This window comes from Amphiura filiformis, chromosome 7 (genome assembly GCF_039555335.1).
Source record: "Amphiura filiformis chromosome 7, Afil_fr2py, whole genome shotgun sequence".
Lineage (NCBI taxonomy): Eukaryota > Metazoa > Echinodermata > Ophiuroidea > Amphilepidida > Amphiuridae > Amphiura > Amphiura filiformis.
This window is the reverse complement of record NC_092634.1, coordinates 6,550,633-6,622,721: the sequence shown is the minus strand read 5'-3', so window position 1 is coordinate 6,622,721 and position 72,089 is coordinate 6,550,633. Positions and strand designations below refer to the sequence as shown.

Here is a 72,089-nt window from a genome sequence, read left to right as displayed (position 1 = left end):
GAGCCGTAAATGTCCTCAATTGTATTCTGAGTTACAGTGTAAAATGGGCATGAAGGTCATATTCATAGGTATTTCAATTTGGTGCTACGTGTATCTCATTAAATGAGGTACACGTAGCACCCAATTGAGGTACCTATGAATACGACCTTCATGCCCATTTTACACTGTAACTCAGAATAAACTGAGGACATTTACGGCTCATTCGTGCTGTACGGTCACATATACATATTTTGATGCAAACAATTTAATTTTGCTCGTCGTATATGTAAGCCCTTTATCTACTACGTAGGGGTCAGTGTGTGGTACTTTACGGACGCCAGAATTTTATTTAAATGAGGATGACTCTGTCGTGAGGATGCATACCCTCTATAGGGTGAGACAAATAAACATGGTACTTACCGTGTTCACCAGAGCAAATCATAAAGGTCATATTTGCTAAGAATACGCGGTAGATTACGGCCCACATTATAGTGATCGATTTCATTGTGCTATAAATCAAAAGTATAACATCACCAATGTCATTCATCAGGGAAAATAATAGTATCCTAGAATAAAAGTTGGAAATAAAGAAACTAGTTCAATCACACTTAGATACTGTTGTTTACGATTTTTTTTAATGATTGAAATTCCACAACATGTGAAATAACATTGTGCCCCATGAGTAGTAAGAAGGCCTGTATAGACCACTGTGTTAAACCTATGGGAAGGCCTGTATAGACCACTTTTGTGGTCTATAAATTTGTAAGGTTTCAGACCAGTAATGCTTTTCAATGGGGAGTCTAGATTTTGTGGTCTATAAATCAAAATGGTTCAGAGCAGGGTGTTTGGGCATTTAATGGGTGGAATAAATTGTGTGAGTTTAGGCTTGATTATGTTTGAGCAGAGATTAAGAGCACAAATTGCCTTTGTCTCAGCTGTAAGTCTATGTGTGGGAAGGTGTATTTATGGATAAATGTTGTTTCACACTTGGAGATGGCTGTTTTAGATTATGAGCCCAATTGCCTTTGTCTCAGTTGTAGGCTTATTTGTATGGAAGGTTCATGTATGGATAAATGCTGTTTTCACACTTGATGGTGCTTGATTTAAGTTCTAAGGTAGAGATTAAGAGTAGTACAGATTGCCTTTGTCCTAGTTGTAGGTTCGTGTGCTAATGTATAAATAAATGATATTAAAGTTTTGGGAAGTTCATTGATAAAGTGAATTGCCTTTGTCTTAGTTGTAGGCTTGTATACTAATTGTGGGGGTAAATGAGCTTCTTTAAAGTTTTAGGAAATAAATTGCCTTTGTTGCAGTTGTATAGGTTAGTATGTGTGAATTTAATGATGCGTGCTTAAATGGATTTGTTTTAACACATTTAAGGGTAAGCTTATAACTGACTTTTAAAGTAACCAACCAGCATGATTAGAACAGTTAGTTAATGTCAAATTATACAATTGGAATAAATTATAAATTTTATTTAACTTTAAGTTGCTTTCATTTTATTTTAGACGTTATAAGTGAATCATTCTATTTCTTTTAATTCCTGTTTTAAAATGTATGCATGGCCATCTAGATTTCCCAGATATCGTGTTCGGGCAAGTCTAAACACGTCTGTGGGGAAAACCCAAAGTGACGTAATGATGTAAACATATCTAGCGGGGAAAACCCAATCTTTCATCATACATACATACAAGTGTTACAGTAATGATGCAATACAAGGAAATAATAACGTCAGATTCTAATTCATTCAACCTCCCTTTTACGCTTTACTAACCAATGATTGGCAGGATTGTCAGACACAAACTTGTTTTTTTATTTCTTGACTTTTACAGGGTTTTTTTTAATTATTTATTTCTTGACTTTTATTATGATTATAGAGATAGGGTGGGGGTCAGGCAAGATTACAAGATATAGGCCTACCATTATCATGCATTCACATTTGTGGACAACTTTAATGTTTTCATGCTTGCTTCTCAAAAGTTCCTTTGAAATAATATATAAAATGCATAACTAACAAGAGAACAAAATAAATATATAAATGGCTTGCAAAGTAATAGATAAATTTAACTGCAATACTACCAAGAAAACTGCTACATTTTATATACAGGTGCTATATTAACAAATTGTCACTACCAAGTACCATACAATAAGAACTAGATAAGCCTACTGTAATATTGCCCAAAAAAACTGGTAAAAAATTGAGAGGGTTTGATTGCAAAGATCATTAACTATACTTACTTGCAAGAAATCTGTCATTCACAAATAAGATAGACTCCTGAAGTTGAGTTATGAAAACTATTACCCTCTTTGCTACAATTTTTGAAGATCTGGACCTCTTATACATGTAGGGCTGGACTTAACACACTACACACAATGACCTGTACTTGTGCTGCCATGCATGCAATATTCTTTTCTACATGTAATCCCGCTGGCATTGCATTTTGACCCTCATATAAATCAACCTAAGTAGCCCCTGGGCTTTTTACTGGTCAGTGGTATTCAACATACAATCTCTGACAATTTTAGAAAAAAATTGTTTGAACACTAAAGGCCTAGGGGACGCACCATTAGATATTATGGGGGGGGCAGGCTAGGGAGTTAGGATCATAGGCAGATTTTTTTTTTTTGCCGCCTTTGGCGAAGTTGTCTTTTTTTCAATTTTAATGTACACCTTTATACAGAGCTGGGTAGGGAACTTTTTTTTACTCATCAGTGAGGCAATTTTTTTTTCTTTACTCATCAGTGAGGCAATGTTTTTTTACTCATCAGTGAGGCAAAAAACTCCCTAGGCCCCCCGATAATATCTAATGGTGCGTCTCTAATATGACAGGAATTCATAACAATTATTAACTTTTTAGCGAATTTGCTGAGAGACAAGTTTGGAACGTTCACAAACAGAAAATTATAATTTTACTGAGCTATAGCCTACAGCGCGATGAAAGTACACACTGCATGGTTCAATAATTATAAGTAATGGTGTTGTGTTTTGAAAATAATTTCAGATGCCAAAACAAAAGCAAAAAACCTGGCAAAGTCGCATAATATTCACACAGCCTGCAATTTCATAAAATTTTATTTTTAACAAAATCATTATTAACCCTTTATATACCAACAGCGAGGTATTTAATTAAATGTGTACTACAGCATGATACTGTAAAAATGAGTAGGAAAACTTGAGTCTCACTATCTACTGGTCTCCCATTAATAATACTAGAATGTCAAAAATTATATTGTGTGTGTTTACTATGAATATAATTTGGTCATATTTGATGAATTAATAACAAGTTTAGTTGGAGACGTTTGGATATGAAAGCAAGTGATATTTAATATGACATCATTTTCGCTATTAATTTCGTGTAATGGTGATGCAGAAGCATTGTGGTATACAAGCATCAGTATACAGAATACACATAATTATTTATTTACAATTTAACTACATTTAAAATAATATTGAAGGTAATAATATATAGCCATAATATAGGAGTAATGTAATATAATAGTTTTAAAGGGGTATTTTGTGATCCACAGCCTCATCCCCCACTTTTTTCAAAAAAAGTTGAGATTTTTATACCACTGGAATCCTCTGGCTACATAATGTTTATGTACCAAAAATTTCTTGCAGATTATTTCGTTTAGCAAAAATATCGTCAAATTTGAATTTCGTTCTGGTGCACCAGAACGAAATTACACACAGTAACCTATGGAGCAGTGTAATACACATAATCATGCATAACTCGCAAACGCAAAATCGGAATCAACTGAAATTTTGGGAATAAGCTTTTTCGTGAATATCTACTGAAAAATGTCATAAAAAGAGGATGCTAGGATCACGAAATCCTCCTTTAAAGGAGCATTTCATGATCCACAGACTCAGATCATCCCCCCACGTTACTCCAACAGAGCTGAGGTTTTTATACCATCAGAATTTGTACTTTCTTAGCGTGGGGCACTGTAATACCTCTTTATGCAATTATCATTAAGGTGGTGTTAAAGGCAAGGTTTAGGGAAATCATTAATTCCAACATTTTTGCAAATAACTCCAAAACATTTCATATGATACAATCTCAAGTGAGTTTGTACTTATGTAGGGATATGTTGGCCATGTTATGAAGGTAATAAAACCGTTGTCATGGTAACCAAGCAGTCGCTATTGGCTTCTGACCAATCACATTGAAAGTTGTTTTTTTCCTGTTTTTTCGCAAATCACTTCATTGAAAAAATTTTTTGAATTATTATCTTCTTCTGTGCCAAAACGATCCATAGATCTTTAATTTGCATTTAAAACCAACTTAACTTGCAAATTCAATGTTTGAAATTTTGGAAATAATCTTTTTAAAAAAATTTATAATCATGTAATGCCCCTTTAATGCAGTTAAACTGCCATCAAAGTCAGTGTAGATATTATTCCTTAAATTTTAAATATCCATTCAATTTTTTAGCCAAATAGAATAATCATTTAAAAACTCAAATAAAATCCAAGGTAAGATTTTACTCTTCCTTTTTATACAGTCAATACTGGTTGTATATTGATGACGTCACATATTTACATTCAGGACACCCTCTGTTGTTTCACACAAGGATAAATAAAACAGCAATGTATAATATGGCACACCACATAGACTATGCCATAGACAGCAAGGCTAACTTACTATAGATGAGTTGGTGGATGATGTCATATGTTTATTTTCAGGACACCCTCTGTTGTTTCACATAAGGCTAAAGAATACAGTAGTGTATAATATGGCAGACCACATAGACTATGCCATAGACAGCAAGGTAACTTACTATAGATGAGTTGATGGATGACGTCACATGTTTACATTCAGGACACTCTGTTGTTTCACCCAAGGCTAAAGAATACAGCAGTGTATAATATGGCAGACCACATAGACTATGCCATAGACAGCAAGGTAACTTACTATAGATGAGTTGATGGATGATGTCACATGTTTACATTCAGTACAACCTCTGTTGTTTCACACAAGGCTAAATAGAATACAGCAGTGTATAATATGGCACACCACATAGACTATGCCATAGACAGCAAGGCTAACTTACTATAGATGAGTTGATGGATGATGTCACACAATTACATTCAGCATGTTCAGTACAACCTCTGTTGTTTCACACAAGGCTAAAGAATACAGCAGTGTATAATATGGCACACCACATAGACTATGCCATAGACAGCAAGGCTAACTTACTATAGATGAGTTGATGGATGACGTCACACGATTACATTCAGTACAACCTCTGTTGTTTCACACAAGGCTAAAGAATACAGCAGTTTATAATATGGCAGACCACATAGACTATGCCATAGACAGCAAGGCTAACTTACTATAGATGAGTTGATGGATGACGTCACACGATTACATTCAGTACAACCTCTGTTGTTTCACACAAGGCTAAAGGCTATCTGCTTCTGGATATCGTTTGAAGTCAAATGATATACCATTTTGAAGCTTGTGAGTTATATTTTCTAAACATGGAATAAAATAAAATTGACCGGGGGAGGAATTTACGGCTCATTCGTCGTGTACGGTCACATATAATATGATTATGTTACTTTATTTTGTTATACGTTTCATCCAATAAGTTAAATCTTCACTTTTCAAAGTTGTACTTCATTTTGTCAATAGCCATTGTAACCAAATCAGCAGGAAGCTGTGGGAAGTATTTCCCATAGAGACCTATAAGTTCTTCCTTTGATGTGATTTTAGTCTTCTCAATTTTCCCTTCATCATTTTCATGAAATAGGCTTGTGCCACGGATAGCTAACAACTTCTGCCTAGGATAGGCCAGTGCACGCATCGACTGAAGAAACGTCATTCCAGGCATGGGAGGGTTCTGGGTCACATAGTGCTTGATCATATGATCTCTGAATTACTCAATTTCCCTTGGCTCCAATGTGAAGGTCATATACTTCTTCCATCCGTCAATTATGATGTCATTCTCACCAAGGGATATAGTTGAATATGACCTATTGACCTTCTGCCACCAACTGATCAATTCTCCTTCTTTGATAAACTTATAAACCTGGAAACCACATTGATACACTGGTGATTCTTTGTTGAAATCCAGTGGGATGGCTTGGAAGAAAGGATCTCCTGCGCCTACATCAACATAGTAATTATCCCCAGTTTGAACCAAGTTTTTGACCAGAACAGACACATGGTCTTGTACACCATTTAGTCCTATTTCACATGCATTGAGACAGACATCAAAACCTAGTGTTTCCAGAAGATGCTTCATGAAGATGTTGTGATCATAACAAAGGCCTCCTTGTGTGCTGAGAATTTGGGCCTTGATGTCATCCATTGTAGATATACGTTGATCTTGGTCTCTCCTGGATATTACAATTATCGATTGATATGGAATTTTCTGCTGGTAGATGTTGATGATTTCATTCAGAAGGGCAGCTTTATCATTGATCAGTTTTTCTTGGACAGAAGTTATCTTCAAAATGTCCTTGAGGAAGTAAAGAGCTTCTGTCTGTGATAGCATTGTCATGTAGAATTCATCAATCTGTCGGAAGGACAAGTTTTCACAACAGTTCAGTTTGAAGTTGGTAGTCATGATATTATGGATCAATTTATATCCATTTTATTGACTTGTCGTTATTTTTACTTGACTACAGCTCGATGAAAATAACACCTGGCTCACTAATGACAAATTAACAGTATTATTTTTAGTATGTTAAAAACCAAAATAAAAACTCAATGCAAGCATATTATAAGGCAGGGTCACGTGACACAAAAGTTCGGACGCTCTGAGAGGCTGTATATCAATCTTCTGTCACAGTTCCATAACAGGGATTAAAGAGTGAAGTGAAAGCAGCAGGCGGAGTTGGGTGTATGAGGCTATTATTGTCAAAGTGTCCAATATTCCAATATAGTTTGTTTATTTCTTTATCATGTAGGCCTACTTGTACACGAAATTAGGGTCAGGGTTAGGATTAGGGTTATGAGTAGCATTAGGGTTAGGGTTTGGGTTCGGGGAAATCATTTACATGAAGTATCAGCTTAGAATTTGTTTTCGTTTTTTTTTTTTTTTTTTTTTTTTAAGTTATTAAGCATATATAAAGATCTTATAAAACGATTTTGAAGAAAATTTATTTTCGAGTCCCAATTTTTTTCTTGAGAAAAAGGCAGTTTTGTGATTTTTCTTCCATAGATGACAATGTTAAAACTATTTTTGCTGTTATCCGTTTGTCAAAATGGAAACTCGGATGGCTTTCAAAATACAGTACCACGTGCCCACGGATATGATGATTGATATAAAAAGTTTGAAATTTACCATCAAAATCCGTAATAGTTTTCATTTTATACCAAGAGAGATTTTCCAATTCAGAACAAAATATTTGAGCCTCATTTTACGAAAAATGTCATTTTTAAGTTGTTGAAATTCAAAACGGAAACAAATTTCGTTCCTTCAGGTTGCAAGAGATACGATGTGCATAGAAATGATCAAAGAGTGTGCTTTTATAGCACTTTGGAGAAAATCATTTTTTCAAATTAATGCAGATATCCCGTTTTGGCGTTTGTGTAGGCCTATACATTTTCAAACATTGAATATGGATAAACTAATGATTGATTATCAATAATCGATAATTGATTATCGATAATCGATAATCAATAATCAATTATCGATTATCAATTCCCCTCACCCACCCCCCCAGGAGATCATCCTTAGCAATTCTTAGTTTTGTCGGTTGCGGAGGCCTATACATTTTTCAACAATGAATATGGATAAATTAATGATTGATTATCGATAAATGATAATTGGTTATCGATAATCGATAACCAATAATCAATTATCGATTATCAATTCCCCACCCCCCCCCCCCCCATGCAGAAGGAGATCATCCTTAGCGATTCCTAGTTTTGTCGGTTGCGGAGGCCTATACATTTTTCAACAATGAATATGGATAAACTAATGATTGATTATGAATAATTAATCATCGATAATCGATAATCGATAGTCAATAATCAATTATCGACTATCGATTCCGCCTCACCCACCCGCCCCCCACTACCCAGAAGCAAATCATCCTTAGCGATTCCTTGATCATCATTTGCGTGTTTGGGTTTAACTGAACGTTTATAACTGATTGATCATTGATTATCGGTTATCGACTATCTGTAATTATATATTATCCCCCTCCGCACCAACTCTAGCACTACTTTACAATGGCATCTACCAGCGTGGTGGGAAACGCTTCGGATTATGAAGTTTGGGGGGGCAGACCGTGGGCTATTCCAGAAATTAACGGCACCTACCCTAAAGAAGACATGGGATTCCCAATAAGTTTGCGTTTTCCCATGTCTTCTTTAGGGGTAAAAAGCCGTCCTCCCCAATTGCGAGCATCAACATGCGAGGGGGTATACACCCCCCAAACCCACACACACGCATTTGAACATGAGAGTCCGTGATCATTATTTTTAGAATCCAATTAAATATTCATAGCTGATTGATCATTGATTATCGGTTATCGACTATCGATTTTTGCTGTTATCCGTTTGTCAAAATGGAAACTCGGATGGCTTTCAAAATACAGTACCACGTGCCCACGGATATGATGATTGATATAAAAAAGTTTGAAATTTACCATCAAAATCCGTAATAGTTTTCATTTTATACCAAGAGAGATTTTCCAATTCAGAACAAAATATTTGAGCCTCATTTTACGAAAAATGTCATTTTTAAGTTGTTGAAATTCAAAACGGAAACAAATTTCGTTCCTTCAGGTTGCAAGAGATACGATGTGCATAGAAATGATCAAAGAGTGTGCTTTTATAGCACTTTGGAGAAAATCATTTTTCATGACTATGAAAAAGTCATGAAAGAGTCATGAAAAAGTCATGAAAAAGTCATGAAAAAGTCCCATGCCCAGAAGGAGATCATCCTTAGCGATTCCTAGTTTTGTCGGTTGCGGAGGCCTATACATTTTTCAACAATGAATATGGATAAACTAATGATTGATTATGAATAATTAATCATCGATAATCGATAATCGATAGTCAATAATCAATTATCGACTATCGATTCCGCCTCACCCACCCGCCCCCCCCCACTACCCAGAAGCAAATCATCCTTAGCGATTCCTTGATCATCATTTGCGTGTTTGGGTTTAACTGAACGTTTATAACTGATTGATCATTGATTATCGGTTATCGACTATCTGTAATTATATATTATCCCCCACCGCACCAACTCTAGCACTACTTTACAATGGCATCTACCAGCGTGGTGGGAAAAGCTTCTGATTATGAAGTTGGGGGGGGGGGGCAGACCGTGGGCTATTCCAGAAATTAACGGCACCTACCTAAAGAAGACATGGGATTCCCAATAAGTTTGCGTTTTCCCATGTCTTCTTTAGGGGTAAAAAGCCGTCCTCAGCAATTGCGAGCATCAACATGCGAGGGGGGGTATACACCCCCCCCCCCAAACCCCCACACACGCATTTGAACATGAGAGTCCGTGATCATTATTTTTAGAATCCAATTAAATATTCATAGCTGATTGATCATTGATTATCGGTTATCGACTATCGATTAACACCATCTCAAACGCTGCTTACCAGCGTGCTAAGGTAAGACTGTGATGAAATCCGTAGGGATGATACTCTATGCACTACTGCTGGCTATATGATCTGACCTCATTGTTTACGAGGTCAGATCTTAAAAAAGATTAAGATTTTCCCATGTCTTCTTTAGGGGGTGGGCCAAAAATATCTGGATGCGCCCAATATGCATACAGATGCTTGCAATTTCATAAAGTAAAATTGACTAAAATATATTATTAACCCTTTATATTTCGAGAGTGAAATCATTTATTCTTTGTGTACTACAGCATGATACTGTACAAATGAGTAGGAAAGCTTGGGTGTCACTATCTACTGGCCTCCCATTAAAAAACTAGAATATCAACAATTACATTTTTGGTGTTTACAATGAATATAATTTGGTCATTTTTGATGAATTATTAACAAGTTTAGTTCCAAATTGTGGGATATGAATTGAAAGCAATTGACCTTTGAAATGACATAATTTTAGCTAATTTGGTGCGTCCATCAAAAAAAGGGTGCGAATACAAGAAAGTGTAATGATGATGAAGAAGCATGTTGATTCCTTGTGGTACACAAGCATCAGTATACTCATTTTTATTTGCAACTAAACTACAAGTAAATAATATTGACGATAATAATATATAGCCATAATATAGGAGTAATGTAATTATATAATAATAGTTTTAAAGGAGCATTTCATCCCCGGGATTTCATCATGATCCACAGACTCAGATCATCCCCACACTTTACTCTTTACACTTTACTCCAAAAGTGCTGAGGTTTTTATACCATCAGCAGCCTAGAACCCAAATCCGGTCGTTTGACAGAGACATCGTCCAATTTGTATTTTCTAAGTGTTGACAGACAGAAATTACAAAACAGCTTACTAATTGGGCACTGTAATATCAGTACATGTCATCATGCCTAACTTACAAATTCAATATCTGAACCAACTGAAATGTTTGAAATAATCTTTTTTCATGGATGCTAGAATCATGTAATGCCCCTTTAAGAGAGTTAAACTGCCATCAAAGTCAGTTTAAATATAATTCCTTTTATTTCAAATACCCAGTCAATTTGTTTAGGTAAGATGATAGATGAGTTGACCTATTACGTCACATTCAGAACGCCCTCGGTTGTTTCGAACAGGGTTAAATAATTGAATACCTGAGTGGAAGAAGGGCCCAACTGCAATTTTTTACTAAATTGAGTTAGACCCAGCATTTTATTGCCAGCAGACTGTTCTTCCTCGTGTGTAAAATATGAGCCAAAATCCATTCTCTAAATAGTCTTCCACGTACACTTAATCATGGTTTTCACGGAAGAAAGGCCCAACTCCATGGAGCTGGGTCCTTCTTCCACAAATAGTGGGTTAAAGAGGAATTTTGTTTATCCATGAAATCTGCTTTTCACTACAATAAACTTTCTTGCTAACATATTACATGAGTTCTACTTGTGCAATTAATGGTGATTACCTAATTTCTGTAGCTATTTATAACACGGAACTGGCACTTCCAGTATATTAGTGGAAGAAGGGCCCAACTCCGGCTCGTATTAAGACCTGTACCGTTGCCATGGAAACATCATATGTAATTTCGAATGCACGTAATATTGTATGCTCATGTATTAAAGGTCCCCTGAAGATAAAAACATTTTGTCTATAAAACTTTTCCAACTATTAAGTTTTTTCTTAATATCTCAATAACAGTTTTGATGGAGTTGGGCCCTTCCACTCAGGTATTCAATTCAGTAGTGTATAATGGCAGACCACATGAAATCTTACTTTTCCTTTTTAGTCAATGTTACTGGTAAGGGGTGGTGCAATAATTATGTGTACCCCGAAGTGAATTATAGGGGGGCAAAGATTTTTGGCAGGCCAAAAGGGGGGCAAGCATTTTTGGCAGGTCGAAAGGGGGGTCAAGCGATTTTTGGCAGGTCGAAAGGGGGGGCAAGCAATTTTTGGCACAGATATTTTGGGCACCGTTTCTATATACGCCTTCTAAAGGCGTAGGGAAACGTTGGGAACACGTTCAAATATGCAAAATCTCCTGCTCGCTGCGCTCGCATTATATGTTAAGACAATTTAAGGTTTTAAATTCGGTTCCCCAAAATCTTGCATGTGTAAGGGGGGGCAAAGATTTTTTGCACGTCAAAGGGGGGGCAAAGGTTTTTGGCACGTCGAAAGGGGGGCAAAGGTTTTTGGCACGGCCAAAGGGGGGGGCAAGCGATTTTGGCAGACCATTTTGAGAATTCACCCCGGGGTACACATAATTATTGCACCACCCTAAGCAAGTTTGATGGTATGTTGGTATTATTTGTAAACTTTTCTCTGGTAGTTTTTATCTCAACCAACAGTATAGACATACTAAATGTAAACACATTGTCACCTCATCTATAAATCATTATTCTTGCTTTTCACTAAATTAATTTATCCGTTACTTTTCAAAGTTGTATTTCATTTTGTCAACAGCAATTGTAACCAAATCACCAGGAAGCTGTGGGAAGTATTTGGCATAGAGACCTATAAGTTCTTCCTTAGATGTGATTTTAGTCTTCTCAATTTTCCCTTCATCATTTTCATGAAATAGGCTTGTGCCGCGGATAGCTAACAACTTCTGCCCAGGAAAGACCACTGCTAGCATTACCTGAAGAAACGTGTGTCCAGGCATAGGAGGGTTCTGGGTCACAAAGTGCTTGATCATATGATCTCTGAAGTACTCAATTTCCCTTGGCTCTAATGTAAAGATCATAAAGTTCCTCCAACCATCAATTATGATGTCTTTCTCAGTTATGGGTGAAGGTGAATATGACCTATTGACCTTCTGCCACCAACTGATCTCGTCTCCTTCCTTGATAAACTTATAGACCTGGAAACCGCACTTGTACACAGGTGATTCTTTGTTGAAATCCATTGGGATGGCTTGGAAGAAAGGATTGCTTGAACCAACATCAACATAGTACATATCTCCAGGTTTTACTAAGCTTTTAACAAGAACAGACACATGGTCTTGTACACCATCCAGTCCTACGTCACATGCGTTAAAAGAAGCCTCAAACCCCAGTGCTTCCAGAAGATGCTTCATGAAGACGTTGTGATCATAACAAAGGCCTCCTTGTGTGCTGAGAATTTGGGCCTTGATGTCATCCATTGTAGATATACGTTGATCTTGGTCTCTCCTGGATATTACAATTATCGAGTGATATGGAATCTTCTGCTGGTAGAGATTGATGATTTCATCCAGAAGGGCAGCTTTGTCATTGATCAGCTTTCCTGGGATGGAATCTATCTTCAGGACATCTGTAAGGAACCTAACAGCTTCTTCATGTGATAACATCATTGCCATCTTGTTTTCATGAATCTGTGAGAATTAAAAATTTGATAGCAACAGTACGTGTCATTCATCAGTAAGAAAAATATTATCCAATAATAATAAATAATAAAAGTTGGTAATAAAGAAACAAGTTCACATCTGACATCAACTGTCAATCAAACTCAGATAATTTGTATTTATGATTTGTTGTGATGATTGAAATTTCACAACACAGTGAAATAACATAGTGCCCTATGGCTAGGTTTTCACCTTCAAGCATGCAAACCATCTAGTTTTGTTTTAGTTACAGGAAACTTTCTTTCCTGAAGGCACTATGTCAACCTGAGATGGTATATTCGTCTCAGATGTCAACTGCCCAGAAATGTTGCTTTTTGTCTTGCAAAAGTACCGAAAGCGTTAACCATTTTATTTTTGACTTTTTATTATAGAGTAAGAGCGGGGGTTGACTCAACAGGCAAGAGTAAAAAGGTATCCCATTATCATGCTTACACATTTTGTTAGATATGATAAATATTTTCATGTCTGCTTCTCAAAACTTCCTTTTAAATAATATTTAAAATGCAAACCTAACAAGAGAACAACAAAAGTAAATAAATTGATGAAGACAAAATTATAAATACACTTTTAACTACAGTACTACCAAGAAAACTATGAAAAAACAGCAGGTTGCAATAATGAATACTGCTACTCTCTATCATATAGGTGCTTACTGCTCTATAAACAAAATGATTACTACCATACAATGAGAGATAAATAGGTATAGACGAATCCAACGAGCCAAGTCATGGTCAGGATTTGGTCGGCCATATTTGGGTACCCGCATGCACCAAACAGGTGTTGTGAGTACCCAATTGGGTGGATTAAACCCGCTTAAAATTTGATGTTAGATTCTTTTGTGTTGTAAACTGTCATCATTCTTTTGTCTACGTGTAACACGGGTGATAGAATGCAGTTTATTATATCCTTCAAGGCCGCATCATCCCACATTTTAGGTGGGATAGTTGGGTACCCGTCGCGGCTAATGGCTGCCATTGAGGAGCAGGAAATGGGATTCGTCTATACTGTAAAATTCTCCCCAAAACCTTGTAACAAAGATTGAGCATTGTGGAAGATTTGATGTCAAAGATTGTAAGCAATAATACTTACTTGTCTCTTCATATATACCATTTATGATGTTTGTTAGATACCTCAATTTTGAGTTATGAAATGAAAGAAACAACAATATTAGTCCCGTAGCAAGAATTTCTGTGCGTAACTCATCTACATGACATGTATATCGGAACTTTTGAAGATCTATGTTCACGGTATATTGGCCCTGAACCACATATGACCACACACAGTAAAATTCTCTCAAAAACCTGGTAACAAAGATTGAGCATTGTGGAAGGTTTGATGTCAAAATTTGTAAGCAATAATACTTACTTGTCTGTTAATCACAGATACCACTTATGATGTCTGTTACACACCTCAAGTTTGAGTAAAGAAATGAATAAAATAACAATATTAGTCCTGTAGCTAGAATTTCCGTGCCTAACCGATTTACATGACATATATATCGTAACTTTTGAAGATCTATGTTCATGGTATATTGGCCCTGTTATGACTTAACTCTCTCCATGCGGGTGTCGACTGCAGATAACAAGTTTCAATTTTTTTGGTTAATTGAACATTTTCAGAATTGCACATTTCCATGACCATATTTGGAGTTAGCATGAAAAATGCATTAAAATGAGTACAAACAAGCCTAGTATTGGTTCAGCAGTTCTTGAGATAGCTCTTGATATTTTGAGAAAATATTTCAAAACTTAGACTTTTTATGTTGAAGCCTGTGGCTAGCACGTAGAGTATTAACCACATATGACCACACAGTGACCTACTTGTGCTGCCAGGCATGCAATGTTCTATTATATTACTACATTTAACCCACCTTGCTTTGCATTTTGACACACATGGGGTCTTTTTATCTTTTCAGTTTCCGTAAGTCTTTTGTTCAGATACGAAAATGCAAGGGATTCAGTAAGTTTAATGTAATCTGACTTCATTGTTACCTTTGAAGTACCAATCAGCTTATTTCAATAGAGGCGAATGCCTATGTCAATAAAACCGGGAGAGAAAAGGTTATGGTCCTGTGTTATAAACTGGGGTACCTTTGTGTTACATGTCACAAATAGTTGAAAATCAGAGGTGGTGTGGCATAAAGTGCTGTAACATTTTTTCCATAAATCTGACAATAGTAAAAGTATATGGATAGCTTATAATATAGGGATAATAACTTTTTGAGTTTCAAGTTGATATACAGGGTTGCCCAAAATATATACAGGGTGAAACAAAAAAAAGTGTTTGAAAACTTGTCCATGAAATTTTCCTATTTATTTTTCACTGAAATGATTTTAGCAATATTTGTGATATATTTGAATAGTATAATGACGAAGCTTTCACAAAATATACAGTTTGTTTAAGTTTTACCTAAAGTTAAAATATACAGGGTGTGCCAAAAATCCTGTACAAAATATTTAGATAACTGTTTATGTACACTTTATTTGGCCAAGTATTAACAAATGAATACCCAAATATACTCCAGAATTACTTGAATGTTGCAGATTACAGTAAAAATGTTAAATTATGCCATACAAAATTATACAGGGTGTCATTAAAAAGTAACACAACATAATTTCTATGTAAATTATACAGGGTGTCATTATATAGTAACGCAACATAAGTTCTGCTATTTTAAATGTAGGACATACAAATATGTTGTAAAAAGAAAAAACAGGTTTAAAACATGAACATGTTTCCTACTTATACATCATCCAATGAAGCAATCCTTCATTAGGCCTACTTATTTTAAAAAGGAATGGATATTAGCCGTGTTTATACACCTCACCATACATGTCTAGGGTGTAACATAAAATTCCATGATTTGATATTTTCACAATTGTAAGTGATCTTTAACTGCAGACATACCTTGTTCCTTGCAAAATGTTTCATACAGTGTAATTCAAGTGTACTTGGTAATACTTAAGCATGTCAATAAGTAGGCATGATAATTGAAATGTGTACAATTTGCCCAATATACATATAGGCCTATTAGAAGTTGGAAGTTCAAATATATATATAGAGGTCGAAGTTCTGCGTGACGCTGGTTATTTATATGGTCGACAGTTAACCCCCCTTCCACATGTACCATCAACGACATCAAGGTAACCGCTGCCATCAATGCCAGAGGAAACAACAAGGATCGCATCATGGCAGAACATAAACTCATTTTCAAGCTTGGCACTGTTCAGCCTGGTGGCTTAAACAGCAAATTTGACACTTTTAGCTTATGACTCATTGTTTTTCATGTATCCGCGGTTCTACACAATTTTTTTTTTTTTTTATCATGTTTCTGCTGTACTACTTTTTGTAGTTGTAATCTTTTTCTCACTTACCACTGTTTTTGTATACAAGTTCTGTCAGGCACAAAGGATGTTTTCCTTCTCCTTTTTGCTTGGTTTGTTCTTTCTTTATCTCATTATGTAAGTGTTTGGTCATTACCAATGGGTTTTTTCTTCCCTTTGTTCATGGCCTCACACATTTTTTTGCTTGCTTCTGTAAGGTATCATTGCATTTGCTCACACTTGTAAAAGGGTTAGACCCGAAACGTCATGTAATTTAATGTATTTTACATTATTATCAGGCGCTGTGCCAAACTTTGTATACCCAACTGTCGACCATATATATATATATATATATTTTTTTTGAAAAGATTAGGGCCTATTTTGTGATACATTATACTATTTATACAGGTAATTCTAGATTCCTAGAGTCAGCAGGTTTCCAAAAATGTATACTCTTACTATTCTAGGCTGAAAAGATGAAAAAAATGTGTATGCAATGAATTTTCACAACTTTACACTTCAAATTACTGAGTCTTGCAAAACGACAAACAGGATGGTCATGTGACGTGCATATTTTAAAAATAAGATAAATAAGGGAGGTTTGTAATTTCGCTGCCATGGTGAATCATCACAATCGGATCGCATCAACTAGGCTGGTTATCCCGAACCTGGCACAAACCTATCCACATATGGTAACATCCACCAATTATCTATGCAGCTCCCCAAATTCCATTGGGTGAAGGAAGTTTTTGATAACCAAACAACTAATAACCGATATTTGAAAGCAGGAGGAAATCGGAGATCCCGGAGAAAACCTGTGAGAGCGAGCATGAACCAAGTGCACATGAGTCCTTGGGCCGCGCCGGGGCTTTAAACCAGGACCTCGGTGGTGCAAGGCGAGGGAACAACGGTCAACAACCGCTGCTCTCCCTAGGGGTTTTGTTATAATAAAATCAATTTAATAATATCTAACTGCAACATTTTCCCTTTAAAATGAGACCAAATATTAATATTTCCATTACGGTTTGCTAATAAAAATTAACAAAATTAAAAATGATATAGTGAAAAAGTGTGATTCTGCATAGACTTTATACAGTCCCTCCCCCTAATCCTCCTCCCCCTAATCCTCAGCCACCCTTGGCACATTTCATTTAAAATGTCATGAAAAAATAATGAAAGATGATTTGAAAACAGCACTTTACATGAGTAATAAAGAATAAATTAGCTTAAATTTAAGACATTAATAAGCCTTCTAGGTGAAGAAATACTCAGCAGACAATGTTTTGTAATTCATACTGCACATCAAAATGTAACAAAACCACCTATTTGGATACCCCAGTATCTTATGTTAACACCAGTGTTTTTAATGGTCTAGCGCCCTCTCGTCTTTATAACATTGGTAAATTGATCTTCATTAATTGACAAAATGCATGCCAATCCGAATGACATAGTCCACTTTTTTCTGTAAAAACGTTGAAAATAAGCCCTTAAATCACACAAGGTCCGCTTGTGAGCCTGTCGAACCCCAATGCACTTGTGCATGGCCACAGTGTCGCCCTTTCCTCGTATCAATGTCTATATCCCTATTTTGCTTCCTCCTGCCCCCCCCCCCCCCGATGATCAGTCTCCCCACTCCCTCCCCGGTCCCTACTCTCTCCTCTCGAGTTCTCTTTCTTCCTCACCCTCCCACTCTCACTTGTTCAGTCTCAAGTATCTCCCTCCCTACGTCTCCCTCCCTTGCGAAATTTATCAGTATGATCCATGACTGAAAATAAGCTCTGCAAAAATAAACATTTAAAATAAACCGGAGCCTTGCATATAGACCCAACCAATTATCAGATTAGCTTGCCATTGGTACGAATGAATAGAATACATTATCTTTGCTCCAATGCAATTCTTTTGTATTGCATTTCAATATAAAACATGATTACCAAATCACCACTTGTACGCACCTCATTGGGAGATATTTGACTATTTTAGACGCTTGTTTCATCGCCAATATGAAAGACTTTTGCTTATAACTTGGCAACATGGTTAGTATATATTTCAATGCAAGACTATTTTTACGAACCACTTACGTCTAGGCATAAGTGCATATACACCAAACACAAGTCAATTGAAGCCGTACAATTTACCGCGAATTTAGGACCGTAAAATTTATTTAGACTCTTCTTTTGTCTAGATTAGCACCCAACCGCACATCTCAAGGTTTTATGTCAAAAATCAATATAACTTACCAAAATGAAAACTGAAATTCATGAGCTTCAAATTTTCAGTAACTATTATAACAAAAGGCTAGAATAAAAGATTGGTCACACCTGGGAGACTACCACTTCAGAATAACAATGACTTACAAAAACGGATATGGATACGGAAACAGAAACTGAAAAGATAAAACGACGGATGGTATTGGTAATTTAATTGGTATCATTGTATGCACTGTAATCGACCTACTCCCTATTCCAGAAAAATACAGCACTAATTTTTGAGGATTAAAAAAATATTATCAAGTTTTGCTGAATGAAACATAGCTCAATCCTAATCATTCATTTCATACTAACTGGAGATTTAAAAAAAAAAAAGGTTCAGTATTTTACTAACTTCTTGAAAAAAAGAGTCAAAAACATCCATTTTCGGCACATTTACCGTAAAATGGGGTAACTTCGGTCAGCGGGGTAACTTTGGTCGGTCAAATATATTTTTTTAAATGGTCATATTTTCGTACAGCAATATTGTTTTTAGTCATATTTGGTGTCAATTTGTTAAGAAATATGTTTGAAAGAAATAATAGTCGCTCATGTGTAAATTCCTTGAAATTTACGAAAAAAGTGGGATTTTGAAAAAATAAAAATCGATATTTGTGAGCAAAAATGTGTGTTTGATTAATTTTGCAAGGTGTCAAATGTCACAAAAACAACAACTTGCTCATATTCAGCGAAGATCAATTGTTTTGATTTTTTTTCCTTCATGGAATGTAATACTGTGACCAAAGTTGCCCCAAAGGCGGGGTAACTTTGGTCAGGTCATTTTGAACCCCTAGGGCACCCTTACAAAATTATTAAAAATCTTTTTCAACTTCAAGGTGTAGAAGGGAACCCTAATGTCACAAAAAAGAGTTAATTAGAAATATAATTGGTTTTGTTTGGAAGCAGTGGTTTAAAAACTCTGAAAAGTGCCCAAAGTTACCCCATTTTACGGTACTGACAATCAAGTCTCAAAAATCAAAGACTTGGAACAAGTCTACGCATTCAAAATCTTGAGTATATGCCACAATTTTACTCTAATTTTCTCTTCTTTGTGTTACTTTTAATTAAATGCTTGGTGCCTTGGTTATAAGAATGAAACATATCTTTTTCAAAAATTATAATGCACAAATTGAAATTAGACTTTGTACAAGTCTTTAGACTTGATTGTCACAGCATATGAAAACACCCTAAAAATGCATGTTTTTGGCTCTTATTTTCACAAATTGACCAAATAGTAAAATTTGACCAAATAGTAAAATTTAACTTTCATTGCCAGTCCAAAGTATTAGGATCTAGCTATGTTTCATTTGGCAAAACAAGATCATATTTTTTTTAATTAAAAAATTAGTTTTTTCTGGGATAGGGAGTAATTAGCATGTGGTTGACTAATGTCAAGTTAACGGTATTATGTTTAAAATGTTTAAAATACGTTAATCAGAATGCAAAAATGAATAAAAACTCAGTGACGTCGCATAATATGAACACAGGTGCCTGCAATTTCATAAAATTATATCAACAAAAGGACATTATTAACCCTTTATACATTTATAGTGCCGACAATGAAGTATTTAATTTCTTGTGTACTTGCAAGTTCTTGTGTACTTGCATTTGTTGTTTCTTGCATGACACTGTAAACATGAGTAGGAAAACTCTCACTAATAGTACATGTACTGTATAGGCGTGCTAAATGTAAAAACATTGTTACCACATCTAAGTCTGTCCTATGCTTTTCACCAAGTTAATTTATTCATCACTTTTCAAAGTTGTACTTCATCTTGTCAATAGCAATTGTAACCAAATCACCAGGAAGCTGTGGGAAGTATTTCCCATAGAGACCTATAAGTTCTTCCTCAGATCCAATTTGGCCTTCATCATTTCATTTTCATAAAGTTAATTTAATCTTCACTTTTCAAAGTTGTACTTCATCTTGTCAATAGCAATTGTAACCAAATCACCAGGAAGCTGTGGGAAGTATTTCCCATGGAGACCTATAAGTTCTTCCTCAGATCCAATTTGGCCTTCATCATTTCATTTTCATAAAGTTAATTTAATCTTCACTTTTCAAAGTTGTACTTCATTTTGTCAATAGCAATTGTAACCAAATCAGCAGGAAGCTGTGGGAAGTATTTCCCATAGAGACCTATAAGTTCTTCCTTAGATGTGATTTTAGTCTTCTCAATTTTCCCTTCATCATTTTCATGAAGTAGGCTTGTGCCACGGATAGCTAACAACTTCTGCCCAGGATAGGCCAGTGCACGCATCAACTGAAGAAACGTCATTCCAGGCATGGGAGGGTTCTGTGTCACAAAGTGCTTGATCATGTGATCTCTGAAGTACTCAATTTCCCTTGGCTCCAATGTGAAGGTTATATACTTCCTCCAGCCGTCAATTATGATGTCATTTTCATTTATGTGTGCAGGTGAATATGACCTATTGACCTTCTGCCACCAACTGATCTCTTCACCTTCCTTGACAAATTTATAGACCTGGAAACCACACTTGTACACAGGTGATTCTTTGTGAAAATCCAGTGGAATGGCTTGGAAGACAGGATCACCTGAGGCAACATCAACATAGTAATTATCCCCAGTTTTCACTAAGTTTCTAACAAGAACTGACAAATGGCTATGTACACCATTCTTTCTTATGTCACATGCATTGAGACAAACACTAAAACCTAGTGCTTCCAGAAGGTGCTTCATGAAGACATTGTTATCATAACAAATACCTCCTTGTGTACTGAGAATTTGGGCCTTGGTGTCATCCATTGTAGATATATGTTGATCTTCGTCTCTCCTGGATATTACAGTTATCGATTGTAATGGAATCTTCTGCTTGTAGAGATTGATGATTTCATTCAGAAGGGTAGCTTTGTCATTGGTGAGCTTGTCTTGGATAGAATCTATCTTCAAGACATCTGTAAGGAACCTAACAGCTTCTTCATGTGATAACATCATTGCCATCTTGGGTTCAATTTGAATCTGTGAGAAATCAAAAGTATAACATCACCAATGTCATTCATCAGGGAAAATAATAGTATCCTAGAATAAAAGTTGGAAATAGAAACTAGTTCAATCACACTCAGATACTGTTGTTTACGATTTTTTTTTAATGATTGAAATTCCACAACATGTGAAATAACATTGTGCCCCATGAGTAGTAAGAAGGCCTGTATAGACCACTGTGTTAAACCTATGGGAAGGCCTGTATAGACCACTTTTGTGGTCTATAAATTTGTAAGGTTTCAGACCAGTAATGCTTTTCAATGGGGAGTCTAGATTTTGTGGTCTAGAAATCAAAATGGTTCAGAGCAGGGTGTTTGGGCATTTAATGGGGTGGAATAAATTGTGTGAGTTTAGGCTTGATTATGTTTGAGCAGAGATTAAGAGCACAAATTGCCTTTGTCTCAGCTGTAAGTCTATGTGTGGGAAGGTGTATTTATGGATAAATGTTATTTCACACTTGGAGATGGCTGTTTTAGATTATGAGCCCAATTGCCTTTGTCTCAGTTGTAGGCTTATTTGTATGGAAGGTTCATGTATGGATAAAATGCTGTTTTCACACTTGATGGTGCTTGATTTAAGTTCTAAGGTAGAGATTAAGAGTAGTACAGATTGCCTTTGTCCTAGTTGTAGGTTTGTGTGCTAATGTATAAATAAATGATATTAAAGTTTTAGGAAGTTAATTGATAAAGTGAATTGCCTTTGTCTTAGTTGTAGGCTTGTATACTAATTGTGGGGGTAAATGAGCTTCTTTAAAGTTTTAGGAAATAAATTGCCTTTGTTGCAGTTGTATAGGTTAGTATGTGTGAATTTAATGATGCGTGCTTAAATGGATTTGTTTTAACACATTTAAGGGTAAGCTTATAACTGACTTTTAAAGTAACCAACCAGCATGATTAGAACAGTTAGTTAATGTCAAATTATACAATTGGAATAAATTATAAATTTTATTTAACTTTAAGTTGCTTTCATTTTATTTTAGACGTTATAAGTGAATCATTCTATTTCTTTTAATTCCTGTTTTAAAATGTATGCATGGCCATCTAGATTTCCCAGATATCGCGTTCGGGCAAGTCTAAACACGTCTGTGGGGAAAACCCAAAGTGACGTAATGATGTAAACATATCTAGCGGGGAAAACCCAATCTTTCATCATACATACATACAAGTGTTACAGTAATGATGCAATACAAGGAAATAATAACGTCAGATTCTAATTCATTCAACCTCCTTTTACGCTTTACTAACCAATGATTGGCAGGATTGTCAGACACAAACTTGTTTTTTATTTCTTGACTTTTACAGGGTTTTTTTTAATTATTTATTTCTTGACTTTTATTATGATTATAGAGATAGGGTGGGGGTCAGGCAAGATTACAAGATATAGGCCTACCATTATCATGCATTCACATTTGTGGACAACTTTAATGTTTTCATGCTTTCTTCTCAAAAGTTCCTTTGAAATAATATATAAAATGCATAACTAACAAGAGAACAAAATAAATATATAAATGGCTTGCAAAGTAATAGATAAATTTAACTGCAATACTACCAAGAAAACTAGCAGATTGCAACAATGAATACTGCTACATTTTATATACAGGTGCTATATTAACAAATTGTCACTACCAAGTACCATACAATAAGAACTAGATAAGCCTACTGTAATATTGCCCAAAAAAACTGGTAAAAAATTGAGAGGGTTTGATTGCAAAGATCATTAACTATACTTACTTGCAAGAAATCTGTCATTCACAAATAAGATAGACTCCTGAAGTTGAGTTATGAAAACTATTACCCTCTTTGCTACAATTTTTGAAGATCTGGACCTCTTATACATGTAGGGCTGGACTTAACACACTACACACAATGACCTGTACTTGTGCTGCCATGCATGCAATATTCTATTTTTTCTACATGTAATCCCGCTGGCATTGCATTTTGACCCTCATATAAATCAACCTAAGTAGACCCCTGGGCTTTTTACTGGTCAGTGGTATTCAACATACAATCTCTGACAATTTTAGAAAAAAATTGTTTGAACACTAAAGGCCTAGGGGACGCACCATTAGATATTATGGGGGGCAGGCTAGGGAGTTAGGATCATAGGCAGATTTTTTTTTTTGCCGCCTTTGGCGAAGTTGTCTTTTTTTTCAATTTTAATGTACACCTTTATACAGAGCTGGGTAGGGAACTTTTTTTTACTCATCAGTGAGGCAATTTTTTTTTCTTTACTCATCAGTGAGGCAATTTTTTTTTACTCATCAGTGAGGCAAATTTTTTTTTTTCAAAAACTCCCTAGGCCCCCTGATAATATCTAATGGTGCGTCTCTAATATGACAGGAATTCATAACAATTATTAACTTTTTAGCGAATTTGCTGAGAGACAAGTTTGGAACGTTCACAAACAGAAAATTATAATTTTACTGAGCTATAGCCTACAGCGCGATGAAAGTACACACTGCATGGTTCAATAATTATAAGTAATGGTGTTGTGTTTTGAAAAGAATTTCAGATGCCAAAACAAAAGCAAAAAACCCGGCAAAGTCGCATAATATTCACACAGCCTGCAATTTCATGAAATTTTATTTTTAACAAAATCATTATTAACCCTTTATATACCAACAGCGAGGTATTTAATTAAATGTGTACTACAGCATGATACTGTAAAAATGAGTAGGAAAACTTGAGTCTCACTATCTACTGGTCTCCCATTAATAATACTAGAATGTCAACAATTATATTGTGTGTGTTTACTATGAATATAATTTGGTCATATTTGATGAATTAATAACAAGTTTAGTTGGAGACGTTTGGATATGAAAGCAAGTGATATTTAATATGACATCATTTTCGCTATTAATTTGGTGTAATGGTGATGCAGAAGCATTGTGGTATACAAGCATCAGTATACAGAATACACATAATTATTTATTTACAATTTAACTACATTTAAAATAATATTGAAGGTAATAATATATAGCCATAATATAGGAGTAATGTAATATAATAGTTTTAAAGGGGCATTTTGTGATCCACAGCCTCATCCCCACTTTTTTCAAAAAAAGTTGAGATTTTTATACCACTGGAAACCTCTGGCTACATGATGTTTATGTACCAAAAATTTCTTGCAGATTATTTCGTTTAGCAAAAATATCGTCAAATTTGAATTTCGTTCTGGTGCACCAGAACGAAATTACACACAGTAGCCTATGGAGCAGTGTAATACACATAATCATGCATAACTCGCAAACGCAAAATCGGAATCAACTGAAATTTTGGGAATAAGCTTTTTTCGTGAATATCTACTGAAAATGTCATAAAAGAGGATGCTAGGATCACGAAATCCTCCTTTAAAGGAGCATTTCATGATCCACAGACTCAGATCATCCCCCCACGTTACTCCAACAGAGCTGAGGTTTTTATACCATCAGAATTTGTACTTTCTTAGTGTGGGGCACTGTAATACCTCTTTATGCAATTATCATTAAGGTGGTGTTAAAGGCAAGGTTTAGGGAAATCATGAATTCCAACATTTTTGCAAATATCTCCAAAACATTTCATATGATACAATCTCAAGTGAGTTTGTACTTATGTAGGGATATGTTGGCCATGTTATGAAGGTAATAAAACCGTTGCCATGGTAACCAAGCAGTCGCTATTGGCTTCTGACCAATCACATTGAAAGTTGTTTTTTTCCTGTTTTTTCGCAAATCACTTCATTGAAAAAAATTTTTGAATTATTATCTTCTTCTGTGCCAAAACGATCCATAGATCTTTAATTTGCATTTAAAACCAACTTAACTTGCAAATTCAATGTTTGTAATTTTGGAAATAATCTTTTAAAAAAAATTTATAATCATGTAATGCCCCTTTAATGCAGTTAAACTGCCATCAAAGTCAGTGTAGATATTATTCCTTAAATTTTAAATATCCATTCAATTTTTTTAGCCAAATAGAATAATCATTTAAAAACTCAAATAAAATTCAAGGTAAGATTTTACTCTTCCTTTTTATACAGTCAATACTGGTTGTATATTGATGACGTCACATATTTACATTCAGGACACCCTCTGTTGTTTCACACAAGGATAAATAAAACAGCAATGCATAATATGGCACACCACATAGACTATGTCATAGACAGCAAGGCTAACTTACTATAGATGAGTTGATGGATGATGTCACATGTTTACATTCAGTACAACCTCTGTTGTTTCACACAAGGCTAAAGAATACAGCAGTGTATAATATGGCAGACCACATAGACTATGCCATAGACAGCAAGGCTAACTTACTATAGATGAGTTGATGGATGATGTCACATGTTTACATTCAGTACAACCTCTGTTGTTTCACACAAGGCTAAAGAATACAGCAGTGTATAATATGGCACACCACATAGACTATGCCATAGACAGCAAGGCTAACTTACTATAGATGAGTTGATGGATGACGTCACATGATTACATTCAGTACAACCTCTGTTGTTTCACACAAGGCTAAAGAATACAGCAGTGTATAATATGGCAGACCACATAGACTATGCCATAGACAGCAAGGCTAACTTACTATAGATGAGTTGATGGATGACGTCACATGATTACATTCAGTACAACCTCTGTTGTTTCACACAAGGCTAAAGAATACAGCAGTGTATAATATGGCAGACCACATAGACTATGCCATAGACAGCAAGGCTAACTTACTATAGATGAGTTGATGGATGACGTCACATGATTACATTCAGTACAACCTCTGTTGTTTCACACAAGGCTAAAGAATACAGCAGTGTATAATATGGCAGACCACATAGACTATGCCATAGACAGCAAGGTAACTTACTATAGATGAGTTGATGGATGACGTCACATGATTACATTCAGTACAACCTCTGTTGTTTCACACAAGGCTAAAGGCTATCTGCTTCTGGATATCGTTTGAAGTCAAATGATATACCATTTTGAAGCTTGTGAGTTATATTTTCTAAACATGGAATAAAATAAAATTGACCGGGGGAGGAATTTACGGCTCATTCGTCGTGTACGGTCACATATAATATGATTATGTTACTTTATTTTGTTATACGTTTCATCCAATAAGTTAAATCTTCACTTTTCAAAGTTGTACTTCATTTTGTCAATAGCAATTGTAACCAAATCAGCAGGAAGCTGTGGGAAGTATTTCCCATAGAGACCTATAAGTTCTTCCTTTGATGTGATTTTAGTCTTCTCAATTTTCCCTTCATCATTTTCATGAAATAGGCTTGTGCCACGGATAGCTAACAACTTCTGCCTAGGATAGGCCAGTGCACGCATCGACTGAAGAAACGTCATTCCAGGCATGGGAGGGTTCTGGGTCACATAGTGCTTGATCATATGATCTCTGAAGTACTCAATTTCCCTTTGGCTCCAATGTGAAGGTCATATACTTCTTCCATCCGTCAATTATGATGTCATTCTCACCAAGGGATATAGTTGAATATGACCTATTGACCTTCTGCCACCAACTGATCACTTCTCCTTCTTTGATAAACTTATAAACCTGGAAACCACATTGATACACTGGTGATTCTTTGTTGAAATCCAGTGGGATGGCTTGGAAGAAAGGATCTCCTGCGCCTACATCAACATAGTAATTATCCCCAGTTTGAACCAAGTTTTTGACCAGAACAGACACATGGTCTTGTACACCATTTAGTCCTGTTTCACATGCATTGAGACTGACATCAAAACCTAGTGTTTCCAGAAGATGCTTCATGAAGATGTTGTGATCATAACAAAGGCCTCCTTGTGTGCTGAGAATTTGGGCCTTGATGTCATCCATTGTAGATATACGTTGATCTTGGTCTCTCCTGGATATTACAATTATCGATTGATATGGAATTTTCTGCTGGTAGATGTTGATGATTTCATCCAGAAGGGCAGCTTTGTCATTGATCAGTTTTTCTTGGACAGAAGTTATCTTCAAAATGTCTTTGAGGAAGTAAAGAGCTTCTGTCTGTGATAGCATTGTCATGTAGAATTAATCAATCTGTCGGAAGGACAAGTTTTCACAACAGTTCAGTTTGAAGTTGGTAGTCATGATATTATGGATCAATTTATATCCATTTTATTGACTTATCATTATTTTTACTTGACTATAGCTTGATGTGTTTAGACTTGACTATAGCTAGATTATTTTTATATGTTAAAAAAAAACTCAATGCAGGCATAGTATGCTCACAGATGCTTGCAATTTCATAAAGTTAAACTGACTAAAATATATTATTAACCCTTTATATATAAAAAAAAATGTTGGTGATTTAATGTGTGCTAAGCATCAGCACACTTCAACAATTATTCCGCTGCCATCAGGATATATCAGAATCATTTCCGCTTCACCAAGTCCGCAACTGATGTGCAGGGTCTTTGTGTGAACCTGTATGAATACAAGAAAGTGTAATGATGATGCAGCAGCATGTTGCTTCCTTGTGCTATACTAGCATCGGTACAGAATACACATATTTTATTTAGAACTAAAGGCTGTGTTCACATTACACAATGTAGGTTCGTACCTGGGTAGTAATGTGATCCACATTGAATCCACATTGATCGACAGTCTGGTGTCCTGTCCTGTCCTGTATTGTTCTGTGATGTTTTGTTCTCCCCACCATCTCTCAATATATCCCTCATTATGTAAAGACCACATGAATCTTTTCAAAACCCAACTTGCAAAAGCTTTGTTGTTAATTTGTGATATGTTTATGAAGGTTAACATTCATCCATTCATTTTAGTCTTCTCTTTGTTTAACCGGTCAGTCCGGGCAGACACACACTTGGGTCCTGATGGGACCAGGCTCAAGCTCAATTTTATGCAGTCGATAACCTTTATACAGTCGATAACATAATATGATTATGTTACTTTATTTTGGTATATGTTTCATCCAATAAGTTAAATCTTCACTTTTCAAAGTTGTACTTCATCTTCTCAATAGCAATTTTAACCAAATCACCAGGAAGCTGTGGGAAGTATTTGGCATGCAGATCTACAAGTTCTTCTTTAGATCTAATTTTAGTCTTCTCAATTTTCCCTTCATCATTTTCATAAAGTAGACTTGTACCACGAATAGCTAACAACTTCTGCCCAGGATAGGCTACTGCACACATCAACTGGAGAAGAGTTAGTCCAGGCATAGGAGGGTTCTGGGTCACATAGTGCTTGATCATGTAATCTCTGAAGTATTCAATTTCCCTTGGCTCCAATGTGAAGGTCATATACTTCCTCCAACCATCAATTATGATGTCTTTCTCATTTAGGGGTACAGTTGAATATGACCTATTAGTAATATGACATAGCTACCACATGACCCCAAAAAAATTGCAACAGAAGGTTTTTTGGTATTTTCTTGCAGTATAAGGTCTAATAAATAACATATCAAAAGTTTAGAAAAATTGAACTTGGGGTAAGGGTCCAAATGTGACGTAATCAAAATGGCCGCCAAAAGCTGGAAAAATACCCATTAATCTACTGATTTCATCCATTTTTCACTCGATATTGTGGGTTCCACTGGTGACAATCTTGTTCAGATGTACATTACTGGATGTAGTAATAAATCTTTATATTGTGGTATTCAGATGGATCAATTTGACAGCCATTATGCATTTCAAAATGGCCGCCGTTTTGGTACTTTGACATTTAAAATCAAATCATGCACGTAATTGTAAAGCGAAACTTTTAAAAAGCGTTGGCTTTTCTAAAATAGCCAATATCCTTTGTACCCATATTCCATTAAAATTTATATAGGCATACAAATCAAATTGGCAGCAAGAGTGAATTTCAAAATGGCCGCCATTTTGGTATGTTGGCTTATTGACTTAAACTATGCACTTATTGCAACTTGAAACTTAAAGCGACAGAAATTCTAAAATAACCAACATCCTATGCACCCATAGTACCACTTTTAAGTAGGCATAATGTACCAATTTGGCAGCCATATAGCATGGCTGTCAGATATAATCACCATATTGATATGTTGCTTTTAGTATATTCTTGGAAGTACACAAAATTCATCTTGCTATACCACGATGCGATGCCTTTGTTTGCAGTAGTATATATCAACCACATTGTATTATACATGTCTGTTTGTTGTCATCATCATCATCGTCATCATCTGAGAATAGTTCTTGATCCATGTTCTCACATTGGCCTATATGTGTCCACATGCTCCAGAGCAATTGAGTCCATTCTTTCTGTATCTACATTTCACTTTGATGCATCCTGCAGAACAACTGCATCGAATCATCTTCATCAATGATTCTGGTGCTGGACTTCTTTTAATCATGAGTGGAACAAATTTGTCACCTTGAAAAATCCATCCCCAGTCACTTGGATTCATACCATCACTTTTACACATCCAATGCATGCCCTGTACATACATTCTCATGAAGTAAAGCTTTGCAGCAGAGGGTGTGGGTGGAAGTCTTTCAGGTTCAACAAAGCTCTTTGCTGTGCAAACTGTTTTGGAAAGAAACATGTAGAGTAAGGATTCCAAAGCGTCTGATTGCTGACCATTAAACAGAGACACCATTGCTTTGCAGCCTTCACTTAATACATATTCTTGTTGATCCATATTGAGAGTGCAAAATGCCTTGGAACAAACTTGTAATACAGGATCACCAATGATGATTTAGTTGAATACAGACTTGCCTACCCCAAATATTCTTGAAGTAGTGTCGCAACCTGAAAACGCATGGGCAAACAACAAATCCGAACAAATGTCATAACTGAGTAAGCGCTTCGGAATCTTGATATCATACACATATGGTTTATCATTGTCAGACAGAAAGTACAGGTCCTTACCGTCCTTTTCTGCATAATGAAGAAGTAATACCACCAGATGTGTCTTCTCCAAATAGGGTTGTTGACTTAATGATGTCATTGCGACTGCTGCTTTCACTGTATCAACATGTGCATCTTCTTCGGCGTGGATCACATGGTATCCTTTCTGTTGCATACGGTCACCAATTAGTTTAATGAGAATCTGATCATTTGAGTTGAAGGCTTCTTTCTGCTAGCATCTGATATGTCTACCTTATTTGCAACCTGACTCTTGTGAAAGATGCATGATTATCAGAAGAGGAACATAGTGAGCAGTCCTTGGAATTGTCTCAGGGCCATCCGCCTCTGATAAGTCGCACGATCCTGTATGGCTTGTAATAGTGATGCAATGGTTTGGTCATCAGTGACCTTGACAGTCCAAGCAGATGCAAGGGATAAATGCCGATGAGGATGTTAATGTGCAAAACCTGTTCAAAGTAGGTAAAGATACAGTCAAACAAATGGAAGGACAGACTGTCCTTTCATATAGCTACAAATGGAAGGCTAGAGTCAAAATGTAAGGTCCAGGTCACTGATGACCAAACCATTGCTCCAGTTCTGTTGTTTCAAAGGTTCCTGGTTGTATCACAATCTGGAGATCTGTGCTTAGATAAGGAAGTTTATCATTAACTATCACCATATCCACCATCTTTGTTTGAAGCAAAGTATACGTATGTGTAGTATATTAATCATCTAATCATCAGCGACCGAAAGTCAGCTGTTCTTGTTTACCTTTGGGCTACTACACAGAGCTCGTCTCCCATTAATTAAGTGACCTTTTGCCTTGTGACCTTTGGCCCTCAATAAATTGCTTTTGACATGTGCTACTAAAATGGCTGGTTGTTGTCGTTTTGATTGAGGTCTTTTGTCCACTAAATAGTTCCTTAGCCGGAATAGTTAAACCCCGACTAAAGGATATAACACTGGCGACGAGATGGCTGCCCAACGTGCACTTGGAGATATCCCGATTTTCAACAAAACTGCGGAGGATTTTGAAACTTACGCGGAAAGGTTGGAACACTATTTTGCAGCGAACGGGATTACAGAAAACAAGAAGTCACATCTGATCACGCACGTCGATCATGAAACTTTCAAGTTGCTGAAAACACAGGTAGCGCCTGATAAGATAGAGGACAAAACGTATACACAATTAAAGCAGGTCTTAGTGGAACACTTTAACCCAAAACCAGCGATAATAGCTGAGAGATTTGAGTTTTGGCAACGTGACCAGAAGGGGGGGGAGAGTGTGAACGATTTTGCTGCTGAACTAAAAAGGCTTAGTTATAAGTGTGAATTCGGTAACTTCCTAAATGAAGCACTACGCGATCGTTTGGTGTGTGGTCTCCGTGATATTCATACTCAGCGCAAATTACTTACAGTAAAAGATCTGACTTTTCAAATGGCCCTAGATACAGCGCACGCAGCGGAAGCAGCTAAACAGGGTGCGCAGCGGTTTAATACCAGTAGTAGTAGTACAAGTGTAACTAACTATGTAGGGGGTAGTAGACGTAGACACCAAAATTATAATAAATCCAGTAACGGTGCTAGTAGTAACCGTAAACCAAATAGTCAAAGTAACAGTTCGTCTACATGCTACAGATGTGGAAAGCAAGGTCATACACCCTCAGACTGTAAATACAGACAGTATAAGTGTAATTTTTGTAAACAACAAGGACATTTGGCTAAGGTATGCCGTCAGAAGAAAGGTCAATCAGGTCATACACATTATGTTGATGAATCGCAATCACATAGTCATGAGTCAAATGTAAATAGTTGTCAAAATGTCAGTAATCATGGTAATGTACAGGTAGCTGGAAATGCTAGTCAAGAAGTGCATTCCGAATGTCTATGTCAACAAAGCGCAGGTACATGTAACATGATGCAGGATTTTGACACATTAGGGTTGTACCATGTTGATGTTGAGCGTGTTGGCCATGTTGATACAAAGAAATCAACAAAACCAATTGTTGTTATGATGAATATTGCTGGCACACCAGTACAGATGGAAGTGGATACCGGTTCTGCTAAAACTATCATTCCAGAAACTCTGTTCCGTGACAAATTTGGACATGTCACATTGACACCGCCACAAGATGGTCTCAAAACTTATTCTGGAGAACCACTGCCCCTTTTGGGTGAGGCAATGGTTGAAGTGTGCTATGAGGAGCAAAAATATGTTTTGCCTTTAGTTGTGGCCAAAGTTGAGCATGGTCAACCTGCATTATTGGGTAGAAATTGGTTACAATTCATAAGATTGAATTGGGAGAATTTGTTTGTTGCAAATATTATGCATGTTTCAGAGTTGGACACAGTGTTGTCTAAACATGGGCCTATATTCAAGTCAGGTCTTGGCACCATGAAACACATTAAAGCATCCTTGTATGTTAAAGAGAACTCAGTACCCAAATTCAGGAAAGCTCGCCCTGTACCGTATGCTTTAAAGGAGAAAGTTGAACAAGAGTACGAGCGCCTACAAAAAGAAGGTATTATAGTACCAGTAACACACAGTGAGTGGGCATCACCAGTGGTACCTGTAGTAAAGAGTGATGGGTCAATTAGAATCTGTGGGGATTTTAAGGTGGGACTAAATGATGCTTTGTATGTTGAAAAATACCCACTCCCCAACCCTCAGGATTTGTTTGCAGCACTTGCAGGGGGTACCTTGTTTACTAAATTGGATCTTTCTCAAGCATATCAACAAATGATATTGGATGAAAATTCTCGTCAGTATGTAACAATAAGTACACACATGGGCTTATTTCAGTATACCAGATTGCCTTATGGTATAGCAAGCGCGCCATCCATATTCCAGGCAGCCATGGAGCAAGTATTACAAGGAATAGATGGGGTTTTGTGCTATTTGGATGATATTTTGATCACGGGAAGTACGGAGGAAGAGCATTTGAGTCGGTTGGACCAAGTATTGGAACGGTTGGAGACACATGGCTTACGGTTGAAGGTTTCGAAGTGTGAGTTTTTCCAGCCACAAGTCCAGTACTTGGGACATCTTATCGATGCAAATGGTCTCCATCCAACACCCAACAAAGTCACTGCAATTATCAATGCCCCTGAACCCAAGAATGTATCCGAGTTGCGCAGTTTCTTGGGTATGCTTCAGTACTATTCCAGATTTTTATCTAACTTATCAACAATGCTAAAGCCATTGAATGAGCTGCTCAAGGCTTCTGTAGTATGGAACTGGAGTGCAGAGTGCAAGGCAGCGTTTGAACAAGCAAAAGCCACACTGGCATCTGCCGAAGTACTAGCCCACTATGATGTAAATAAGCCATTGCGCTTAGCAGCAGACGCATCTCCTTATGGAGTAGGAGCGGTTCTGTCTCACATAATGCCAAATGGAGAAGAACGCCCTGTCGCTTTTGCGTCGCGCACGCTCACGAAAGCAGAGCAAAATTACTCCCAACTTGAAAAAGAGGCCTTAGGGTTGATTTTTGGAGTCCGAAAGTTTCACTCGTACATATACGGTAGGAAGTTTACTTTGATTACTGATCACAAACCGTTAGTGACAATTTTGGGACCCAAAAATGGCATTCCTCCACTTGCCGCAGCGCGTTTACAGCGTTGGGCCATAATTTTATCTGCTCATCAATATGAGATTGAATATCGCAACACACACAACCATGCAAACGCGGATGCGCTGTCTAGATTACCAGTGCCTAGTACCGCAGACTTCACCCACCATATTGAAGAAGCCATTTACGCTGTGTCGCATGTTGATGAGTTACCCGTCACAAGTGGTGAGATTGCACAAGCAACGAAAAGGACCCTATTCTGTCTAAAGTATTAGACTTTACTCTACATGGACACTGGCCAGCAAATGTAGACAAATTGCTTGAGCCCTACTTCCACCGCAAGTTAGAAATTTCAGTGGAAGACAATTGTTTGCTATGGGGCAGACGTGTTATTATTCCCAACGCTTTACGGAAGCGTATTTTGTGTGAATTGCATGATGGACACCAAGGAATTTGTAAGACTAAAAGCCTGGCCAGAAGTTATGTTTGGTGGCCCAGACTTGATAATGACATTCATGATATGGTACAGAACTGCCAAATTTGTCTTAGTGTAAGAAAGCAACCACAAGCTACACAGTCCCAAACTTGGAGGTGGTCAACTGCTCCAATGGAGCGTGTACACATTGATTTTGCGGAATTTCGTGGTCATAACTTCTTGATTATCGTCGATGCACATGCTAAGTGGCCTGAAGTTTTCCCCATGTCATCCACAACGTCAACCCAGTTATGCAACAAACTGAGACTTTGGTTTGCAGCCTATGGGTTACCTAAAGTCATTGTGTCTGATAACGGACCACAGCTTGTGTCAGACGAATTTGAAACTTTCTTGCGCATGAACAATATAAACCATGTTACAAGTCCACCATATCACCCAGCTACAAACGGAGCTGCGGAACGTATGGTTCAGTCAGTCAAGTACTCTCTAAAGCGCAGTTTTGAGGAACACAGCAATTTGCCAATGTCACACAGAATTGCAAATTTTTTGTTCTCATACCGCAATACGCCACATGCCACTACAGGACATACACCAGCAGAACTATTTCTCAAACGCCAACCACGCACGCGTTTGTCAATGGTTAAACCTAGTTTAACAGCACGCATGCAAGGTCAGCAGGAAGCTACTAAAGATCGTGGGAAGGAAATACGAGAATTTACGCCAGGAGACTCCGTTATGGTTCGCAGTTTCAGAGGAAGCGATAAATGGAAACCAGGAGTAGTTATGCAACGTCTTGGTCCTGTGTCATACATGGTTCGCGTACAAGGTCAGTTGCGACATGTGCATATTGATCACCTTATTAGTGGTAGTGTTCACTCGCCAAATGAAAGAGTGGACCCAATGGACATCCCTGTGGAACTCCCAATTCCACTAGTACCACAACCTACAGCAACTGCACCAGTGCCAAACCCACTGCAACCGCCGAGTGCACCCAATGCCCCTATTACGCCACCACCGTCTCGCGTCACACTATCTCGCGACACACCACTTCGCGATACACCACCTCGCACCTCACCACCTCGCGAAATACCAACGCGCAGAAATCCGCCTAGGCATTGCGGAGCACCAAAGAAACTAGATCTGTGAACCTTAGTTGACTAAGTTGGTTCCAGTTGTTATTAAAACAGAAAAGCACAAATGATATCTACTCAGTCAAGCATTTGGAGACATTGAACTCAGAACTTAAAACAAGACTCAGATTGCAGTTTTAAAGATGCATTTTTATTGACCAAAAAGGGTTATGTTTGTTGATGTAGATTCTTATTATGCTGTAAATGTCACATGTAACAAATGACATACATTTAACATTAACATAACATTTCCCAGAGTTGAGTCCCCAGTCTCTGTAAAAGGCTAAAGTACACTCAATGTAAGAGGAGGAGTGTAGTATATTAATCATCTAATCATCAGCGACCGAAAGTCAGCTGTTCTTGTTTACCTTTGGGCTACTACACAGAGCTCGTCTCCCATTAATTAAGTGACCTTTTGCCTTGTGACCTTTGGCCCTCAATAAATTGCTTTTGACATGTGCTACTAAAATGGCTGGTTGTTGTCGTTTTGATTGAGGTCTTTTGTCCACTAAATAGTTCCTTAGCCGGAATAGTTAAACCCCGACTAAAGGATATAACAGTATGTTTTACATAAGCCATATAAAGCACCACTACTACAAGCCATGCTTCTGAAGGTTCTCTTCTACATCGCTTGAAGTGGGCAGAAGGAAGCACCCTTGCCGATAATTATGCATCTTTCACATTTGATCACTATGGCCAGACCACAGTTGTCTTTGATGGATACACTGGTGGACCAACCACAAAGGATAACACGCATCAGCGCCGCAAGAGTCGGGTTGCAAATAAGGTAGACATATTAGATGCTGGCAATTTGCTGGCAAGAAACGCTTACTCAGTGATGACATTTGTTCGGATTTGTTGTTTGCCCATGCGTTTTCAGGTTGCAAACACTACTTCAGGAATATTGGCGTAGGTATGAAGTCTGTATTACACAAAATCATCAATGGTGATCCTGTATTACAAGTTTGTCACAAGGCATTTTGCACTCACAGTATTGATCAAGAATATGTAGAAAGTGAAGGCTGCATAGCAATGTATCCGTTTAATGGTCAGCAATCAGAGTCTTTGGAGTCCTTACGCTACAGGTTTCTTTCCAAAGAGGTTTGCACAGCAAAGAGCTTTGTTAAACCTGAAAGACTTCCACCCACAGCGGCAAAGTTTTACTCCAGAAGAACTTATCTACAAGTCATGCATTGGATGGGTAAATGGGATGGTATGAATCCAACTTAATGGAGATGGATTGTTCAAGGTGACAAATTTGTTCCACTTATGATGAAAAGAAGTCCAGCACCAGAATCATTGCTGAAGATGATTCGATGCAATTGTTCTGCAGGATGCATCACAGTGAAATGTAGCTGCAGAAAGAATAGACTCAATTGCACATATAGGCCAATGTGAGAATATGGATCAAGAATTATTCTCAGATGATGATGATGATGATGATGATGACAACTAATTCCAACATACATGTATAATACAATGTGGTTGATGTTACTACTTCAAACAAAGGCATCGCATCGTGGTATAGCAAGATGAATTGTGTGTTACTTCAAGAATATACTATTGATTTTTATAGCTGACAGCCATTTTGAAATGTAAATATGGCTGCCAAATTGGTACATCTTCTTCAAGTTACGGCTCAACACCCCAGGTAGAGAAAAGCTAGTCGGTGCATATGCCTACTTGAAAGCATACTATTAATGGTGCTGTGGGTGCAAATGATGTTGGTTATTTTAAAAGTTCTGTTACTTAATGTTTCAAGTTACAATACGTGCATAATTAAACTCAATAAGGCAACATATACCAAAATGGCGGCCATTTTGAAATTCACTCTTGCTGCCAATTTGGTTTGTATGCCTACCTCTATATAAATTTGAATAGGAATATTGATTCAAGGGATATTGGCTATTCTTGAAAATCTAACGCCTTAAGTTTCACCTTACAATTATGTGCATGATTTACCTTCATAAGCCAAAATACCAAAATGGCGGCCATTTTGAAATTCATTATGGCTGTCAAAGTGAACCATCTCAATACCACAACATAGAGATTCATTACTACATCCAGTAAAGTACTTCTGAACAAGGTTGTCACCAGTGGAACCCACAATAACGAGTGAAAAATTGATAAAATCAGTAGATTAATGGGTATTTTTCCAGCTTTTGGCGGCCATTTTGATTACGTCACATTTGGACCCTTACCCCAAGTTCAATTTTTCTAAACTTTTGATATGTTATTTATTAGACCTTATACTGCAAGAAAATACCAAAAAACCTTCTGTTGCAATTTTTTTGGGGTCATGTGGTAACTTTACTCTACTATATTGACCTTCTGCCACCAACTGAACTCTTCGCCTTCCTTGACAAATTTATACACCTGGAAACCACACTTGTACACAGGCGATTCTTTGTCGAAATCCAGTGAAATGGCTTGGAAGAAAGGATCTCTTGTGCCAACATCAACATAGTATTTATCCCCAGTCTTCACTAAGTTTTTAACAAGAACTGACACATGGCTACATACACCATTTAGTCCTGTTTCACATGCATTGAGATAAACATCAAAACCTAATGCTTCCAGAAGATGCTTCGTGAAGATGTTGTGATCATAACAAAGGCCTCCTTGTGTGCTAAGAATTTGGGCTTTGATGTCATCCATTGTAGATAGATGTTGATCTTTGTCTCTTCTGGATATTACAGTTATCGATTGATATGGAATCTTCTGCCGGTAGATGTTGATGATTTCATCCAGAAGGCCAGCTTTGTCATTGATCAGTTTTTCTTGGATAGAAGTTATCTTCAAAATGTATTTGAGGAAGTAAAGAGCTTCTGTCTGTGATAGCATTGTCATGTAGAATTCATCAATCTGTCGGAAGGACAGGTTTTCACAACAGTTCAGTTTGAAGTTGGTAGTCATGATATTAGGGATCAATTTATATCTATTCATTTGACTTGTAGTTATTTTACTTGGCTACAGCTTGATGAAAACAACACCTGGTTCACTAATGACAAGTTAACAGTATTATTTTTAGTATGTTAAAAAACAACAATAAAAATTCAATGCAAGCATAATATGCACACAGATGCTTGCAATTTTATAAAGTAAAATTGACTAAAATATATTATTAACCCTTTATATTTTGAGAGTGAAATAATTTATTCTTTGTGTACTACAGCATGATACTGTACAAATGAGTAGGAAAGCTTGGGTGTCACTATCTACTGGCCTCCCATTAAAAAACTAGAATATCAAAAATTACATTTTTGGTGTTTACAATGAATATAATTTGGTAATTTTTGATGAATTATTAACAAGTTTAGTTCTAAATTGTGGGATATGAATTGAAAGCAATTGACCTTTGAAATGACGTAATTTTAGCTAATTTGGTGCGTCTATCGAAAAAAGGGTACGAATACAAGAAAGTGTAATGATGATGCAGAAGCATGTTGATTCCTTGTGGTACACAAGCATCAGTATAGTATACACATTTTTATTTGCAACTTAACTACATGTAAATAATATTGATGATAATAATATACAGCCATAATATAGGAGTAATGTAATTATATAATAATTAGTTTTAAAGGAGCATTTCATGATCCACAGACTCAGATCATCCCCACACTTTACTCCAAAAGTGCTGAGGTTTTTATACCATCAGCAGCCTAGAACCCAAATTCCGTTGTTTGACAGAGACATTGTCCAATTTGTATTTTCTAAGTATAGACAGACAGAAATTACAACACATTGGCATATTGGGCACTGTAATATTAGTGCATACAATGCAATTATGCCTAACTTGTAAATTCAATATCTCAATCAACTGAAATTTGGAAATAATCTTTTTTCATGGATGCTAGAATCATGTAGTGCCCCTTTAAGACAGTGCCATCAAAGTAGTCAGTTTAGATATTATTCCTTAAATTTAAAATATCCAACTTCAAATATTTATGCTTTTGATACAGTAGATACTGGTTGTGTAGATGAGTTGACCAATGACGTCACATGTTTATATTCAGGACACCATCTGTAGTGTCTATGGCAGACCACGTGGAATCTTATCTGATGAATATTCATAAATAATGAAATCATTTTGTAAAAATTTAAACCTTTGTTGATTAATTTTCTGATATTATTTAGGTTGTACTAAATGTAGACAAGTTTGATGCTAAGCATTGTTGGTATGCATTCGTACGGTCTATATTTTACTTGTTTCCCCACATGAAGTTGGTGTACCTTGCTCTTTTTCTTTCTAATTGTTGGTATTATTTGTTTGAAACTGAAGTTGATGCACAACAAAATCAACTTTCTCCATGTAGACTTTTGAGTTTTTATCTCAACCAACAGGCGTACCAAATGCAAACACATTGTCACCTTATCTATAAGTCAACCCTATGCTTTTCACCAAGTTACTTATTCATCACTTTTCAAAGTTGTACTTCATTTTGTCAATAGCAATTTCAACCAAATCAGCAGGCAACTGTGGGAAGTATTTCCCATAGAGACCTACATGTTCTTCCTTAGATGTGATTTTAGTCTTCTCAATTTTCCCTTCATCATTTTCATGAAATAGGCTTGTGCCACGGATAGCTAACAACTTCTGCCCAGGAAAGACCACTGCACGCATTGACTGAAGAAATGTGATTCCAGGCATAGGAGGGTTCTGGGTCACATAGTGCTTGATCATATGATCTCTGAAGTACTCAATTTCCCTTGGCTCCAATGTAAAGATCATAAAGTTCTTCCAACCATCAATTATGATGTCATTTTCATTTATGGGTGCAGGTGAATATGACCTATTGACCTTCTGCCACCAACTGATCTCTTCTCCTTCCTTGATAAACTTATAGACCTGGAAACCGCACTTGTACACAGGTGATTCTTTGTTGAAATCCAGTGGGATGGCTTGGAAGAAAGGATTGCTTGAGCCAACATCAATATAGTACATATCTCCAGGTTTTACTAAGTTTTTAACAAGAACAGATACATGGTCTTGTAGACCAGCCAGTCCTATGTCACATGCATTAAAAGAAACCTCAAAACCTAGTGCTTCCAGAAGGTGCTTCATGAAGATGTTGTGATCATAACAAAGACCTCCTTGTGTGCTGAGAATTTGGTCCTTGATGTCATCAATTGTAGATAGATGTTGATCTTCGTCTCTCCGGGATATTACAGTTAATGATTGGAACGGAATATTCTGCTGGTAGATGTTGATGATTTCATTCAGAAGGGCAGCTTTGTTATTGGTCAGCTTTCCTTGGATGGAATCTATCTTCAGGACATCTGTAAGGAACCTAACAGCTTCTTCATGTGATAACATCATTGTCATCTTGTTTTAATGAATCTGTGAGAATTAAAAATTTGATAGCAACATTACGTGTCATTCATCAGTAAGAAAATAATATTCAATAATAAAAGTTGGTAATAAAGAAACAAGTTCACATCTGACATCAACTGTCAATCAAACTCAGATAATTTGTATTTATGATTTGTTGTGATGATTGAAATTTCACAACATGTGAAATAACCCTATGGCTAGGTTTTTACCTTCAAGCATGCACACCATCTCGTTTTGTTTTAGTTACAGGAAACTTTCTTTCCTGAAGGCATTATGTCGGTGACATCCCGCTATCTCTAAGGACCGCTATCTCTAAGGTTCGCTATCTCTAGGTTCGCTATCACTAACGTGTAAAGTGTATGGAGATCAGAATCCCGCTCTCTCTAATAGAGAAAAGGGTTTGCTATACCTAAAAAAGGTCCGCTACTTCTAAGGTTCGATATCACTAATTTAGAATAAGGTTCGCTAATGCTAAGGTTCGATATCACTAATTTAAAATAAGGTTCGCTATCACTAATTTAAAATAAGGTTCGCTATCACTAATTTTGAATAAGGTCCGCTATCACTTATTTATTGAAGGTTCGCTATCTCTAAGGTTCGCTATCCCTAATTTTGTTTAGGGTTCGCTATCCCTAATTAATTAAGGTTCGCTATCTCTAAGGTTCGCTATCACTAATTTTGATTAGGGTTCGCTATACCCAAAGTTCGTTATCACTAATCTTAAATATGGTCCACTATCTCTAATTTTAAATAAGGTCCGCTATCTCTAATTAAGAAAAAAGGTCCGCTATCTCTAATTTAAAAAAAGGTCCGCTATCTCTAATTTTAAATAAGGTCTGATATCTCTAATTTCAAATAAGATCCGCTATCTATACCCTATTTAAAATTAGAGATAGCGAACCTTATTTAAAATTAGAGATAGCGAACCTTGTTATGAATTAGAGATAGCGAACCTTGTTTGAAATTAGAGATAGCGAACCTTATTTGAAATTAGTGATAGCGAACCTTAGGTATAACGAACCTTAGAGATAGCGGACCTTATTTGAAATTAGAGATAGCGAACCTTAGGGATACCGGGATTGTTAAAATTAGAGATAGCGGACCTTATTTTAAATTAGTGATAGCGACGCTTAGAGATAGCGAACCTTCAATAAATTAGTGATAGCGGACCTTATTTAAAATTAGAGATAGCGAACCTTATTTAAAATTAGTGATATCGAACCTTAGGAATACCGAACCTTTTTCAAAATTAGTGATATTGAACCTTAGGTATAAAGTGGACCTTTTTCGTAATTAGTGATAACGAACCTTAGGGATAGCGAACCTTAGAGATAGCGGTCCTTAGAGATAACGAACCGTAACCATTATGTCAACTGCCCAGAAAAGTTGCTTTTTGTCTTGCAAAAGTACCGACAGCGTTAACCATTTTATTGTTGACTTTTTATTATAGAGCAAGGGCGGGGGTCGACTCGACAGGCAAGAATAACAAGGTATCCCATTATTATGCTTACACATTTGTTAAATATGATAAATATTTTCATGTCTGCTTCTCTAAACTTCCTTTAAAATAATATTTAAAATACAAACCTAACAAGAGAACAACAAAAGTAAATAAATTGATGAAGACAAAATTATAAATAAACTTTTAACTACAGTACTACCATGAAAACTATGAAAAAACAGCAGGTTGCAATAATGAATACTGCTACTCGGTATCATACAGGTGCTTACTGCTATATAAAGAAAATGATTACTACCATACACGTAGAGATAAATAGATATATGGTAAAATTCTCCCAAAAAACCTGGTAACAAAGAATGAGCATTGTGGAAGATTTGATGTCAAAGATTGTAAGCAATAATACTTACTCGTCTGTTATTCACAGATACCACTGATGTTTGTTAGACACCTCAAGTTTGAGTTATGAAATGAAAGAAACAACAATATTAGTCCCGTAGCTAGAATATCTGTGCGTAACCGATTTACATGACATGTATATCGTAACTTTTTGACGATCTATTTTCATGGTATATTGGCCCTGTTATATGACTTACCCACATATGACCACACAATGACCTGTACTTGTGCTGCCAGGCATGCAATATTCTATTGTAACCCACTTGGCTTTGCATTTTGGACTCGCATGGTATTGGTAATTTGGAATCATTGTATACACTGTAATCGACCTACTCCCTATTCCAGAAAAATACAGCACTAATTTGGGGGAATTAAAAATATATTAGCAAATTTTGCTGAATGAAACATAGCTCAATCCTAATCATTCATTTCATACTAACTGGAGATAAAAAAAGAAAGTTCACTAATTTCTTGAAAAAAGAGTCAAAAAGATGCATTTTCGGCACATTTCTGACAATCAAGTCTCAAAAATCAATGACTTGGAACAAGTCTACACATTCAAAATCTTGAGTATATGCCACAATTTTACTCTAATTTTCTCTTCTTTGTAATCAGAATGCAAAAATGAATAAAAACTCAGCAAAGTCGCATAATATGAACACAGGTGCCTGCAATTTCATAAAATTATATCAACAAAAGGACATTATTAACCCTTTATACATGTATATATGTGACACGATCTGGTCCATGGGGGCCAAAGAAGGCATTTTTGAAAATTGAGTTACTGTAATTATTACATTACACATACAATAGGCTATCATTTACTGAAAACACCAAAGGTCTAGCATACTTGTTCTAAAGTTATGAAGTTTTTGATGTATATTTTCTTATGTATTTTAATGTTTTTTACTCTATGTTTTACCTAATTATCTCAGTTTCAAATTTTGCCGCTTTTGGCCCCCATGGACCAGATCGTGTCACATAGTGCCGACAATGAAGTATTTAATTTCTTGTGTACTTGCAAGTACTTGTGTACTTGCATTTGTTTTTTCTTGCATGACACAAAATGAGTAGGAAAACTCTCACTAATAGTACATGTACAGTATAGACGTACTAAAACATTGTCACCACATCTATAAGTCTGTCCTATGCTTTTCACCAAGTTAATTCATTCTTTACTTTTCAAAGTTGTAGTTCATTTTGTCAATTGCAATTTTAACCAAATCACCAGGAAGCTGTGGGAAGTATTTGGTATGCAGATCTACAAGTTCTTCTTTAGATATAATTTTAGTCTTCTCAATTTTCCCTTCATCATTTTCACGATGTAGGCTTGTGCCACGGATAGCTAACAGCCTCTGCCCAGGATATGCCACTGCATGCATCACCTGGAGCAGAGTTAGTCCAGGCATAGGAGGTTTCTGGGTCACATAGTGTCTGATCACACACATTTGATTTCGGAAGTACTCAGTTTCTCTTGGCTCCAATGTGAAGATCATATACTTCCTCCAGCCATCAATTATGATGTCTTTCTCATTTAGGGCTACAGTTGAATATGACCTATTGACCTTCTGCCACCAACTGAACTCTTCGCCTTCCTTAACAAATTTATAGAACTGGAAACCACATTTGTACACTGGTGATTCTTTGTCAAAATCCAGTGGGATGGCTTGGAAGAAAGGATCTTCAGCGCCAACATCAACATAGTACATATATTTGGGTTTTACTAAGTTTTTAACAAGAATTGACACATGGCTAACACCATTCAATCCTATGGCACATGCATTAAAAAAAACTTCAAACCCTAGCGCTGACAGGAGATGCTTCATGAAGACATTGTGATCATAACAAAGGCCTCCTTGTGTACTGAGAATTTGGGCCTTGATGTCATCCATTGTAGATAGACGTTGATCTTCGTCTCTCCTGGATATTACAGTTATTGATTGATATGGAATCTTCTGCTGGTAGATGTTGATGATTTCATTTAGAAGGCCAGCTTTGTCATTGGTCAGCTTGTCTTTGATATAATTTATGTTCAAGATTTCATGAAGAAACTGAAGGGCTTCTTTATTTGATAGCATTGACATCTTGGTTTAATGAATCTGTGAGAATGAAAGAAAAGTTTAATAGCACCATTCTTTAAAGTTTTAAAGTTGAGAATTCGGCAGACGGCTGAACCCTGATTGGTCTTTTTGTTTTGCATGAATTATTTTGAATTGGAGAATAGGGGACCAGGGCAGCACATCAGTTTTTTAAATGGTGATCAGCATCGACCATATTGCACTGCACCGTTATCTAACCCAGTATGACGCCCTCTTTTGCTTACTTATCACACTAAACACCTTTAAAATTGATATGCTGCCATCTAGAACTAAAGATATTGATCACTTGTTATATTCAAAGTAATTTATGTGCAACGTTATGAATCCGGATTCAGCCAAATTTAAAACAAATTATCGTAACATGCAGAGCATCAATCTTGGTACATTTGGCATGGGATGGAATCTATCTGAGCATCAATCCTGCAACATTTGGCCTGGGATGGAATCTATCTGAGCATCAATCCTGCAACATTTGGCCTGGGATGGAATCTATCTGCAAGGTTTCTGTAAAGAACTTAGAACAGCTTCATCATTTGATAACATCATTTCTATCTTGGTTTAATGAATCTGAGAAATTGTCATTCATCAGGAAAATAATAGTATCCTAGAATAAAAGTCAAACTCAGATACTATGTATTTACCATTTATTGTGATGATTGAAATTTCACAATATCAGCATGCCCTATGGTTAGGTTTTCACCTTCAAACATGCAAACCATCTAGTTATCAAAGGTAAATAATTTAATGCCATTCTCAAACCTCCCTTGAAATAATATTTAAAATGCAAAACTAACAAGAGAACAACAAAAGTAAATAAATTGATCAATGCAAAGTTATAAATCAAGTCATTTCGTCGACGGGTCCTTAAAGAACTTTAGCAAAATTACCCTCGATTAGAGAAAGGCGAGGGTAATTAATTTTGTTTCACTGGTTTCATTTTCTGATATTGGATTTCATAATTTAATCTTATATACCTCGACACCTGCTGATGTTTGACCTTTTGCATGTCAACACATTCCTGGTGCTCTGGAGGTCAACTGGGCAGGGGAGTGAGTATCAGGGTTGGAATTGCCAGAGGGCATATAGTATGGTGACCCAAGTGAAGTCCAGCTGCAGGGTTAGGATGACAGATTGACCACTGTGTTTTTAAGACTAACTTTCATGCTCATGGCAATTGCCATGGCAACTGGCTGTCAAAGCTGAAAACATTTGAAGAAAGCATGGATTCAAAAGTTTTAAGGATATGTACATGAAATGTAAACTTGAAAAAAAAACAAGTACTGGTATTATGCAGGTGCTATATAAACAAAATTATTACCACCATACAATGAGAGCTAGATAAGTATACTGTAAATTAACATGGTAACAAAGAATGAAAGAATTGTAGAAGGTTTGATACAGGTGCTTACTGCTATATAAAGAAAATGATTACTACCATAAAATGAGAGATGAATAGATCTATGGTAAAATTCTCCCCAAAACCTTGTAACAAAGATTGAGCATTGTGGAAGGTTTGATGTCAAAGATTGTAAGCAACAATACTTACTTGTCTCTTCATATATACCATTTATGATGTTTGTTAGACACCTCAATTTTGAGTTATGAAATGAAAGAAATAACAAACATTATTAGTCCTGTAGCTAGAATTTATGTTATTTACATGGCATGCATATCATATCTTTTTGAAGATCTATGTTCATAGTACATTGGACCTGTTATCTTCAGGCCTAACTTGAACTTTTGCTGCCTGGCAATGTGGCATGCAATATTCCATTTTTACTACTTGTATTATGTACCGTAGCTGTTAAGCTCCCAAATTTGTTACAATTGTGCACTTTGTGATAAAAGCATGGGAGTTTCCACACTTAAAGTACATGGTGCAAAGTTTATTTGAAGATGTGGAGGCATTTTAGATTTGATCTCTATTTAAGAGTAGGCTTACCAAATGTAAAAACATTTATAACTTAGTCCTATCTATACTTTTCACCAAGTTAATTTGTTTTTCACTTTTCAAAGTTGTATTTCATTTTGTCAATTGCAATTGTAACCAAATCAGCAGGAAGCTGTGGGAAGTGTTTCCCATAGAGACCTACAAGTTCTTCCTTAGATGTGATTTTAGTCTTCTCAATTTTCCCTTCATCATTTTCATGAAGTAGGCTTGTGCCAAGGATAGCTAACAACTTCTGCCCAGGATAGGTCACTGCACGCATTGACTGAAGAAATGTGTGTCCAGGCATAGGAGGGTCCTGGGTCACAAAATGCTTGATCATATGATCTCTGAAGTATTCAATTTCCCTTGGCTCCAGTGTGAAGGTCATATACTTCTTCCAACCATCAATTATGACGTCTTTCTCATTTAGCGGTGCAGTTGACCTATCGACGTTCTGCCACCAACTGTTTTCTTCCCCTTCCTTGATAAGCTTATAAACCTGGAAACCGCATTGGTACACTGCTGATTCTTTGTCATAATCCATTGGGAATGCTTGGAAGAAAGGATCTCCTGAGCCTACATCAACATAGTACATATCTCCAGGTTTTACTAAGCTTTTAACAAGAACAGACACATGGTCTTGTAGACCATCCAGTCCTATGTCACACGCGTTAAAAGAAGCCTCAAACCCCAGTGCTTCCAGAAGGTGCTTCATGAAGACGTTGTGATCATAACAAAGACCTCCTTGTGTGCTGAGATTTCATCCAGAAGGGCAGCTTTGTCATTGGTCAGCTTTCCTGGGATGGAATCTATCTTCAAGACATCTGTAAGGAACCTAACAGCTTCTTCATGTGATAACATCATTGTCATCTTGTTTAATGAATCTGTGAGAAATAAAAGTATAACAGCACCAAAGTCATTCATCAGGAAAATAATAGCATCCAATAATAAAAGTTGGTATAGTATTTTGCAGTAAACCTTTGACGAGCGTGACTACCGCGACGTTGCAAATTCTGAGCTGAACAACGCATACGGCGCACAGTTCAGTCATAAATTGCCACTCGGCAACAGCAGATCTCCTCAGCAGCCAATCAGAGACAAGTGCATCCAACGCAGTAAATACACGATGTATGCTTAAAATACGCGCTCGCCAAAGGTTTACTGCAATTGATAATAATAAAGTTGACCTCTGACATCACCTGTCAACTCAGATACTATTTGTTTACGATTTGCTGTGAAGATTGAAATTTCACAACACAGTGTGCCTTATGGTTAGTTTTTCACCTTCAAACCATCTCAAAACTTAAGTCTTAGCAATAGGAAACTTTGCTTGCTGCAGACACTATGTCAACATAAAAGTTGCTTATGATGCCTTGTAAAAGTACCGATATCGTTCACCATTTTCTGCAATTCCATTTCTCGAATGAAGGCGCCAGATGATTCAACCTCCCTTTTATGCAATTACTAATCAATCACAGGCCATGGGGAGTTTGATTGACAGGATTGTCAGACACAAGCTAGTTTCTTTATTGCTTGAATATTATTATAGAGAAAAAGTGGGGAGCAGGCAAGAGTAAAAGGTTGTCCCATTATCATGCACACACATTTGTGGAAAATATGTGGTAAATATTTTCATGCTTGCTTCTCAAAAATTCCCTTGGAATAATATTCAAAAATAAAAACTAACAAGAGAACAAAAAAAGGTTGCAACAACAAACTGCTGCCACCTGCCACACTGTGTTATACAGGTACTATATAAACAAAATTATTACTACTATAGAATGAGAGCTAGATAAGTCTACTGTAAAATTGTCCCAAACAACCGGTAAAAAAGAATGAGAGCATTGCGGAAGGTATGATGCCCAGTGTTAGATGTCAAAAGGCTTAAGGTGGTACTACACCCCCTGATCAATTTTGTGACTTTTTGCATTTTTCTCAAAAAATAACTGCACACTGGTAACAAAAGGTATGTATATTGTAGGGGCAAGGAATCCAGTGACTTCACTGAAATTTCAGTGATTCAAGACAAGTGGTTCATTATATATGTTAAGAAATGGGGTACATTCGGTACCTCTTTTCTTATCATAAATAATGTACCGCTTGTCTTGAGTCACTGAAATTCAGGCTGAAATTCCAGTGTAAAACTGGATTCCTTGCCCCTATAATATACATAACTTTTGTTACCAGTGTGTTATTATTTTTGAGAAAATGCTAAATCACAAATTTATCAAGGGGTGTAGTACTACCTTTAACTAAACTTACTTGCAAGAAGTCTGGCATTCACTAGCACCACTTAATAGGATAGACACCTCAAGTTGAGTTATGAAAATTATTATCCTCTTTGCTAGAATTTGTGTGCTTGACCCTTTTACAGGACAGTTTGTTCCTATCTTATCTTTTTGAAGATCTATGGTTTATTGGACCTGTGATCAGGGCTGAACTTCAGCACACTACACACAGTGACCCATATATTTGCTGCTGGCCAGGCATGCATATACTAGTATTCTGTTTTTACCTGCCTGAACTTGCATTTTGACCCTCATGGCATTGGTAATTTGATATCATGGTAAACACTGTAATCAACCTAATTAGCACCTGGGCGATTAAGTGAATGATTTTCAGTTAGCGCTTATGAAAATTATGAAATGAATGTTTAAAAGGTAATTTTATTTGATGAAACTTGTATGTACAAGAGCAATTTCAGCAAACACAGATCATTTTGCAGATAACTTTAAAAGCCAGGAATATAAAGGGTAAGAAACGTTATAATAACATTCAAAAATATTTTTGAAAACTTGCTAGAAAATATTCCAACATAATGTTAATTAAGTGTTGACAAAGTATTTTGCAAACATGTTTCCAAAGAATATTTAAGAATAAAAATTTCACAGTATTATCATTGTTTGTTTGTTTGTTTCATTTATTATAATAGATACTTCCTTCGATGGCAACACTTCATCACCAAACAACACCATCTCCAGAAATCTCAGACTACCCTACAGCATACATCAGATACTCATCAGTTGAACTCTGCCTTTGTAAGTTGGAAGAATGCATACAGGTGTAGTCAGATCTGCAAGGAATATGTTGCTAGGAGACAAAGAGTGGTGGTAACTGATGCATTTGAGGAGTGGAGACAATGGACCTTGAATTGCAGAGCTGATAGGCATAGACATCGCATGGCTTTGAAAAAGGTTGGTATAGTCTGTCGCGACATCTTGAGAATAATTCCATGTTGGATTTTGCAGTGGCAGATTTGAATCGGTGTATTTACGAGGTTGCATCGTCAGCGTACGGACAAAATTGCCCTTCTACGCTGCGCAGGGTGAGGTAAGCATGCACGATTCGAATCTACCACTGCAAAATCCAACATGGTGTTACTTTCAGCTTGAGACGAAATACATGAAATAAAGCAGTGGGCATCTTTAGGTGAAAATTGGGTGTTGAATTCAACAACAAGAAATCCATTTTACCAGCTGTATACATAGATAATATAAAGTTGGGATTTTATCAATTTGAGTAGGCCTGTAACTCGTGGAGGCAGTCATTCCAAGGCCACCTAGTGGCAGATGAAAAAGCAAACAAAAGAAGAGGAGTATTTTGAACAATATTTTGTGAATATTAGATCAAGTCAGCTGGAACATTTGTGATTCTGACTATCACTTGCAGTGTACAAAACAATAAAAACTAGCTACGTCAGACAGGCTTTTCTGACAGTTTTGCCATTGTGGGAGGAGGAAAAGTAATCCCACCCATTAATCAAACCTAGGTCCTCAGGCATGTGAAAATTTCAAGTTAGCATAATTATTTTCACAAAAACATTTTCCAACCACACTGGGACTTGAACTGGGGACCTCTCACACTGAAGTCTGATGACATAACTGCTTGACTAACTTGACTGCCAACAAGATCTAGAAAGTGAAAGTTGATGTTGCCATATGTGAAGGTTTTTAACATTATCCCTTGTGATTTGGTGCCTACTTGGTATAAACTAAAAGCAATTTCATAGTCCTACCATGTTTCATACTTTGAATATTTTATCTTCAGGCAAGCTAGGTTTGATGCTTTCTTCCAGTCCACAGTGCAAGTTGTAACAGTTTTAAGAGTTTTCTTTTCTGACAATGTTTAATAATTCTAGGCTTTTCACACATGGAAGTATGTACTGCAAGTTCAGAAGCATGAACGAGACAGAGTACGTCCCATAATACAGCACTGGAGAGCAAAGACACGCAGAAACAAGGAAAAACGGGAAACAGTGTGCCAAATTCAGCAGGCTTGGGAAAAGAGATGTCTGCAAAGTATCATGGGTAAATGGAAAGATGCCTTATTGAATAAACAGAAAGCTGATGAACACTGCAGGGTGTATGTTATGAGAAGGTAGGTTATGTGTATGTGTGGGGGTGCATTTGTTTTCACCGACCTATGACATTTCAGACCCACAGTAACTCTGGGCATCTATGGTCATAAGAGAACAGCAGAGTTTCTTTTGAATACACTACCTGAAGGTATATTTTTGGTCATCTATGAGTTGTTACTGTGCCTATCATATTTTGGCATAAAAGACACACCAGACCATGGAATATTATAATTGTCTAGTGTGTAGTATAATAACACTTTAATTTTGCATGCTTTATTTCATTTTTAATTCTAAAAGGTTATCCTCAAATTCAACTTTGTACATTTTCTTCAGGATCATAACAAGCTGGAGACAGATCATTACCAGAAATCAATCCCTCCGAGTGCTTTACACCAGCTTCCAGACTAAATCAAAAAGACAACATCTCAAACAAGGTTTCCATCTATGGCTTGTCAAGTACAGACATATTGAGAGTCTCAATCAGGGCGTAGACACTAATATGAGAGTACAGGAGTCAGTGAGGTTACAGCAAGCTTTTGTCTTATGGAAGACACGACTGATGGAGAAGGAGAATTGGAGAACTGCGTGTCATCAGGATACTAGGTGGGTTACGACTTATAAAAGCAGTGGCATAGATGGTAGGGCAAGTGGGTAGCGAAGCCATTACTGTGAGTGAATATTAACCCTAACCTTCCAAGTGGTTTTTAGATATTGGGGAGGAAAGAAGGAACAAGCAAAAGGAGTGAAGATGAACAAAGAAGTTGCTTGGTACCCTATCTTTTCAGCCCCAGGACCAGTCACGTGCCAAGCATTGCATCGTGGTGTTTCGCTGGCCCGGCCAATGAAATTGTACGTGCATATCCCTTAGGGTGATTACGTCATGGGAAGCATGCATGCATGTGTAATACTTGGTATTGCTTTGTTAGAATTGGCATGATTAGTGTTTAGAGTCTGCAATGATGCAGCAAGCTTTAAAGTTATGAAAGACAAGACTGGTGAGGAAGTTACGAGATGTTATTAGGATACCAGGGACTGGGGAGGGGAAAGAAGGGGACAGTTTAACCACTGGTTCAGCAGAAATCTGTGAGATTACATTTTACACTCACTGTACTGGAGTATTGCAATTTATCAGTATACATATGTACCAAGTAGTTCCTGCTTCAGCAATAGCTTGTAGGTATGTAAGTGGCAAGGGGCTTTATAACCACAACTATGATGCAGAGGGGTACTGAAGTTTGGTCTGGGTAGGGGTGTACTAAGAATTTCAAAGTGAACCCATCAATTTACCAAGTTTTCAAGAAATATGGACAAATCGGTATACCAAAAGTAAAACTTTTGGACCAAATTAACAAGTTTTCCCAAAATTGTCAGACATTTTTCAAAATATTAGGTAACAGTGAGATTATTTTCTGATAAAATTGAGAAAAGTTCGAAAAAATGATCGCCCATCCATATGCCAAAATTGACCTAAAAAAGGTTCATTAATCTTTCATACACTCCTATATCAAACCAGCCAATAAGAAAAGCTGTTAGAAAAGTACGAAACATGCATTGATTGTATATATTGTGCACTCCGCATACTACGCGCAGTGTTTCGTTCGCGTTGCGCAGGATTAATTCATTTTCCGGGCGGGTTGATACATTTATATTTGGTTCTGTTTTCCAACATTTTTAGTGATAATTTGTTATCTTGTGTATGAAATAGATTAATAAACTTGTATTACTTATTGGGAGAGAAATTAGACCAAATAATGCACTAGCGCTGATGTTGATGCGTCTAATGCACTCCCCCCTTCGGGGCTCGTGCATGAGACGCATCAACATCAGCGCGCATGCATTATTTTGTCTAGTTTCTCCCCAATAAGTAATACGCGTTCATTAACCTATAAACCAAAAATGCAACCCATGTTTGTGGCACATCAGTTCAGTTCAGTTCAGTTCAGTTTTATCAGTTCACATCATCCCTGTATGGTCATTTGTATTGAGAATTTGTACCTGCATGGTGAACAAGTAGAATAATATTGATGCTTTTATGATGTACCTTATAAGTTATAGCTATTCTAGTTATTTACTTCTTTTTATTCAATTTTAATTCAATTTTCTCTATTTCTCGTGAAAGGTTTGTCACAGCAACATTCTTCAATATGTGGAAAAATGCTCATCAGACAAAGTGTGCAGTGAAGCATCATGGGAAAATGATCATAAGAAAGACTTTTGACCAATGGAGGAAGTTTGTAAGAATCAGTCACGGGGTGAAACAGCATGAAGTGGACATGGCTGTATTGGCTGATGCACACTACCAGCAAAGAATGTGGTGAGTAAGCTTTATTATATAGAGTGTAAAATACTCAAAATGTGTCCATGTGTCTATGTACGATAGCTGTAAAATATATTCCACATAAAGCATTTGCCTTTTTGGCATAATGGGTTTTGTTGAAAAGGACTGATCCCACCTACTTTTTGTCATATAAATGAAGAGTCATTCATGGGATAAATCAGTTACTAATTTATTTTCCATTAAATTTTCTTCACTTTAATCTGAAAATCCTGTCAAAGGTACTTCACTAATTGTGCCTAAAATATGGATATTTATCTTGTTGAAAAAAGAATGAGAATGGTACTTTCCCATTTTAGAAACAATTGACTCACTTTGCTTTATCACATCACACTTCATATCTATAAGTCTTACGTCAGAAAAGATATCTTACACTTCCCATAATGCATTTCTTCCATTTCAATTTTCTGTGCTGATTTTCTAACTAGTACAACATGGGTCAATAGTAACGAAATGTACCTCAATAAACAATGCACATCCAGATCTAGATCTATTCACAAAGTAAAAACAAAGGGAACCTGTACAAATGTAATGGGAGTGTCATTTGATGTAATGAGGTGATGCATCATATTGTAAAGGATTCTAGGAAGGGTAAGATATCTTCTGGTCATCCATGTTCTCATGATCATGATCATGTTATGTTAATTATTCCATGTGTCTCATTTCTTGTTTGTAGCAAGCAGGTGCTTCAGTTGTGGCATCATGAAGTGTTGGTGGAGAAGCATCTGACTGTTAGAAGAGACAGACTAGCCAGGAAATATTCAACACTTTGGCGTCATAGTGTAGCAATGCAGAAAACAGCCAAACATATGGTATGACTACTTAAAGCAATATTATAACATTTTCAAACAAAATAGATTAGCATTTCTTTGCCATAAAATGTTAGATTTTACTGTCAGATATATCCCCTTTTATTTTTGAGCCGACTAACTACGGCAAAGCAAAGAAAATTGGAATTTACTACCAGCGCACATGTCGCCAATACGTACCACTCCTTCGGTCATGTTGTGGTACGACCCTTTGTTGTGTATATCACCGTCCCACACGTCGTGACGTACTGTGTGTTATGAACATCGTGTATGCGTTCGACTAATAATTCCATCGTAATAATAAAGCGCTGAATCAGCCTTTAATTTAAAATCACGGATTTTGACAAAACTACAGCACTTAGAGTCTTGATTTTTGCAGGGTATATTGGTTTAATAAAGTACAATTTAATCGTGTAAAAAAGGAATTTTAAAAATTTAGTGAGGGTGTCTTACTCAGCAAATGTTATAATATGGTTTTAATGTACATGCTACTCATCTATAAACAGGGGTGCTCATTTTATGATAATGTGATTTACAATGGGGCATATTATTTCAAAGGTGGAAACATTCAGCTCTTAGTAAACAGTACTATTTATCTTTACAAAAGACTTGTTTCCTTTAATGGCCACCCCAAAGGAAAGATGTGGACAAACAGAAGTAGCTTAAATAAATTTCTTGCATATAATATGTGTGTCCCGCTTAGTCTTAGACGCTGCTAGGTGAAGGGCTTTTAAGAAGATGGTTTAAAAACCATCCTCTTTGGTAATTTGTGGAAGGGGAGTGTTGGCCTTACAAAATGAAATTATTTAAAAAGCAGTGGGGATTGATTGCTTAAAAAATGTTATAAAGAAATTAAGTTTTGTCAAACCATTTTCTTTTTCTCACTTCTAGTGTACATATTGGCAGTATAGAAGGGTGTGGAGGCAATGGAGGAAGCAAGTCATGCAGGGTAAAGCTGCTAGGAAAGTTGAGAATTACAATGACACACAGCTTAGCAAACAGGTAAATGGATTTGGTATGGTTTGTTAGGCACCAGAAACAAATTTGTACGATCTTTGGATCGACCGTTGATGCTGCTTTGATGCTTATCATTAATGAACTATCAAATAATTGGATCAGAATTAATGCTAAATTTATATTGTTCAATATCACTACAGGTAAAAATAACTATGTTATCACAATTAACAAATAGTAATTCATTGATTTTATAAATAATATGCCCGGTGGATCGGCCAAGCATCGATGGAAAATCGAACTAATTTGTTTTTATTGCCTTACAAGAAAGCAAAAACACATATGCACAACCAAGCACCCCACATAAATATAAACCTACCCTCCACACACACATCACACTGCACAGTTGTGTGGGAAAAGAACACATGTACACATGGGCACTCATGAACATCCCCTTTGGCACTCAAAAACATGATTGATATTAATATTATTTATTCTCATTTCATTACCATTACATATGAATCTGTAATTCTATATGATTTATATTGTTACATATTTATCTTTACTTGTATATTTCCTGTTCTCCAGGTATTCACTGCATGGTTCAAGATGGCGCCTGTTTCCAAGTCTTTCAAGTATTGAAGCTGTTGAATTATCTGCTAGGAATGAAGTGTCTATCACCAGCCCATAGTCAGGGGTTGCGGATGCGTGTAAATCCACAGAAAGGTCCAATCGTTTGGGTGAAAACATGTTTAAATGTGCCCTCAAAGGTCCTCATTTGGAAGACATATTGACATAGGGGTCACTTTATTTGTGTGAAGATGTTCAATAAATGACAGTCCTGCACTGTACTTCTGTATTTATTTTTGGTTTGTCTAGTTCCAGCTCGGCTTTCTCAACCGCATTAGTGCTAAACAGCTTTGCTAAACATACATTTCATGCAACCCAAAGTCAATCTTTGGTTTTCAATTGAATCACTATGTTGATATAAACACAGCCAAAAAAGAAAGTCTCCAGTAGTTCCATCCCCATTTAATCAGATTCTGATGAGTTTATGGCAAAATAATTTATATAATAATTTTCTATACACTCTCCTTCGAAGATTGATACCAAATTTAATATCAAAAGTTTAATCATCGTGAGCATAGAAATATTTGTTTGGAAATTCATGCAATTTTAAAAATGACATAGGGAATTGTATCACGTAGCAGAGCTAGCGTGAGTGCCAAGAATTACGTTGCCTGAATAGGCCGGCAGGTTAATGGTTTGCCCATGCATGTCAAAATGCAAATCAAATACCCCGCTCTTTCAATTGTGCGCAGGCAAGTGTACAATGATTCCTGTACGGGCATGCTTCAGGCCACATAATAAGCTGATACCATGCATTGATTTTTGCGTGGTCAATTCGTAATTTGTCATTTTTAAAATTGCACGAATTTCCAAACAACGGCTCCTTTGCTCATGATGATTAAACTTTTGATATCAAATTTGGTATCAATCTTCGCAGGAAGGTGTATAGAAAATTATTATATAAATTATTTTGCCATAAACTCATCCGAATCTGATTAAATGGGGATGGCACTACTGGAGACTTTCTTTTTTGGCTGTGTTTATAACCCATAGAGAGGGGGGTTATTAGTTGCAAGGTGGGTTCCGTGTTTTGAGGCAGATTTCAAGTGCATTTTCGGCAGGGTTTTTTGCTATAACTTTGTGTTGCAATTTTTAGAACACTAGTGTAGAGATGGAGTGTTTTTCACAATTTTCCCCAAAATCTGGAAAAAGTGTAGATTCTTCAGCAAAATTTGTGATCATTTTTCAGAATTGGGCAAATTCACAATCATTTTGTATATTTTTGGGTCTGTCAAATATGGTGTATTTTGAGGTATGATTTTGAAATCCCAGCTACACACCCTACCCAAACCAAAATCTAGACCCCCTGGTGTATAATGGACTATTCCAATTGATATCCACACTACCCCTGTGGAAGATTTTGGAATATCTGCCACAGGGGGATTATGTTTTTCAAATGTAATTGGTCAGGGTTAATCATTTTGAAACCCATACCCCCCCCCTCCCTTTATTATGGCTTTACCTATAACTTCCACAACTGGAGTGAGTATTTCAAATGGAAGCTACCCAACTGTCTATTCTATTTAAAACTTATACTCCACCTTAAGACTTAGCTAAAACAGGGGAAGTGTGGATTTCAAATGGAAGTTACCTAATTGTCTATTCTATTTAAAACGCATACTCCCTCTGTGGTAGACTTAGCTAAATTTTTCACAGGGGTAGTGTGGATTTCCAATGTAATAGCCCAATAAACTCAATACTGAGATTGTACACAATTTACAGGCTTCCAGCACATTATTTTGTATTTATGCAAGAAATTTGCATACAGGTCCTAGCATCAATTAATCATTGATATCAAGGAAAAGAGTGTTTAGATAAAAAGGATCAATATTACACATTTTCCTTCAAGCGATGCATGATATGATTGCATTAGTAGAGAAAATAAATCTCTTATTTTGTTGCAATTAGAGAAATTCTAACTTTGTTTATTCACATGGTATTTTTAGGACATACAAGGGTGTAAAAATCATCAATTTAGAAAAAATAGCTGACGGTGTTCTTGTGAGCCAGTATATAGCTTTAAGCTGCATTGAAAATGAACATGGATTTGCTAAATAAAGGGCCAGTGCGTGCAAACTCTGCAATTTTACCATATTTTGGCCCAAAACATTTTTTTTGGGGGGCTAAAAAAGAAGATCCACAGGGCAATTTTTGGTAAATGCAATCAGCAGCATTTTACTTGATTGTGTCACAAATGTTGTAAAGTGTAATTGCTATAAATAAAATGGATTTGCTGTCACCTTGGTTTTATACATTTTTTAAGAATTTTTATAATAATGTATATTTTTATAAGTTGTAAATATTGCATTTGAATAGCAGGGTAATATTATACTTAATTAAACTTAAACGAACTTCAATTTTATTATGCTTCCTTCGTATTGATTGCTTGAATGTTTAAATTTGGGCAATTCCAGTCCAAATCCATACACCCTCTTTGGGAAACATGACCTTAATCTCCCACACAGTGTAGATTTCAAATCGAGTCACCAATTCAGGTAACCCCATTTGATATTCACACTCACTGTGTGCAAAAATTCTGGTCATTCTTCCATAGGGGTGGTGTATGGATTTCAACTGGAATAACCCAATTTGTGATTGTAAGCTATGGATCCCTCAGGGATATTCTGAGGTCCAAAGCAAAATGTTTAGATTTTTCACAATGCCCTCTTAATAACTAATGCGCAATTATTAACCTATAATTCAAAACCTCATTAATATATGCGATGCATGTGATCCAATCATTTTTTTTTGGTAAAACGCAGAAGCAAATCAAGGTCATTAATATCTCACAATTGACCGCAAAATGCTTTGCTGTGGCTGAAAATTTCTATCCCTAAAACACGCCCAATACTGGCAGGTATTGTATATGCCCCTGACGTTTGTAACCAGTTTTTCGAAAACCTGGAGTATGTGATGGATGAAGTGAATGCCATTAAAAAAAGTACCTCATCTCGTACACCTGGAGAGATCATATGTTTTGGTGACTTTAATTGTGATGGTTTAAAACCCAAAGACTGGGAATGGAAAAACCTTTCTAACATCATGAATACTTACCAACTCAGTCAAATAATTACTAGTCCCACACGTATATTACTCAAACCAGTAAAACTTGTATAGACCACTTCTGGACATCCCGTCCTGAGATGTACGCTAAAAACGGGGTTATTACACTTGCCATCAGTGATCATTCCTTAATTTATAGCATAAGAAAAAATCCTAAACGTATCAAAGGACCTTCTCGCGTCATTAAAGCGAGATCTTACCGCCGCTTTGATGATGTTGCTTTTATTGAGGATTTAGAACAGATTCCGTGGGGTACGGTTGAAGACTCGGATGACCCCGGCTTGGCATGGGGCATGTTTGAAAGTTTATTTATTCCCATCTGCGATGTTCACACCCCATTTAGGCAGGTTAAAATTCCAAACAATCCTCCTCAGTGGATTGATGATGATTATATTGCGTACAGACAAGACCTTGTCATGCAAAATGTCATGCCCAAAATACCTGCTCTGAGGTTGACGGGGATGCTTTTAGGTACCTCAGAAACAAAACTAACAATCTTGCTACCAGGCTCAAGCGGAATTTCTTTGAGTCTTCAATCAATGAAGCTGGAACTAACTCACATATTGTGGAAAACAGTTAAAACTGCTTCCCGGTTCTAAACAACAATCAATCAACAGCATAAGAATAGGTGATGAAATTGTCAATGATGGTAATTTAATTGCTAATCATTTCAATGTTTTCTTCTCAAACATAGGTCAAAATCTAGCCGATGCCATTTGTTCCAACCAACCCCCTATGAGTGTCAATCTACCTTGCACTGAAGAGACGATACCGGAGGAGAGTCCTTTTATTTTCTCTAAGATATCTGAGGAGGATGCTCTTAAGCTTCTCAAAGGTATTGATAGTAAGAAAGCCACTGGTCTGGACAATATCAGTCCAAAACTCCTCAAAATTGGGTACGTGCAATTATGTAGGCCACTAACCTACATCATGAATCTTAGTCTCTCCACCGGTGTCGTACCTTCCGCATGGAAGAAAAGCAGAGTTTCTCCAATATTTAAAGAGGGTGACCACATGGACACTAGCAATTATAGGCCAATATCAGTCACCCCGGCCTGTATGAAGGTGTTTGAAAAGTTGGTCCATGGCCAGCTTTACAGCTACATCACAGATTGCAATCTTTTGTCTCCTTACCAGTCGGGCTTCAGGGCCATGCACTCTACTCAAACATGCCTTCTCGGTGTTACCGACTACCTTCTCGACAATTTTAACTCTGGTTTTTTCACTGGTGCTATCTTTTTAGACCTAAAGAAGGCGTTTGACACGGTGCACCACAACGTCCTGATTAACAAACTTCATAGCATAGGTGTGCATGGCACTGAACTTGACTGGTTTGGATCCTACCTCAGAGATCGCCAACAAGTCACTAAAATTGGTGATGTGGTTTCCAGTCCTGCTCCAGTAAACTTTGGGCCCCTCTTTACCCTGTACATCAATAATTTATCAAGTGTTATTACCCATCCTGACTCCAAGGTAGCATTATATGCTGATGACACTGCTATTTTTGTCAGAGCTAAAACTATCAGGGCCATTAATGACATTCTGAACTATGAACTCACCCATGTTGCTGAGTGGCTAAACCACAACTTCCTCACACTCAATGTTAAAAAACCAAAGGGATGATTTTAGGTACTGCCCAAAAACTTGCTCGTAAAGACATGGAGCTTGAGGTTTACATCAATGAGTCTGTCATCGAGAATGTTGAGAAGTTCAAATACTTAGGTGTTTGGCTGGACCTGTCCCTCACTTGGTCTTCTCACATTGAGAAGATTTCAAGCTCCGTTTCTAAACGTAATGGTTTGTTAAGAAGGCTGAGAAACATCTTGCCCAAGGAAAATCTCATTCTTTTGTATAAAACGCTCATCATCCCGCAACTTGATTATTGCGATACTGTGTGGGGCAACACTGCTAAGGCATCCCTCAGTAGACTTGATAAACTTCAAAATGCAGCTGGTAAGATCATTCTGGATTGCCGCCGTAATTTCCATCTAAATATAATGGTGTACAAAAGCCTTTGTAACCTACTCCCATCACCCCTGTGCAATATATTCCACACAGATGCTTCGAGTCACAACCACCTGACTAGAGCAGGGTCACAAGGTAATCTGGTCATCCCACTTAGTAAGAGCGAGTCGGCTAAACGAAAATTTACATCCAGAGGCGTGGCACCTCCAGAGGAGTGTAGACCCCAAGAAAGCTGAATGTTGTTATCATGGTTATAAGCCAGGTCCAATAAGCCCAATCGGCATTGGAAGTTTGCAATGCATTGTGGGACAGTTTTTGCAGTTTTAGGACACTTTGTCCTTTGACCTATCGGGAAAATTGCTGTAATTATTAATAATTTATTTATTATTGTCATAATGTTATCATTAAAAATATTTAAATAATTAATTCATTTAATAATAATGTTTTTTAAGTTTGTTTTTATTCTAGTAACACGTTTTAAATTATATTTTGTACGCACAAAACCCGAATTTTTCTGAATTTTCCAGATAGGTCAAAGGGCAAAGTGTCCTAAAAAAACCGGAAGTTACAATAGCGATTTGGCTTATTGAGGTAGTGCAGGAGGGTCGAGAGGTGAAAAGAGGAGAAGCGGATGGGTGATCGAGATTGTAGGGGAAGGGCGGAAGACAAAAAAGAAAGGAAGAGGGGGAGAAGGAGAGAGAGAAGGTGTATACAAGCATTTACAAACAAAATTCTATTGAAAGACCAATCTATTGTTTTGACATACTTACGGCTGCTTCGAATTAAGTTACCTTTCATCCAAAAAAACTATAGCCCATGCTTGTAGACGAGGTTTTACGGTATATTACTGAAGTGTATAATAACCACTAATTAAGGCTCCACGTTTAGTTTGGTCCAATAACAGCTTTTTTTATTTGTTTTTGTTTTTTTGTTTTCTTTTTAATAATGTAGGAGCTGGCTTATAATGCTTCACCCTATACCTTACGTCAATGCGAGACATATATGAGAGGATCGGTAATAAGCGATGCAAGCCCGAGAAATATGATTTAAATGACGTGTTTGGGGCTCGAGCAGAATGACCTAAAATTTGAGAGAGAAAAACTGATCAGAACTCAGCGGGGGTTGAGCCCCGGTCGCTGAATTTCATGAGTTTCATATGTGTGTTTGTTCGAGCCCCAAACAGCCCCTTTTCACTTCTTCCTATATTTAAGAATCGGATATACATCTTCTGCCTTTATTAACACCTGCGCCACCTTTAGTTCATTTTGATGTATAACAGCTCTAAAGTACCCTTGTTATATAGCTCTAAAGAGGCCTGGCGAGTGCAGATTCGTCGGAACACGCTTTTCAATACGGAATAAATGCTAACCTCATCGTGACATCATCCAAGCAGCAAAGTTCATTTCCCATTGAAAAAGCGTTATCCGACGGATCTGCAGTCAGGGCTGTCAACTCTCACGCATTGGCCGTGAGTCTCACGCATTGAGCACAATAGGCTATTATATACGTATGGTTATAGGCCATTATACTTTTGATTATATATACCCTCTTGTGTCCTCCCAGCACAATAGTGTTATGATTGCATACCAGTTCATCTCCACATTTTAATCCCGCAATACAATATAACATCGATTTTTAAGCGGCTTTAATCCACCCAATTGGGCAGTCACAACACCAGTTTGGTGCTCCGGGGACCCAGTAATGGCCGAATGAATTCTGATCATCACTTAGCTCGTTGGATACGTCTATACCGCGGATTGTTATAAGTAAACTCTACTTTGTAGTTGGTATTCTTTCGCGAAATTGAGCTTTTTTGAAATGTATTTACTTTGTTATGTTTTTATAAAATAATACAAGGAAAGAAAATCCAGATTTGTTAACTCCAAATGCTCTTTTTTATGGATTTTATTTCACTATTTCACTCGTTTCCGCAATTTAAAAGGAAAGAAAATCTTTGTTGTACCATCGGGGTATACGCGCGCGACAACGCATCGCGTTTTGTAGACGCGCAATTTGTTAACGCACAGATATGCTACGCATACGCAACGCTTATCTGCATGCGCGGCGCATCTTATGGAAGCACCACGGAAGCACTGATTTCATAAAAACCTTGCGGTCAAATATGGCTCCGTTTTAGCTGATAACATGTGAATTTTTTCAAGTTCTTTCCCCCGCATTCTGCCGCATTCTCATGTGAGCTTCGATCAAAGTGCAAAATGTGACCTCTTTAAACTTCAACGGCCTTTATTTCAATGTTCATTTTCTCGGTAAAATGACAATTTAGGTACACGATAACTCAATAAATACAGCATCTATATGTAAGCAATTATGCTCATCATAAACAGCATGATCGACTTAAGAAACGGTTTTCTCATTTTTTATATTTTGGTCTATTTCCGATTTTAGGCATCATTTTGTGCAAATAGGCGTTTGTGAATTTTAAAAGTTCATTTTGATGCCTTATATGGTCAATATCTAAACTAAAAAAACCGTTTTTGGAATGATGTCTGAAGATTAAGAAAAAACAAAACAAAAATTTTCGGAAAGAGTGTTTTTTTGTTATGATGTACCCAACAAAAATGGCCAAAAACTCACTTTTTGTGATTTTCTTCATAATGGTTGTTTTTACACCAAATCTGTATTTATATTAAGATTCATTGATGTATTGCCTTTATAAAAATGTATACTTTTATATGTCTTGCGTGAATAATTACAAAGTTATGGCACTTTTACTACATGCATGTCTGAGAGTACACAGCTGCCTTAAGTAGACTGGACTGAATTTGTGTACCCGCTCACTCTGTGACGCTTTAGTTGGTCTATAGACGAATCCAATTTCACGCATTCCTACACCTCAATGGCAGCAAAAGCTGGGTCCCCATTGGCTCCATCTCACCTAAAATGTGAAATGATGCGGCCTTGGAGGGTATTTTAAACTGCATTCTATCACCCGTGTTACATGTAGACAAAAGAATGATGACAGTTTACAACACAAAAAAATCTAACATCGAATTTTAAGAAGCTTTAAGCTCTAAGGAGCGTGATCCAGTTACCAGGGAGTTACGTAACCACTTCGTTGGCGAATAAGGTTGGACTGGTATATGGTCAATTCCAGCCAAAGCGGGCCAAAATTCTCTCTGGGGCCATTTTGAAAATGTTTTCCTTTTCAATTCTAGACTTATCAAATGAGACGATCATGTCTAGTGAATCATCAGGTGGAAGTGCCATCGGATTGAAAAATAACTTTTCTTGCTAGACCAAATAAAGTGTTAAATGCGCATATGCATGTTACCCACGAATTCAAGCATTTTTCACCTGTTGTACGCCATAAAATTTCACTTTCTTTAATATCTTTCAATATTTTATGTGTGACTCATATACACTAGAAATCGGTGAAGACTTTGAACGTAAAATAGAATTTTATTACATATATCTATACAGAAATATTTTGGTTATTACAAATTTTAAGAAAGAACCAGGTGTACAGTTAAGATTGTGTCAATTCTTCGAACTCTTTCCAAAGTGGCTGTCATTTAACATTACTGTATTATTTCGAAAGATTAGAATAAATGCTTCATATAAATATAAAGTTAGATTTTGTATCTCGTCGCAGGATGAGGATCTCGGATGGATTCGTGGGTAACAGCGTCTGGAAAATAGCAATTCCTATTAATTTTTTTAATAAAAAAAATACTTTTCCGTATGTCAATAATTCAGGCTGCAATGGCACTAAAATGAATTTTAATCAAAATACAGACTACATGGAATATTTAGAATGGATCATTATGGCATTTTGGGTATAAAATTTTGAGAATAATGAAGTTGCCAAATTCAAATAGACAGAGCAAACAGTTTTATATTATTATTTTAGTAAAATCATTCCATATTTTCATGCAGCAATATTCTATTAACTCGTGTTTGACAGTTCCTATGAACTAAAACACTATCAATACATTGTTAACTATAATTTAAGTAGGGATTCGTGGGTAACTAAAATGTTCGTGGGTAACACATATTTGAAGGTATGTATTGGTAAGCGGCAAAATAGAAAATATTACAGAAGGTTGGAAACCACCATGCGGTTGTTCCTCCATTGTGTTTCAATGATTCCCGTTTCTCTAACCAATTGCATTTACCCAAAAAATGGTAATTTAGGATAATCAATCAAAACTTCATGATGCAGCTTCAGTATACCTTCAAGAGGACGTTATTAAACAGGACTGTTTTGGAACCTATTTCGCATGTTTTCAAAATGTTAAGATGCATAAGAAACATATAATTTACGAGTAAATCCTTGGATTCGTGGGTAACGCCGAATTCGTGGGTAAAGCTATAAGTACTATAGTACTGTTTGGGGTTTGCGTTTCTTAGGTGTATAAACTGTAAGTACTGTCAAAATTATAGCATACCCATGGCTTGAATATGTGCTGACTTAAACTTAAAATAAACAATCTCCTTATTTTTCAAGGTTAGCATCTATTCGGGATTCGTGGGTAACACAAGTTTAAACCGTCGTAGATTCTTTTTAAAGCGGTGAACGTATTTTTACGATTTACAATTTTAAGCGCTTGTCAAACTAAATTCAGTGTCCAAAGTCATTAAATGTTAATTTAAGTTATGGCAATTATATTTGCTGGACTCGTGGGTAACAGTTGATACGTGGGTAACGTCAAATTTGATTTTATGGAATTTTATGGGTAAAACGTATTTGCATAAAATAATCACTTGGACCTCAGAATTATAGAACGAAACTTCGTTTCATGATATAGTCATGTATGGCATATTCACTTAACATTTTCAGAACGATCATTTTATTTTTGATACGCGGGTAACAAAATTATTAGCCAAATTGACTTAATGGCCTCTAGAGTCCACAAACTTTGGTGGAATTCAATCGTTTTACATATGATGAGAGATCATGCAAACGTCTTTCTAACGGTAATAATTTAATTTTGATTGAAGGACATTCAATGACATATATGGTGCTTTATCTTTGAATTCGTGGGTAACGCCAATTCATTTAAGCTATCATAACTTGTCCCCTGGTATGACTTGCTAGTAAAGGCCTATATGCACAAAGAGAGCACATTGGACGTGACATGATATGCTCCATCAATAACGTGATTTCCTTTATTAATGACATTTTAAAGTGGAAAGTTAACATAGAGAGAATTTTGTCCCGCTTTCGCTGGAATTGACCATATACGCTGACGAAGTCACGTAATAAATATGAATAACCACAATAGCAATAGGTGAAAACAATTATGAATATAACGCGCTGCACTACAAGCAAGTTACACTCATCCCCAGTGTATATCTGCAATCGTAGATTGAATACAATACCGGTCTTTTCAAAGATACCAATCTTACAGGTGCAAGTGATCAGTATGATATAGTTCAATGCAGAGGTACCTCGCAAGGAGGTTAGATATAGAAAGGAGAGGAAATAGATTACGTAACGCATATTGCTCCTTTGTGCCTATTAGAGTTTCCGCCAAGCTATTCATCGAGAGGTACCTTTTGTTTGGGACAAAGGGCTTCCGCCATTAAATCGGTAACTGACCTGACAGCGTATTAACGCTTTATAGGCAGGCCACTGTCATTAAGTGATCAAATGAAAGTCACGTGAAAGCGCCTACACGGACGAGAGGTACCTTTTGTTATAAAACCGCACAAGGGTGTGCTCGAGTTGTTGTATACATACAAAAACACACTTTACCGTCGACATAGCATTATTGACCGCCCATCTTAATTTAGGCGCCTCATTTAAATAAATTCAATAGAGTTGCTGACCGATTACCCGTAACAACGTGTCATTGCTGCCAGGTCTATCTGTGTCCAATTGAGGTAGTGAAGGAGGGTCGAGAGGTGAAAAGAGGAGAAGCGGATGGGTGATCGAGATTGTAGGGGAGGGGCGGAAGACAAAAAAAAAGAAAGGAAGAGGGGAGAAGGAGAGAGAGTAGAAGGAGAGCGATGCAGTCACAGGGGTCTAAATTACATAGGCGTAGATCGGAGAGGGGGGAGAGTTGGCATATTTTGCCAGGGGGGATGGTCGATATAATCACCCCCCCAATATTGACGCCTGTGTATGGGTTTCTGTCAAAATTAACCTCATATTTGGTCATTTTAGCCACAAAATGTCATTTTTTAGCGCTTCGCGCGAATTAATTCCACTTTTGTCCCATATTTCACCAGTTTAGTTTCAATAGGCCTATTTTCCCGCGCATTTGTACCATAAGGTTCACTGTACTGGGTACTTAACCCCCCCCTCAATGTCAAAAAGAAATCTACGTCACTGCTTAAGTGTGTGCATAAGAAAGAATAAGTGCAGAGAAAGGAAAAGAAAGGAATAAAGAAAATAATAATAATTATTATAGAATCTATGCATATAATAACACTAGGCAGCCATTTAATGATGCCAAAACCTTAATACGTTACGTAATTAAAACACCCAGTCAGATATATTTCACACCTGCCAAACACATGTCACCCAATTTCGATAACTGGACGTTGAATGTACACTATCATGAATCTTGATTGGCAACATTTTCCAATAATGTCAGCGCTCAAATCGGACACAATAGAAGAATAGACCCTTCAGTGCGTTGGTACCTCGTACAGTGCAGCGTGTTGTGGTAACGTAAAGAGACCTTTTATTACGTGAACTCTGACCTTACATGAATATACAATATAGGCATGGGCGATATCATAAACATCGTACTCGATACCATAACATCCCTTTTTTTCTCAAAAAAAATGATAAAAAAAAAGTGCTCACTTTCTTTTGGGTGAGACTGGCAATAACACTTGAAACTTTTGCCGGAAACAAAATTTCACTTGCATGATTTTATGCAAAATTTTAGCTTTCTTTTAAGTAAAGTCAAATAGTCCTTAGCAGAATGTATCTCAATGCTTCTTGTTTTGGATACCTTTAACAACTTTCAAAACTTCTTGTTCTGGAATTTGGATACACTTGAACAACTCTCAAAACTTCTTGTTTTGGAATTTGGATACATTTGAATAACTTTCAAAACTTCTTGTTTACTTTCAAAACTTCTTGTTTTGATTTGTGCTAGAAACATAAATGTTTAAAATGTCAATGTGTTTTCATTGACTACATGCAGTTATTCTCTTATTGTACATAGTCTTTAAGATGTTCCGGTGGCCGCAACCTGTGGCCTGCCCTTGTGCAGTAATTGTCCTTTGCTGTTTGCGTTTTCGGTGTCTTGTCTTTCGCTGTTTGTGTATGCGTTTTCGACGTGTCGTCTTTCACTGTTTGTGTATGCGTTTTCGACGTGTCGTCTTTCGCTGTTTGTGTCTGCGTTTTCGACGTGTCGTCTTTCGCTGTTTGTGTATGCGTTTTCGACGTGTCGTCTTTCGCTGTTGTTTTCAACGTGTTGTCTGTCGTTGTCTTTGTTGTTTTGTGATCATTAACAGTCTTTTTCTTTTTCAGTGGCAGTTTGGGCATGACTAGAGGCGGATTTTCTTGCGATTTGCGAAGATGCACTCTATTGCGCCTGTAGCTCCCTTTCTCTGTTTCCACTAGGTATGATCTTTCGTCCAGACGTTCAGAGACAACTGCTTTCTCCCAGGTTCTGTTGCCGCGTACTAATGGCTTCATACGGACAACGTCACCTGTTGCCAAGGGTGTCAAATCCTTTGCTGATTTATTGAAATGTTCAGCTTGTTTGTCTTGTTTTTTCTTGATATTGTCTTTCTCATTCACAACTCTTGGCTGTAGGAGATTGGCAGATGTTGGCAGCAGCGTTCGCGTACGTCGGCTCATCAGACGTTGTGCGGGGCTTGTTGTAAGACCTTGCGAAGGCGTGTTTCGGTGATCAAGGAGAGCAAGATACTGGTCTGTTCCTGCTTTTGCAGACTTGGTCAGGATTCGCTTCGCTGTCTTGACAGCGGATTCGGCTTTGCCATTGGCTTGGCTGTTGCCTGGGAAGATGTTAAATGTTCAAAGTCCCAATCGTGTGCGAACTTCCTGAGAGTTTCTGCTGTGTACTGCGGGCCATTGTCACTGACCACTTGAGTTGGGCATCCATATCTGGCAAAATGCCCTTTGAGTTTCTTGACTATTGTGCTACTTGAGGTGTCAGTTAGAGGGTCTATTTCCCAGAAATTGCTATAGTAGTCCACAGTTACCAGAAAGTCATTTCCATTCCATGAAAACAGATCAGTACCAACACGTTCCCATGGTCTGGATGGTGTTTCATGATTCATGAGAGTCTCTTTCTGCTGGCTGCTCTCATAAGTGCGACAAATATCGCAAGTTGCGATGTACTGCTTGATTTCGCTAGACATTCCCGGCCAGAAGATACATTCGCGTGCGCGACGCAGACAACCGTCAACACCCAGATGCGAAGAGTGTAGTTTCAGCTTCATGTCACTCCGTAGTTTCTGTGGAATGACCACTCTGTTTCCCTTAAACACCAATCCATCTTGCACAACAAGCTCTTCTCTGAAGCTGAAGTATGGTGTCAATTGTTCTGGCATTGAAGTCTCGCGGTTCTCTGGCCATCCGTTCATGATTGTTTCTTTGAGGAGTTGCAGCGACTCATCTTGTTCCGTTTCTTTGCGGATTTGCTCAAGACGATCCTCGCGTATCGGCAAGTAGCTTACGACATTCACTTCTTCGAAGTCGTGGCTATCTTGGGGTGTGTTGCTGATGAACGCTCTGGAGAGAGTGTCAGCGAGGTACATGAATTTGCCTGCTTGGTGGGTAATGTCAAAGTCATATTTCTGTAAGCGAAGCATCATGCCCTGTAGTCTCTTGGGGGCTTTTACGAGGGGCTTTTTGACGATGACTTCCAAAGGCTTATGGTCACTGATGACTCTGGTATGGCGACCAAAAGTATACTGGTGAAAGTGTTCGAGAGAGAAAACGACGGCTAGCATTTCCTTCTCGATGGAGGCATATCTGGATTCAGTGTCCGTAATTGCGCGGCTGGCGTACGCTATGGGGCGTTCGTTTTGCAGCAATGCGGCCCCGAGGCCTTTGCCGCTCGCGTCACACTGAATTGTTAGTTCTTTGGCTGGGTCATAATAGGCTAACACTGGTGCAGCAGTTACAAGAGTCTTTACGCGATCCAGTGCTTCCTGCTGTGCGTGTGTCCAGTGCCATGGGACATCAGGTCTAGCTAGTTGGCGTATTGGCTCCAGCGTGTCTGACAGACTTGGTAAATATCTGCTCAAATAGTTGACAAATCCAACTAAGCGCTGCACACCCTGTGCGTCTGTGGGTGTCGGCATGTTCAGAACTGCTTCAACTTTATCTGGGTCAGCTCGCAGTCCGTGGTTTGTCACTCTGTGTCCCAGAAATGGAATGTCTGTGGTTCTGAACACTGACTTGCTTTTGTTCATCTTGATGTCTAGCGCTGTGCAGCGTTCCAGAAGGCTCTTAAGATTTGCATCGTGGTTCTTGAGTGCGGTTACATCATCGTCACCTGTACCATATACGACAATGTCATCTGCCACACAGATTACACCGGGTAATCCTTCCAGTGCAGCATGTAGGCGACTTTGAAAGATTTCTGATGATATGCAGAGACCAAATGGGAGACGGCGCCATCTATACCTGCCGAAGGGTGTGTTGAAGCATGTCAACAGTGACGACTCGTCATCCAAACTTAACTGCCAGAATGCGTTGCTGAGGTCCAGCTTGGAGAAAAGTTTTGCTTGTGCTAGGTCAGGGAGTATATCATCCAGAGTAGGTAGCTGGTAGTGCACACGTTTAAGTGCTTCATTCAGGGGTCGCGGGTCAATGCACACGCGTAAGCTGCCATTCTTCTTTTCCGCAACTACAAGCTGACTAACCCACTGTGCTGGCTCTTCAGGCGGAACTGGCGCGATTACTTGCTTTTCCACGAGATCATTAAGTTCTTTCTGAACTCTTGCTTTCATTGCGTGCGGTAAACGACGAGGCGGCAAAATAGACGACTCTACGCTGGCATCAGTCTCGAGATGCACTTCACCGGGAATACTACCAAGCTGACCATCAAAGACGCTTGCATAATTGTCTTCAGGTTTCAGTACCGGTGCTTGTACTGCTGAGACTGTACTGTCAAACTGATCATGGTTCACAGTTATCAAACCCATTTGTTGACACGATACGCGCCCGAGCAATGGCTGCAGCCCAGGTGTGTCAACCACCTTAAACTCTACAGAGTATTTGCGTTGGTTTTTTGGATTGCGTAATTTTAGTCTGCATTTGCCTGTTGCGGTCAGCGTGGTCTTATTCCACATGCGTAGCGTAGTCTCTTGATTGACAATCATTTGCGCTGTTTCATTGTCAATATGCTGCCGTGGGAGGATATTGCACTCCGCACCATTATCTAACTGGAATGCGACTGTGGTTTTGTCATTTATTAACATGTCAGCCAGATCCATGTTAGATTTGACACTATTTACATGTACATTCACCATGGAGATGTATTCTGTACTACTAGAATCACTATCATATTCATAACTATTCTGGTTAATTGCATTTACTTTTTTCTTACTAGTAGTACCTGCTGCATAGGGCTTATCCAAGGCTTGTTTGCACATTTTGGCAAAGTGATCTTTCAGGCCACACTTTTTACATGTTTTACCAAGGGCGGGGCACACACTTTTATCTCTAATGTGTTTGTTACCGCAATACCAGCAGTCTCGCTCTGGGCCTAGCCTTTTAGCTGTTGCTTGATTTCTAGGTTTTGGCTTTGTGCCAGAAGATTTTCTGAAATTTCTGGCAACTTTGTTGATGGCTGTGGGTGCTACGGATTCTTTAAAAGCTTTTGCTTGAGTTTCTGCTGCTTCACACGATTTGCAAATGCTAATGGCTTTGGCCAGGGTGAGACCGCGTTCTTGCAATAATAATTTCCTGGCATCATCCTTCAGGATTCCTAACACAATTCTGTCGCGTATTAGCGAATCTGTAAGAGGTTCAAAACTACAAGTCTTGGCCAAAACTCGTAAGGAAGCTAAATATGTCTCAAAATTTTCATCAGCTTTCTGCACACGCTGATTGAAAATATAACGCTCATAGGTTTCATTCACTTCGCCTATGGCGTATGCATGGAAATGCTGAAGGATGCTTGCCAGATCCCTAGAATTTTCCTTAAGTTCAAAGCTATTATAGATCTTAAGCCCTTGTGGACCAATTACATTTAGAAACATGGCTGTTTGATAGTCCGCTGGCTGTTTGTTTAGTCGCGAGACGATAACATAATTGTCCCAAGCTTGCTTCCACAGTTTCCAATCGTCTATGATCCCGTTGGAAATAGTGGGCTGCGCTGGCGGT

At 37.3% G+C, this 72,089-nt stretch overlaps 8 protein-coding genes across 8 annotated transcripts; 1 reads left to right on the top strand and 7 right to left on the bottom strand.

The window, feature by feature from the left end:
- Positions 1-5,865: 5,865 nt before the first annotated feature.
- On the bottom strand, positions 5,866-6,558 carry LOC140157586 (uncharacterized). Its single transcript, XM_072180826.1, has one exon. The coding sequence runs from the start codon at positions 6,556-6,558 to the stop codon at positions 5,866-5,868; it is 693 nt and encodes a 230-aa protein (XP_072036927.1).
- Positions 6,559-11,857: 5,299 nt separating this feature from the next.
- LOC140156685 (uncharacterized) lies at positions 11,858-12,926 on the bottom strand. Its single transcript, XM_072179623.1, has one exon. The coding sequence runs from the start codon at positions 12,892-12,894 to the stop codon at positions 11,986-11,988; it is 909 nt and encodes a 302-aa protein (XP_072035724.1). The 5' UTR covers positions 12,895-12,926; the 3' UTR covers positions 11,858-11,985.
- A 13,977-nt stretch (positions 12,927-26,903) lies between these two features.
- LOC140157585 (uncharacterized) lies at positions 26,904-27,527 on the bottom strand. The gene has a single exon (XM_072180825.1). It carries the CDS (start codon positions 27,525-27,527, stop codon positions 26,904-26,906), a length of 624 nt encoding a protein of 207 aa, XP_072036926.1.
- A 772-nt stretch (positions 27,528-28,299) lies between these two features.
- On the bottom strand, positions 28,300-38,380 carry LOC140157584 (uncharacterized). The gene is made up of 5 exons (XM_072180824.1): positions 37,779-38,380; positions 35,282-35,474; positions 30,351-30,495; positions 29,927-30,005; positions 28,300-28,826 (listed from the first exon to the last, which is right to left on the bottom strand). The coding sequence occupies exons 1-5, from the start codon at positions 38,378-38,380 to the stop codon at positions 28,451-28,453; spliced, it is 1,395 nt and encodes a 464-aa protein (XP_072036925.1). The 3' UTR covers positions 28,300-28,450.
- A 1,504-nt stretch (positions 38,381-39,884) lies between these two features.
- On the bottom strand, positions 39,885-40,793 carry LOC140157583 (uncharacterized). Its single transcript, XM_072180822.1, has one exon. It carries the CDS (start codon positions 40,791-40,793, stop codon positions 39,885-39,887), a length of 909 nt encoding a protein of 302 aa, XP_072036923.1.
- A 3,042-nt stretch (positions 40,794-43,835) lies between these two features.
- On the bottom strand, positions 43,836-44,744 carry LOC140157582 (uncharacterized). Its single transcript, XM_072180821.1, has one exon. The coding sequence runs from the start codon at positions 44,742-44,744 to the stop codon at positions 43,836-43,838; it is 909 nt and encodes a 302-aa protein (XP_072036922.1).
- A 2,018-nt stretch (positions 44,745-46,762) lies between these two features.
- On the bottom strand, positions 46,763-49,254 carry LOC140157581 (arylamine N-acetyltransferase-like). Its single transcript, XM_072180820.1, has 2 exons — positions 49,205-49,254; positions 46,763-47,441 (listed from the first exon to the last, which is right to left on the bottom strand). Exons 1-2 carry the CDS (start codon positions 49,252-49,254, stop codon positions 46,763-46,765), a joined length of 729 nt encoding a protein of 242 aa, XP_072036921.1.
- Positions 49,255-53,171: 3,917 nt separating this feature from the next.
- Positions 53,172-56,129, top strand: LOC140156686 (uncharacterized). Its single transcript, XM_072179624.1, has 4 exons — positions 53,172-53,360; positions 54,058-54,193; positions 55,082-55,192; positions 55,733-56,129. Exons 1-4 carry the CDS (start codon positions 53,191-53,193, stop codon positions 55,784-55,786), a joined length of 471 nt encoding a protein of 156 aa, XP_072035725.1. The 5' UTR covers positions 53,172-53,190; the 3' UTR covers positions 55,787-56,129.
- The last annotated feature ends 15,960 nt before the right edge of the window (positions 56,130-72,089 follow it).

Excerpts from the sequence above, each read along its gene's own strand:
- LOC140157586 (XM_072180826.1), bottom strand. The coding sequence starts at position 6,558 with ATGACTACCAACTTCAAACTGAACTGTTGTGAAAACTTGTCCTTCCGA.
- LOC140156685 (XM_072179623.1), bottom strand. The coding sequence starts at position 12,894 with ATGGCAATGATGTTATCACATGAAGAAGCTGTTAGGTTCCTTACAGAT.
- LOC140157585 (XM_072180825.1), bottom strand. The coding sequence starts at position 27,527 with ATGACAATGCTATCACAGACAGAAGCTCTTTACTTCCTCAAAGACATT.
- LOC140157584 (XM_072180824.1), bottom strand. The coding sequence starts at position 38,380 with ATGACTACCAACTTCAAACTGAACTGTTGTGAAAACCTGTCCTTCCGA. Across the intron at positions 30,496-35,281 it reads TTGGCACTGGTGCAGTTGCT|AAAGGATACCATGTGATCCA; the intron begins GTAGGTTGTGGT and ends CGTATGCAACAG. Across the intron at positions 30,006-30,350 it reads TCATTATGCAGAAAAGGACG|TTTGCACAGCAAAGAGCTTT; the intron begins GTAAGGACCTGT and ends TTTCCAAAACAG.
- LOC140157583 (XM_072180822.1), bottom strand. The coding sequence starts at position 40,793 with ATGACAATGATGTTATCACATGAAGAAGCTGTTAGGTTCCTTACAGAT.
- LOC140157582 (XM_072180821.1), bottom strand. The coding sequence starts at position 44,744 with ATGTCAATGCTATCAAATAAAGAAGCCCTTCAGTTTCTTCATGAAATC.
- LOC140157581 (XM_072180820.1), bottom strand. The coding sequence starts at position 49,254 with ATGATATCAAATTACCAATGCCATGAGGGTCAAAATGCAAGTTCAGGC. Across the intron at positions 47,442-49,204 it reads CAAAATGCAAGTTCAGGCAG|CACACAAGGAGGTCTTTGTT; the intron begins GTAAAAACAGAA and ends ATGAAATCTCAG.
- LOC140156686 (XM_072179624.1), top strand. The coding sequence starts at position 53,191 with ATGTGGAAAAATGCTCATCAGACAAAGTGTGCAGTGAAGCATCATGGG. Across the intron at positions 54,194-55,081 it reads AGAAAACAGCCAAACATATG|TGTACATATTGGCAGTATAG; the intron begins GTATGACTACTT and ends TCTCACTTCTAG. Across the intron at positions 55,193-55,732 it reads ACACACAGCTTAGCAAACAG|GTATTCACTGCATGGTTCAA; the intron begins GTAAATGGATTT and ends CCTGTTCTCCAG.